The sequence below is a fragment of the Rissa tridactyla genome, chromosome 2 (assembly GCF_028500815.1).
Source record: "Rissa tridactyla isolate bRisTri1 chromosome 2, bRisTri1.patW.cur.20221130, whole genome shotgun sequence".
Taxonomy (NCBI): domain Eukaryota; kingdom Metazoa; phylum Chordata; class Aves; order Charadriiformes; family Laridae; genus Rissa; species Rissa tridactyla.
The window spans coordinates 114,956,159-115,028,247 of NC_071467.1; the positions used below are offsets into that span (position 1 = coordinate 114,956,159).

The 72,089-nt window shown below is 43.7% G+C and overlaps 1 protein-coding gene across 1 annotated transcript; it reads right to left on the bottom strand.

Annotated features, from left to right (window-relative positions):
* Positions 1-642: 642 nt before the first annotated feature.
* Positions 643-41,795, bottom strand: TBX20 (T-box transcription factor 20). The gene is made up of 8 exons (XM_054192948.1): positions 41,598-41,795; positions 39,291-39,525; positions 37,824-37,988; positions 32,437-32,545; positions 26,695-26,853; positions 22,835-22,911; positions 11,037-11,146; positions 643-6,400 (listed from the first exon to the last, which is right to left on the bottom strand). Exons 1-8 carry the CDS (start codon positions 41,722-41,724, stop codon positions 6,060-6,062), a joined length of 1,323 nt encoding a protein of 440 aa, XP_054048923.1. The 5' UTR covers positions 41,725-41,795; the 3' UTR covers positions 643-6,059.
* Positions 41,796-72,089: the final 30,294 nt, after the last annotated feature.

Genomic DNA, 72,089 nt, shown 5'->3' on the forward strand with positions numbered 1-72,089 from the left:
TGTTCAACCTGTTCTTAAAGACTTACAATGATAGACATGGCTCCTTATCTTCTCTAGGCAATCCTGTGCTGTGCTTCACTATCCCTCTTCTTTGAATATCTTAGATGTCTCAAGTAACTCTCCCCGGCTTTAATATATGCTATTAAAATAGAAACAAAATCCTATTAAATAAAAGCCTGCAGCAGATATGGAGAGGAATTTATTCCTTGCTTCTTCACATTCTTTGTACATTTGAAAACTTTATTGTATCTTCCCATAATTTTCACTTCTCCACGCTAAACAGACGTAATTCCTTTCCACTTTTTTCTCAGACTGTGTTTCCTAGGTCTCTGTTTGTTATCTTGGGGAATGTGGGAACCCCATATTTCAGCCACTGATTTGTGCTCTGGTAGCAAACCCAGCAATTTTTCCAAGTATGATTGCAAAGCACTTTGAAAAAAATCACTTGTGTAACTATATGCAAGCTACTATTGTATTTAACTACAGTACAACTATCACTCCGTATGGATCCAGGATTTAGACCACCTTTTGCAGACGAAAAGCCCTACCGGATTTTGTGCACTCTCAGAAAAATCTGTCACTGGCTCCACTGCACTCAGTGACTTGGTTAGAGGAAACCCAACAGAAGAAGAAAGCTTTGGCTAAATAAGAATGATATATCAAAACACCCAATATTTTAATGAAAGAAACTGAATATCCACACATTTGCACTTCTGTACAATTTTTGTGATATATATATAATTTTAAGCTGTTTACAAATAACATTTAATGCTTCAAATATTACATAATGTTGATATTATATTTCTAGCAGAAATAAATATATTGCACTTAAAAAGAAACTTTTCATTAGATGTTGCTTCATAGTTTATGTTCATAACTTCTTTTTCCATAAAAAGTTTTCCCCCGATCCCCACCCCATACACACAAACACACACTTCAGTACATGGTGAATGTGCTCACGCAATGCATTATAAACAACAAAGTCAACACAGCAAACAGCAGAACTGTGGTACATTCTGTTAAAGAGGTTACATCCAGTTTTTTACCTTCCTTTTTTTTAAAACCAAATCTTTCCTCGTGTTTCTGAAGGTACAATAAAAAAAGAGAGATTGTTTAAATGTGCTAAAGGTAAAATACAGAAAACTGTATTTCTTGTCCTTAAACTATCATAAAAAGTTACTTTAGAATTTACTTAAATCACTGCTTAGTTTTCTTTTAAAAAGATAAAATAAAGAAAAAGAAGTTGTCATTTGATAAACTAGAGACTATATGCAAGGACAGTTTATCACAGAGTAATACATAAATCCTCTGGCCAGCAAGTAAGTGGTTAGTAAAGAAAGCACATCTTCTGCAGCAGAAAACGCTCTGTAAGGAACAGCGAGAATAAGATGTCACCAAAACCAAAAATAATCTTGCAGTGAGTGAATGTCATCCCTCTGCAGATGATGAGTATGAGCACTGTGGTCACAACTTCCTCCCAGATGAGGAGCCCTAAGTGTTACACTGATCTCACTGTTGCTTTTACCCCATATCTAGGGGTAAATTACCACAATTTATATTAGCTTACAGTTTTGGAAAGCTCCCCAAAGTTTTTGCAATAATTTTCATTGATATTTCTGTTTCCCTATGGTACGCACACAGAAAGAGGATGTAGTGCATAATCAAGTTGCCAGCCAAAATGTTTTCAGTTTGAAAGAGGTTCCTTTTCTAATGCTGGTTACTGTTTGCTGGATGTTGGAAGCCGCAACATCTTATGTGTACACACTCATGCAGTGTGCCGGCTTCCATGGATAAAGCCTTCTGGGAAAAAATTTGCTATTGCATTTCATAGACTGGACTACCAAGTATGTTAGCTATCATACAACATACCACGTTTGAACTCGTGAAGAAACATTTCCATTAGAAACTCTGCACCTTTTTCCACTTGGTCTATGATTATTTATCAATTTATACCTAGAAGAGTCCCACTGAAACCAGTGGCATTGATTTTTCTATCTTTGACAGTGCCTCAGGCCATATAAAGCAATACTGCAAACCAAACAGACAAATTTAAAATGTTTTTTTTTTATGTCTAGCTTCTCTCAGGGCTCCAAATTTAGAAGTAAAAAAAAAAATCAGACAGATGCATCTAAGTCAGTTTTGTTAGTCTTTGGGATGCTTTTGTTGAATTGAAGACCTGAGGCCGTTGACTATCTATGGATAAAAGGGTAATCCAGAAAACACCCAAAAGTACTTGTAACACTTTGGAGGATAATCTTATCATTCTCTTTGAAAAGCATATTCAGGCATGTTCACTCCACCCTTCTAAAAAAAAAAATAAAACAACAACATAAACCAGCACCAGTTTGCTCAGCCAAGAGAGCTCATAAAGGTGAAGAGCACTTCTCATGGGATATAAAATGTGAATTATATTGGAAAATAAATTCTAGATTGTATTTGGCATTCCTAGACCATCTACCAGCAACAGATGTTCTGTCCTGAAAGTGATATAATTTTGACAGCAGTACAGCAACTCCTTAAATAAATTACTCAGTTATTGTCAAAGTAGTACAGATTTTTTTTTTTTTAGGAAAAGCAATTTCACTCTTTAAGCGATTAGTTACGAATTTACATTAATTTTCTCCCAATTGTTAAATCAATGCTAAAGCTGATTTGTAGCCAGTTTTTAGTCTTTTCAGTAGAGTTCCTATATTGTTCTGTCACTAAAGTCACTGTTCTTACACTTAGACTTCATTTTTGGGTAAGAATACTGAATGAAATCCCATCTCCATTACAGTCAAGAAATTTGGCGCTGGTTTCAGTGGGGCAGGAATTTTATCCCTGGAATCACTGCCATGCTGCCTCTTGCCCACAGGACAGCGAGAGGGACAGGGAGAAGAAACCTTGGAAGGTGTCAAGACCTCTTCGGTGGGTGTCCTGTGGTCTCTGTGAACTTAATCCCTTCAACCTCAACTCTACGCAACAGGTTTTGGAGGTAGGATTGTGAGGGCAAACAAGAGGAGGTGAGGCTCTCACAAGCTGCCTTCGTTCCCTTGCTTGGGATCTGCCTGTGATTCTGCATTAGTGGGGAACCCCAGTGGGTTTGTGATGCAAAGGAATGAAACCATCGGAGAGGAGCATATGCCAGAGACCAGCGTGGGGAGGAATGAGCACACTGAGAGAGACTCGATCTGACTGGAAAAATCAAGCTGTGGATTTTGACAGATAGTTCTGCATCACCTACAATATGGAACTCATCACAGAGGATTTGGATGAGGAATTCACCTTATTATGTTTTTATATAGGGACAGTCTACTGCTGTATTTTTTCAGATATGCATCAGGTTTTATTCCTAGTGAAAAGCACTTGTCTTTCACTTAATATTTTTGTAAATGATGTTGTCAAAATCTAGTTTCATTCTCCAGGAAGACCCTGGAGAATTTTCTCTGAAATGGTACCAGGGGCATTTCTGCATGCCAAATATGGGTGTTTTCAGAACAGGGACCATGACAGGACTAAAGAGATCATACAGTTTAGTTCTCTAAATTTGCTTCACAAAGGAAGGACAGGTCAATGTATGAGCAGGCTTTATGTGACTTGTAAAGTGTACCTAAATCAGCCTACCTGTTCCAAACTTTTCTGGAGTCGTGTAAAAGCTGCCTACTTACTCGACCATTTCCTGATGGAAATATCAGCGTTAAAGCTACTGGCTTGTATTCGGAACCTAACCATATCCCTTGCAACTCCAGATAAGTTAATGGAGCTGCAGAAGGAGACAGATAAAAGAAGTAGAATTTCCCCACAGGCTTTAGTGCATGTCGTCATAGGGCCTTCAGTCAAGCAACTGAAGGAGAGGGTTTAAAATTTTCTTCCAAATCTCCCAGAAATTCTCATTTCTGTGTAATGATATATGTACTTGAAGAGTTATGTTGTTGTGGGGCCAGTATCATCTGATTTTCTGAAAAATAGGGGTGTTATATCAAAATGGGTCATAAGTAGACACAACCTTGCAACATGCACTTTTTGGGTGAATCTGATAGCCTGGACCAAAATCTAATATTTGCATGCATCAAACCAAATTCAGTGTCTGATTCTAAGCTATTTAAATACTGCAGAGCTTGGCTTATTATGTTCACTTATGGAACACCTTGCAGTAGCTCTGAACCCAGAAACTATAAATAAAAGTTCATTTTCATTCACATACAGAGCACAGAAGTTGCAAATTGCCTCAGGTCATTTGTTTTTATCAGCAGGTCCAACAGTGAGTAAAGGGAAATTAGGATGATACTGCAGATAGCTGAGGTGATTGAAAAATGGCCAATTTGACAAGATTTTAAATTCATCTACTGGGAAAAACACAAAGATGGCCCTTATCTGTGGGATGCAAGTACTGGCCTACAGCAGAAGCTGGGAAAAGCCTGGGAGGTTGTCATTGCTCTGTGTGATGGGGCATGTAAGATGAGGCAACGGGACAAAAAAGGCACATGACTTGCCTTGTCCTTCATAGAGGTGGGAGGTAGGTGACTCTGTCCTGCAGTCCACTTCTTACCATATGATACCAAAACACACACTAGGGGAGTATAGTGCTAAAAAAGTCTGTTTTCCATTCTGTGTTCCAGACGAGATTGGATTGCTAGTTCTTTTTTATCAGTAGACGTGTTATCATCTATAGCTTGGATGCAACTCTACACAGAAACTCTGGGTTGACTTCTTATTTACAGTGAAATCCCAGCTCCCACCATGCAGAAAACCAGCATCGCTCTGGTGCTATTTTCAGCAGCGCAGAGGATTCACGCCAGCTCTCTGCAGAGAGGTCAGTTTTTCTTATACCTCTACAGTTCCTCTGTTGCATCAGACATAACATACTAGAAAAGGTGGACAATACTTGGAATGAGAACCCTAATTACTAACTTAAAAAAGGCAGATATGAATTTAAAAAAAATTACATGTGACATTCTGCACTGATATTTTCCCAAGGAAACTCCACTATTCTACTGGGACATGGAAAAAAAAGACAATACAACCCTCATTTTCCTGGCCAAAGAGCTTGTATAATAACAGCTGTGACCAAACCCAAGAAAATCAAAACAAGTAGAAGGATACTTCAGTCCCACTCATCCTATACCAGTCCATCAATTATAGTTTGATCTAGAGAATCTGTAGACTGATCTAGCCTGAAATTCAGTTAACTTGGGTACACATTTGCAGCTAGAAACAGGTCTTCACTGGCAAGTGCAGCAGCAAACAAGCATTGATTTAAAGGTTTGATATCTTGGGTTTCTAAGTTTAAGTAACAGATTTTTCCAAATCAACATTTTCCTTCATCATACCTTAATACAGAGTTAAACTGTTCCTCTTAGGATATAGGACAAACTTCTTTTTAGACTGAAGGACAGAATAGACTATTACTGCTACAGTCCTGTAACACAGTTCTTTTTTGGAACTGATAAGTGTTTTGTGAAAGAAACAAAGAAAGAAAGAAAGACTTGTTAATGATTTTCTCTTTGGGATTATAGTAGCAACTAAGAAATACTGCTTTTGGTGAATATAAGCCAGTCTTTTAAAAAGGACAGTGGCCTTCTCCACTTTGTCCCATTCCCAGCAAATGTGTGCTGAGATAGCCTAAAACATGCTCAAAGTTATAGCAATACATTTTTCTGTTTAGATGTTCGTCAGTCACAAGAAGAGATGAAGATGAGTAAGAGTATTGCCTTTCTCAGAATTCTTCTAGCGTATGAAAAAAGACCTATACACAATTAATTTGTACATTGCTGCACAAACATAATCTCTTTCCGCTAGGTATAATGCACCTTTGGAACAAGCTGCACGTGACCAAAAATCCTGGGAACTTTGGGATCCATTTCGGCTGTGTCACACGTAGATCTGTGAGCAGCTCCAAGCTGCATGCTCTCTTCTTGTGATCCCTCAACAGAGGAATCTGTATCCGTAATGCATTTTCTTAGCTGGTTTGTTATGAGTTCAGCACTCCTGCCACAGGCCTTTCAGGAAGGTCCCTTGTATTTTTCATACCAAACTTGCACATTTAAAAATCTCGTGTTTCTCTCGTCTTACATCATCACTCATACAAATGGCGTCATCACTGCAGAGGAGTGACGCAGTCCCTGGATGGCTGCATATGGACCCTGCTGAAAATAATGGTGGTACCTGGGCATGTGGAAGGAAGGGAAAGTGGGGCCACTACCTTGCATGGAGCTGGCTATAGCAGAGGGGGTAAGAGGCATTCCCAGGCGGCTGTACGGAGGCAGAGATCCTTGGATGGGATGAGGAATGGGTGTAGCTATGGATGCAGTGCTGGTACCCAGGGCACTCAAAGACTGTGGATGCTGAAATCCAGGAAAACTGGTTGAGGAGGACACCCAGGAACTGAGGGACAGGTTATCAGATGTTGTAAAGGCTGACCCTGCAAGCAAAGAGAAAGAATGCCTGACATTTGCACTGCAACACACAAAGCTGGTAAATTAGCAAAAAGGGAGAAAAAGAGTCTTTCACAGAAAGACAAGTTGTCATTGGAAATACTTCCCAAATACTTCTCTCTCCTTATTTCTTTCTTTATATTATTGTTTGCCAGTCGCTGGCAAATAATCACTTTATCACTACATCTTAGACAAATTTCCATTTTAAGAAGCTGGTTGCAGTGGCTTGAACAGTAGAATCAGCATTGCACATTGGACATTTTTGATATTCACACTGAAGAAACTTGTAATGCTGCCACTAAACACTGAAGCGTCTGCTCTGATGTGGAATCTCACTGCATTACATCCCTGGTGTGAAGGCGTGTTTGTAGCTTTTTACCTCAAATCCTCAGTAGAACTGATTACTTTTTTCTACAATTTCAGTCTGGAAAAAACGCGGAAAAATGTAATTTGCACTACAAGTCTTCCCCCCCCCCCCCTTTTTTTTTTTAGCCCAGTAAAACTTGTCAACACTGCATCTTTTCACTCAACCTGACTTTTTCCAAAATATAGAACAAAAAATTCTAAAATATCAAAGCATTTGTTATTTTTTCAACTGTGTACAGTGCTCTAAGAAGCAACGCTAATGCTAAATCATAGTAAGAGATGTGGGGTTTTAAGTGAAATGCACAAAAATATTAAAAACTTGCTCTCGGGGTAATTACCTACTTTTGATCAAATGGAAGTGGTTTCTTCTGGATTTTTTTTAATCTGAAAAGTTCCAAAAATTATTTTCACGAATCTTCCACCTCTTTAAAACACTTTTTCTCTGAATATTGTAGAATCATAAAAAAGGGAAAAATGGTTTATTGAAGTTAGAACAAATTATTTATTTTATTTTGACAGTAAAATTTGGGGGAAGCAATGAATAATTTGTTTGGGTAATTATACATAGTCATTTTCAAATAATCTGGTGATGATGTTTCCCTTCACCTCTGCAGTTCCTCTATGCATCTGGTCATCATCACATGTCTGATTTCTAGAAATGGGAAATACAATACAGTCCTATAAATAAACTCCTAATTTTTATTCCTATTCAAACAATAATTCACCTCATGCCCCTTCTGTATTTTCTGTCTTGTCCAACTTCATCTGTTGAGAAAATATTTCTTACTTTAAGAAATAAATTTACTGGCAAGAATAATTGACAAAAAATAATTTCAAACCAGTATTGCAAAACATTTTGAGACAACAAATTTTACAACAGGTATTAGTTTCATAAATCTGATTCTGGAAGATAGGTTCATCCAAATTGTGAAAAGAAAAAAATATGAAGACAACTATCTGTCAAATTAAACTTATTGGAATTATGTATACTAACCAATCGTAGACACATTCTCAGTACAAAACTGTAAGCAAATGACAATAGAAAGAAAAAATGCAAATAATTATTTTAGAAAAATCATGAATCTCTTTAGGGATATCTTCTCAAATCAGAAACAGAGCTACTCTTGGTTAATTCCTCCTCTGCTTAATGAAACAAGTAAAACGGCCCAGTAACAGGAAAGAGAAATTGTGTCAATTCAGCAGTAGAAACGGACTTGAACCAAACCCTGTCCTTACCACTGAACCAAATCTTAACTGCTGGGAAGCTGGGATCCAGAGCCAAACTATAAGGATAACATCATACTGACAGACCAGAGCAAAACCCTTTACAAAATTTGAACATTATTGCATTACAGGGAAAGCAGGAAGTGAATCTGGATTTCATAGAATCATAGAATGGTTTAGGTTGGAAGGCACCCTGAATATCATGTAGTTCCAACCCCCCTGCCATGGGCAGGGACACCTCTCACTAGACCAGGTTGCTCAAAGCCCCGTCCAGCCTGGTCTTGAACTAGGGATCATCTTCCAGGGATGGAGCATCCGCAGCTCCTCTGGTCAGCCTGTTCCAGTGCCTCACCACCCTCACACTTTGAAGCCATTACACCTCGTCCTATCACATTTGCCTACAAGGTTTACATTTGGCTCCCTTCAGGTGGCTACCATGAATCCCATGTGTGAACGCTGGAGCTCAGGCAGGCACCCAAACGTTATGCATTAAAGAGTTTTAATTGGATTTATATATTTCATATTTGTTAATCCCTTTGGAAATAGACCTCTTGTGATAAATATACTACTGAAGGCTAGCCACTTCCATCTTTAGACTGCTGAAATTGGCTGAGTTGAGAATGCTCTGGGTGGGTGCTGAAGTAATTAGAAATAAATAGCAGTGATAGACTTTCTTTGTTCTACACAGAATAAAGTATGTGATTCCTTTTCATGAATGATCATGAAATGATCAGAGGGCTGGAGCACCTCTCCTGTGAGGACAGGCTGAGAGAGTTGGGATTGTTCAGCCTGGAGAAGAGAAGGCTCCGGGAAGACATTATTGCAGTTTTTCCATACTTAAAGGGGCCTTATAAGAAAGATGGGGATAAACTTTTTAGCAGGGCATGTTTCAATAGGACAAGGGGTAATGGCTTTAAACTAAAAGAGGAAAGATTTAGACTAGATATAAGGAAGACATTTTTTACAACGAGGGTGGTAAAACACTGGAACAGGTTGCCCTCAGAGGTGGTAGATGCCCCATCCCCGGAAATATTCCAGGTCAGGTTGGACAGGGCTCTGAGCAACCTGATCTAGTTGAAGATGTCACTTCTCACTGCAGGGGAGATTGGACTAGATGACCTTTAAATGTCCCTTCCAACCCAAACCATTCTGTGACTCTCTGATTCTTATGAGGAAACCTCCATGAGCTCCCTTTCCTCCTCTAACAGCAATGGTCTCTAGTTGCAATTTATTACTCCAAAAAGTCTCACATACCACATTTGCCAGCACCAAGGAAATGTGCTCTAGTAATTCTGAGGCAGTCGGGGCCTCAGAGAGCTTATAACACACCCTACCCAGCGACGTGTATGTATTTTGCTGTGAACTCTCTTATGTATCAAAGGCCATCCCTCAATTCTGCATGCAAGGTAGTTTTAAAATGCATCAGAAGAAATGGAAATGTCTGTGGAGTTTCAATAAGATCATTATTTCTCTCCGCATATCTTGGAGGACTTTTCCTTATTTAAGGACACCAGACCTAAACAGAGAGTGAAGGCAGTACCAATTACTCATCTGCAAGAGCAGTATATTTTACCCTCAGTGCATGTCTCTGGTTGCCCAGAACAACCACATCCTAACGCTAGCATATGGCTCCCAGATTAGAAAAAAGTTGGTTGCCACAACTCATCATCTTCCTCACTTACTCATTTGCCACATTGTGAGCAAATGCAGAACTGTACTCTGTATATATTACACATAAAATTAAGTGTAATAAACTATTCTTTCCTCCTGTGACACCTTCCTTGGTATTCTCTTCAGAAGAGAAAGGTTTTAATGGCCAGCTCTCATACTGAGGTTCACTTGGTTCCAAAGGAGGACACCACACCAGGGAGAAATTTAATTCTTGGAGAGAAGATGCCTTGCTCTGGGCACTTCTGGCAAAGGAAAATTTAAGTCTTCAGCAATAACTGGTCTAGGATCTAAACTGATGTGAAGCGAGGTAATCCCCCGGAAGTATGTGAAATGATGGCATCGTACCAGCTGAGGAGTTGCTCCAGAAACTCCGCAATCTAAGGAACTGCTCTTAGAATAGACATGTGTGAACAAGCCCACCTAATCACGTTTTGTTGAAGAGCAACACATGGTTAAAAATAAGTGTGTTTTCCCTGCACAAGTCCAAAGAGCTTATGACCAGAAATAATGCTCTTATCTTAGCAACACTGTATGAAGTTAGAGGACAAGACAAGGGCACTGCCAGTCGGAAGGCAGATAGAACTGCTTTACCTCAAGTGGCTGTTGCCTATCAGGCAGGTCACGAAGTCAACATGCAAAGTATAACGCAACACAAGTTTATGCTAGTCAGCCATCCCACAGGATGGGTTTGAGATCTATCTCCAGTGGCAAAGTACGACAGATGCAATTGGTCCAGTGAGTATCACCACAAAGAACAATTCTGTCTTGCTACTACTTTTGTGACTGCTAAAGTAGACAAACCAAGTTGATAAAGCATTTGAGGTGAATTGCCTCAGCAGGAAAAGCACCTTTTAGAGAGCAAGAGACAACAATTAAACATCAGTTTTCCAGGGAGCTATGGACTTTTCTTCCTGTAGAGGCAAAGCAGGTTAACCTGGTTGCAGATGGTCAGAACTGTTCAAGTGTTCTGTTCACAGAAGGCTTGGAGGGGCAGCAAATGGCACATCTATACCACAAACGGTGCTGAGTCTGAGCTAGTAGGTCTGCCAAGCGATGGGAAGTGTTAGCTTGTTCTCAGCAGCATGGTAAAGAAGTTGCCTGTTTTGCAGAGGAAGCAGAGGTAGTTCTCTTCTGCTGGCAAAGGCTGCACCTCTAGAGCTGCCTCCTGAGCTAGCTACCCACATCAGTGCCATGGGCATATCAGATGTCCAGAAGAGCCATAAGGTAACAAGAACTATTCTTCATTATAGGACTTCATGGCGGAGAGACACACCAGAGAAATGCTTTGGTCTGACTGTGGTCCTCCTAATTATCGCACATAACCAGGTCACCAAAGTTTACTTCATGAGCACATTTTCCTACCTCTGCTTTGTGTTGCCTGGCTGTCATCTCCAAGATCATCTTCTCCTCCATAGGTTCGAATGGGGGATCGGGCATAGGAATGCTTTTGGATAAGGCTCTCCACGCTTTCTCTGTGAAAGGAAACAACCTACTGTATTAATACATCCTAAACAGCCTCCTAATTCATTAGGCTAAATACCATGAACATGCTGCCTTTTCCCCTCTCCAGATCACAGCTTTCTCCCACAGGCTCTCTGAAATTACTTAACAAAAGGGTTACCTCATAGTGTGTCACTGAAACGCTGAACTTGGCTTGTGGTATTTTAACATTGCTGATCACCTCTTACCTGCATGGTACTGCTTCTTCAGCAAAGTAGAGTGAACTTCCCACTGCATTTTCTGGATGTGCTTCCAGACAGGGAAAACAAGACCAGCACTCTTCACAAATTTGAAAATGCAAGCTCTAGGGTTATTTGTGCTGAGTGATCAGCCTGGGTTCAGAGGGACACCTGTGGTCCAGCTCCTTTCAAGCAAGATTTCACATCACACATGACCACCTCATCTGGTGCTTTCCCATTTTTCTGAAGTCAGGGGCAAGAGATAGATGTGTCCAGAGACAGCTCAGCTCTAACCCTGCTCTCTCAGCATCAGGGCCAAGGCCAGTTTGTAGCAGGAAGTCTACAGATACTACCGATCTCGTGCCACGTCTATTCTGGGAGGTTAGACGTGTCTGCCAGGCCCCCGCCTCACTGGTGGCACAAAGCACTGAAGTCGCCCAAACAATTTTTAAATAGAAGGAAGGCATATCTGCACGATAAGCCATAGCAGTTTGTAAGGAAGATCCAACCTTACACATTGCTAGCGCATTTCCATGTAAGTAGGTGGCATTATACCAAAGATGAATACTTTCTAGGCACATTTCCAAAATGGCTTTGACCTTCTGTTCCTGTTTAAGAAATCTAGGTAGCTGTAGCTGTTTAAATCTGCTGCTCACTGAAGGTTTTGTCTGAATTTACCATTTGACGATTCATATTTGCTAATGCCCTTAGCTCGGAGAGTGTGGCTGTTGCAGAAATTCCAAGGAAAAACATTTTCCAAGTAACATGATAAATCACAATGGCACATGTTTTCCTTTCCTACAGAAAGCCCATTATGGTCATTTTGTCCTTGGTCTATCACTGGCATCATTACTTATGCTAGTCTCCTCAGAAAAAAATAAATAAAAAGGGGATCTTATCAAAGTGATTTACTTGTGTCAGGATTGGAAGTGGACTGAAAGCAATGGCAGTTCCTACATAGAGGATGATATAATTGAATTACTGCCTTTTAAGTGATTGAAAACAGTAGGCATATCGGGGCTATCTCAAAGAAGATTTTACAAAGAAAAAGACAGATGGCATTGTTTACATTATGTGCTGAATGCCTCTTGAAACTTTTTTTTTTCTGAAGCAGAATGTGAAATGCAAAGAATTTTACTTAACAAAAAAGACTATCTCAGATGAGTACAGAATAACAGAATAATTAATTAGACCAGTTTTGTCTGAGTGACTTAGATACCAGTCTATAAACATATTCATAACCAAAGAATTACTCATCTTTAGATGTCTTAAAATAAATGTGATTCAGGTGATCGTCTGTATTGTCTCTATTGACTTTATTTCTAATAAAGGTCTGCTTGTAATGACAGACATTACAGCATGTAACAATATCCTGAAGCAACAGAAACAATGCAGGCTCTAGTTTTAGTGCAGTGGGCCAAATTCATCTCTAAAACATTGGATCCAATGGCAGTTTAGGGATAAATTCACCCCAATAAATTTACATTCGAATTACCTACAGGGATTTAAAGCTAAATCAAATGCCCACAATTATTGCAGAGTAAATTCTTTCCAGATGGGCTTGTATGCTAGACAGAGAACTCTATTATTCTATATGGTTGTCTTCTTTTAAAGGAAAAAGAGGGATGACTTCTTAGTGAACCCTGAATCTGCAAAGTTTGAAACCAGGGAACTATGTGGTAGGTTTATTTATTTATTTGTAATGTTGCAGGTAGTGTGCTAAAGGTTTTAGAAGATTAATCTCATTCATTGGCACAAGAAGTGAAGTTTTTTACGGCAGGGGGAACAGTCTAACGAGGAAACCTGGATCATGGAAAGCAACTAATTTCACAAAAGCAGTTCCTTTTGTGCAGCTGGGATTTAATATTCAAAACTGTACATGCTTATCTTGCCGAATCATGTTAGTGGTTTACGCTATAATCACAACATGCCTACTAATTTTTCTTTTTAGAGGTTGAGGCTGTGGTTCATGAGCGTAAAGCGTTGAGATTCACACCAGAATTTAGGCACCTGGTCCCCACAGCCTTCAGGCGGACACTCTTCTTTCCACATGCAACACGTGCTGCATATAAACCTCCAAACAGACCTATGAAATGCAAAAGGCTGAGCGGGAAACTAAGCATGCAAAGGGAAACAAAGAAAAGCAAGAAGTGGTGTATTTTCTCCACTCATGAAGCCCATCTCTGACTTATCCCACGAAGCACTGTTTCTTCCACCTAGCAAAACAAGAGCTGAGGTCTGCACTCGGGTCTCCCCCATCCGGGACAAGTGACCTAACTACAAATTAAGGGATAACCTTTCCTTCCCATTGTGTTTCAAAGGGAAGAGGTGGTGGCCTCTGCACAATGCTCAAATATTTCATACTCAGAGAACACTACCCAGAGATCAAGTCTTTATGGAGAAGAAAGGGCTTGCAAATCATTTATCTATGGAAACATGTGGAGTTTCCCACACAAGTTGGAAAGAGGAGCTGAGCCTCCTCCACACTTTAAAGACAGAGGTGCTCTGGGACTTGCTCCAAAGTTGATGTGTAGGAGGAAGCAAAATTTTAACAACAAGATTTAAGTGCCTGTGAAATCTAGTTCAAAATGCAGGAACAAAGCTGGCAATCTGGAACATAGGATCCTGCTTATACCCTTCTGTCAACCAGGGCCAAAAGGACTTAAATCTCAAAATCTTCCTGAAAATTCTGTTAACGGAAGTGTAAACCGTTTAGGATATCCAGAATGTGGTACTCTGTAGAGTGGACCAATAAATTATTTTTTTTAAAGTCCCAAAATATTATAATAATACTACTACTGCTAAGAGGCAAAGACATTAATTTAAACCTCTGGCTTTATAGTTCTGTATGTAACATTGTCAGATATCTCAATGCGGTTCAAAGGATTTATGGAAATAATTTTATAAATTACTGAATGATAAATCAATATTTGCCATTTTATGATTCTGCTTAATAAAAACAAAACCAAACCAACAAGTGAAGAGTATGGTGGAGTTTTTTTAAAGCTTTCCTTTAGCTTTTTTCTGAGCTGATCCACACTAAACTGGCTGAAGAATAAAGTGACTTCCAGTTACTCAGTGCTCAACTTCTGTACTCCTGTTACTCAGTTTTTGATCAGACACTTGTTATCTAATACTTGGACCTGACAACTTTTAACTTTTAGTGTATCTGAGAACTCCACAGTTTCTTCCATCAGCAATAAATTAGCAATAAACTTTGTTTTGAGAGATCACAAGCTGCCAGATGGATAAAGGAAAGATGTCTTCTTTCTGTCAAATTCTTTTGTGTGGTCTACCAAGAATTTTCAGTCTTCCAGGCTGCTCTTCAACTCACAGATATCTTGTAAATACCCAGAGGAGGGAGAAAACACACACATAGGCATAATATATTACTGTGATTAGGCTGTGCTGTGTGTACAACTGGATAATAGTAGCAGATGACAGGCTGGAGAAGAACGAGTCAGGGGCTGAAGCTGTTTGAGAAAAAGAAGAAGGAACCCTGTGCCAAGTGGAGAGGAAAAAAACCTAAGTTCGTATTGGCTAGCACACCCACGGAGAAGATGCTGAGGCAGGACAAATGTGAGGCGAGGTAGTAAGGAAAAGGAGCTCAGGCTGTTCCCAACGATCTGCGTTCTCACAGAAACACACCTTAAGCCCAGCCCTGTCAACAAACCCCTGCTTATTATGAACGGAACACTTCTCTCCTTTGTGCAAGAACTAAAAGAAGGAATTTTGAACCAGGAATCAAAGGGTTGGGAGAATTTATCAGTTAGCAAGGTTTTAGGGTGCACGGGGAGCATCTTGCCATTCTGCAGGTTTTAACCTCTTGACTGAACATTTATTTCACTCTTGTCCCGGCTGGCAACTGATTCCAAAACTATACTTCCCAGCTCAGGATGCTTTATGTCTTGCAGCTACAAGCTGAGCCTTTGTCCTTGTTTAGTTGACAGTGCCCTGTATGTACAGGGTAGTCTCAGAGGATCAAAAGTAGATAGGAAAATCCTGATGTAGCTGACAGATGATTCACTAACACTTTACAGACTAAACTCGAGATCATGGCATGGATATTAACTGGGAGATGGTAGAAAACAGAGCTGACTTGGGAAGCGGCTGAGGAACGAGGCCCTGCGTGTGGGTGCTCACTTCCTTTTACTGTCAACCCAGATTACAGAAATTCTCTCAGGAGATGGTAAAGTCCCAGATTACCCTGAGCAGAATCTTTAATCAAGATGAAAGAATAGTGCTTCTTTGTAGGTGGAAGCAGGCATCTCTTTGATGATGCTTCGTGTCGTTTTTTCCGCTCCTTTGGCTGTTACTGTGCTTCAGCTGTGCATTCACAGCAGCCTGGTGATCGCCACGACCCTGATTCTGGAGTGCATGACCATGACCCCTGCTGATATGGAAGAGGGCTCACCTGGCCACAGTGCACTGTCAACACTGGTGCTGCCTGGAGCTATGGGTTTCCCTGAATTCGGCAGAGAGCATAGCCAGGGGATGGAGAGAGGAAGCCTGCCTTCTCCCTTTGGGATGAGGAGGCTTGAGGCAATATATGTAGTTTTGGCAGAAGGCGTTAGAAAAGCTGATCTAGAACTAGCTTGCTGGAGCCAGGCCTTGGTTAGTATCCATCTTAGACCTATACCATGGCTCCAAAGAGGATGGCGTTGATGTAGTAGGCAGCCACCCGTTCCACTGGGAGCCAGGTTCAACCTCCTTTGAAGACAACGTGCAAAAGCCAGACTGCGGTGAGAAAGAGCAGGTGGCAGAGGCAGGCACTCTGAACTCATATCCTCAGCAGAAGTTACTGTCTCAGGAATGGCTACAAGAGGTACAAATTTCTGAGCAGAGTTGAGCAACCTGTTATTGTTTTCTCTTGTTGCCCTTACTAGCCAAGTGTTAGGTAAGGAAAAAGGTAAGGGTGTCCTCAGAATCTGCTCCCTGATCCTGGTGTCATGAAGTTTTTTTATTTCTTTTGGTTTGTTTTTTTTTTTTTTTGTCTTTTTCTTTGCAAGAAAAAGGGCAATGTTAATTAAAAAAAAATGAACAGAAAGAAAATAAAAAAATAAAACTGACAACCATGTTTTGCTTGGCCATTCAGTTCAACACAAAGAAAAATACAGAACAGGATATAAAGTGTATGAATTATCAGTTTGCAGCCTGAATGACTTCTTTAGTTCTGCATTTCAAAGGTTTCCTTTTTTTGTAGCTGCCAGTTAGTATGTTTGGAAGAAAGCCCAGATAACAGAAGACATCAGAAGTGAGGTGAGGTGAAGACAGATGGAATAAATGGGCTGAGAAGGCACAAAAATAAACTTGTCGGAAGTCGCACTGTAGTAGAACTTTTTTTTTTTTTAAGGGAAAAGATGACTAATTTGTCCAAGACGCAAGTGCTAAAAACAAGTCTGTAAAAAAAAAAACCAAAAACAAACAAAACAACAAAAAACCAAACCCAAACCAAAAAAACCCAATGCAGCAGGAGGAACAAATACATATCCATAATGGCAGCTCTAAGCGAACAACAAACACTGTCAGAACCACTATTGAGATATCACTCAGCCTTCATGTTCTTCTGGCTTTAAGTTGCTATATTACGCAGGCACAAACATAGCGACACATTAGTTTTCTGCATATACTTGCTCTTATACTTGTAGATGAGTATTACGGACCGACCCTAGGAACCTAATTCAGTTCCGAAATGGTACAGACCAAATCCTTGACCAGAACAAAGTAGCTCCATTCCACTGCTTGGGTTAAAGCTGAACCACTTCCAACTGGGGAAGAACCAGGGCCCATCAAACTACATTGGCTCACGTAAGCTGAAGTTTAATTTGGCCCAAAAGCTAATACAGAGCCACCAAACACTTTCACAAACTCAAAGTCAAAACTATTGGAGAAGTGTTGGATGAATGCAATACTCCAAGAATACATACAATTTAAAGGAAGAAGTGAAAGGAGAATTAAATTATGAAAAATCTAGGGTTTGATGATTGCAGGGGCAATAACAAGTGTATCTCCAAAGTGGTGTTTACTGGTACCCTCGCAATAAACATCTGGCTACCGATGGCAATTCTGGAAGAGCTATAATAGGCATGGAAGTGAAGTAGCCTGGCTAAAGCCATAACATGGGAAAAGTAATGATACTTATGGAGAAAGAGCATGAAATTATTAAATATACCCACCCTACTTCTCTCAACTGCAAATAAAAATGAGAAAAACAGCTTTTTACAGCGAATGAAAAAAAAAAAAGCAAAAATTAACATTTCTCGTCTCTGATTTGGAAAAAAGCACACACTTGCAAATGTATGTCAAAGCTCTTTCTCTGTATCTTTTTTCCCCCAAATACAGTGACACAATTAACTCTAACATAGCGGGTCCCACAGAGCTCCACTTCACCCAGTGACTGCAACCATTTATTTCTGACTGCCAGGCAGAGGATGGGAGGTGAGGACGGAACAGTGCTGTAAAGCTGGGACTGGGGGAAGTCCCTGGAAAACTTCCTCTGGATTGGAAACCGGGAGTCTGATCTGACATCATCTCCTCCCCTTATGGACGCAGTACACCTGCATGAGGTGACTGGAAAACACTAACAAAATGAAGCATTTTTATACTGTTGTGCACAAGTAAAAAGATAGATAACAGAACACCTGAGTGGAAAATGAGCTAGGGCATGAGTGCTTAAAAGCCTGGGAACTGAAGATATTTTAGCTGTCATGGAGGGTTTTCTGCTGGAGAAAAGAAACATTTGCCTGGCTAACAGTAAGCAGAGTTGGAGGAATCAGATTTCAAGGGAATGCTTCAGGTGTCTAAATGTAGGCAGGTAGTGCTTTCTAGATGTCTTCAGACATCGAAGCCATCTGTAACAGAAGGGATGATACAGGAAATATAGACAACCCATCTACCCCTCTGAAGCAGCAGCTGGAGGCTGGAGCAACCTGAGCACATCTGGAATTGCACCAGATACCAAGTGAGTCCCTGGTATTTCTCCCTAAAGTCAGGACTTCACTTCTTCTCCCAACCTAAACATTGGATATGATCTCCCCTGGCTGGTCGCCAACATTCACAGATTGAGAACTAACCACAGATAAAAGATCAGCTGACGAGTTTGACTTGTTGGAGGAGAACTATGACAAAGTTCTGCTTAACCATGGACATGGGAGTAGGTCATAGAGACAATATGTTTCTGGGTGTTGATGGGGTGCTTTCAAGAGTCTGAAGTTCTGCTAGACCAGCAGTAAGAAGTGGCAATGGGGAGGAAGGCAGCTCTGTGGGGTGAGCAGGGAAGGGGTGGAAGAGAGGACTGCTGTGGATAGCACATCATTAAGCACATGGCTTTGACTACTACTTCAACAGGGCAGTGCTCATATCCAGGTATTGGTATCCATTTCGCTTACAGCCTTGTAAGCTCGTACAATGTATTTCCACATCTCAGACATGAAGTTCCTCAGGGGAAAATTCAGAATCTGATTACCATGCAAATCCAGCTGGGATGCAGCTCTCCTACTTACTTCCCCCATCCCCCAGTCCTTCCTTTCTCTGCCTAAGAATTCCTTGCGTGTGCAGCCATACTCTTCCATTACCCAAGATATTGCTTCTTGAAGTATGTATCTACCTCCCAGAAGCATTACTGGACTTGTGCAGATGGGTATGCTCCCTCCGCTCTCTCTAATCATTACAAGTCCACACCCTCAACTTGCCTATCACATGCTGGATCAAATAGACGAGCAACGTTCAGATCATGATTATGATCTGTCAGTTCTTGTTTGGTCATTATTTTATGATTCAGTAGTTCTGTTGACTCACATTCTTGAAACAATCACATTTTTCAATGGATTGTTTGCATGGTATTTAATTGCAATGGTTTTATTTATTTACCTACGTATTTTTAAAAGGCTAATTCCTCACAACAACTCAAAAGATAAATTCAGGCTCAAGGTAAAAAAAAAAATAAGTTGTTGGGTTCTGATTTTGCATCCTTCGTGTCTTTGTCAGTTTTTTCTTAAGCAGAAGCATAAAGATATTCCCTTAAAGCCTATCTCCAGAGTGAATTGTTCGTAAAACCTGCATTAGTCCTTCTCACAAAGGTTACCCTTAAAAAGGATCGTGCTCATCGACATGACTGGCATCCCATAGTCAACACCACAGTACATTAAGCTCCACATTCTGACAATTGCTGCTAAGTGTTCGGTTTTTCAATCACAACCACTGTGGGGGCCTTTTTATAATAGAGGAAATGTAAATACCACATAAAAAGATCAAAAGGTGAATCGGCAACTTATCTAAATCACAGTAGCCCCAGATAAAGTCTGCCCCATTACCGTAAATAGATTACCACAAGTACTGTATGGAGAGAACGGGTTGTGGAAGGAATCTCACGTCCTACTGAAAATTTGGTATATACCAAACTCACCAAAGATTTTTTCAGCGGGTAGAAGCCTTGCATATATAAGGAAACCGTTGTAAGGTATTTAGGCAGGAACAAAAGAATATACAGGCACTTCAACAGCCTTGCTGTTGCCTACCTCCTCTAACATTTTGCAAATTTCACTACCTTTACATACATTATTTTAACTCCAACTTATATAATTCAAACAGATTTAATCCTAAAGGCATTTGCAGCTTGAATTTCCTACACGGGGATCGTAAATCTAGAATGGGAAGCCTGAAATCGTTAAAGTCACATATTTATAAAATCATATTCAATTAGGTTAAAAAAGTGCAATTTCTGTCATCATGTCATAAAAAGATGTGTTTTTCTCTCAGATCTACTATAAAGGAAAGCTCCCTATATTGTTACAGATAGAGGCTGTTTTCAATCAGTTACAAGGAGCAATCCAATTACTGGATGGTTTAGTGCAGTAACTGACTCCAGACTAATTTAATTTCTTTAGGTCTCTAAAGATCAATTGATCTGATTTGTTTCCCTCCCCAAAGGCTGTTTAGGAAAAAGCAGGCTTAAATACCTGGAAATGAAATACAAAGCTCTGTACACTTTCACACTACTTAGGTCATTCGGAAAAGCTGGAACTCGCGATAAATGAGTGCTCTCTTGGCCCTAACATCACAGGATGCTTTACAGGAGACCATTAGGATCACGGCACAGCACCGCGGGTTATGCATGCACGTGCTCCACGCAGGCCTGCTTAGGAAGCAGTGCATGGACCGTATTTTCACAGCTTCTAGATAACTATTCAATTTTCACAAGCTGTGCAAATGTGCATTTGGCCTGCATGGTCTTTTTCCTGGCAAATAAATATTTTTCTCGGGCAGCGATCTTACAGATATGACTAAGTTTCCAACTAGACCAAGCAAGAGTCATCCTGTACTATTTGATGTATCACCTACATCTTGTAATCCATGTTGCAATGGACATCGAGCAAGAAATTCTTCCTGTTGTCATATCTCACTTTGCTGTTTCTTTCGCTTTGTAGCAGGTTTCTGTACAGCAGAATGCTACATTCTGTAGCAGAATGCTATACAGCAATTTTGCTGGCACTAAGATGACATCTATAGAACCAGTGGGCACTTAGAGAATGACATTCTCGTCTGCCGGAATATGTTAATGCTGGAACTGAATAAAACCCTTGGTATTTCTGGACCGTTCAGACAACTTAGTAAAAGTGAACACACAAGAGGGCTGGTAAAAGACTGTTTGAGAATTTCCTATCTCATTACCTGGTATGTTGTGCAGCAGGTTTTCTTTTTTTAAATATTGTTTTTCCCTGAGCAGGGCTAAGCTTTCCCATTTAAGTCCAAGTAAGCCCTTACCCAAACTTGGACTCTCAAATCCAGAGTTTTAATGTCATTTTTTTTACTTGTCACCTTCTGTTTCTTGTATTTATTGTAGGTTTCACATTTGGCTACCTTATCTTTCATGGCAGCGTTCGTGCCTGGGCTAAGCTGCCTGTCTCAGTCTCTATTCTTGCACTTATCAATAAACAAAAGGGCACTGCAGTTTATGCGCAGCATTTCTGACTCCCTGCCATGTGCTGTTATAATAAGATGTCCTCTGGAAAAATTCCCTTCATATCCAGCCCCGCGATAGTTGGTTCATCTGCACAGAGGTAACTAAGTTTTTCTCCCAGCTTATCTATTCGGACTCTCTCAGCCCTTACAAAGCTGTGTCATTAGATATCGCCTGTCTGTAAAACAAGGAAACCAAAATGTGAAAAATCAAAGTCTTTTCTCTTTCTATAGGTCGTTTATTGACTATTTATTGCATACAAATCTGAGCTTTACATGTTGCTTACCTTAATACTTTGTCAACACAGCAGGCTGTGCTATTTTAATTATATCTCCTTTGGGTTTTTTTCCCCCCATTTTCAACTAAGACTTTCACTTAGGAAGCAACTTTTAACAACTTTGCAAGTGTGCACTGCAGTCTACAAGCTTGCTCCCCAAATTAGTGTTTTTTCACTGGCGATCAATGGATCGCCAATGATCCAGTCACTAGTAAGGTATAAAATATACGGCTATTTCCCAGCCACGGACCTGCTTAGATTGATGTACTTTTGAAATGCTGTAAAGACTTTCTCTAGCTGTATGAATATGACTTCATTGAGCAGTTTGTCCCCTATATGCACCCGTGAAAGCTGATGCACAGATACATCTGGATAACCCCACATAGGAGCCTAGAGGGTTTTGGCCTCTCCAAACTTTCTTTCATGATTGTGTGCTCATAGGAAAATTTGGATGTGCTATATCCATCTCCATCGAGTTCTCTTCCAGGCTAAAGGATGCAGGCAGCTTAATTCACTTCGTTTGCCAAACTATTTGACACGATATCATAAAAATGTGACGTGCTGGAGAGCTACCAAGAGATTGAAGTTTATTTCCTACTCAACTGTGGGTTAATGCTTCTATCCCTATGGCAGCAGTTGCTTATAATGAGCTGTACACACACAAAACTCAACAGTTTCCAGATAAAGCTTTCCCCTGGTGCAGCCTGCAGTACAATTTTGGTGAAACAAAAATGGCATCTTTGTCGTCAGAGTGGGAGTTATGGGATTTGTCCTGATGGCAATAATTGCTGACTTCAGTGTCTGGGACTGCTGAAGTGTATTTTGGGAAGCTCCCCTCTCTCTTTTCCACTGTGTGGAGCAGTGGGGAGCTATAAAGCTGTTTTTCACAGGACCACTGCCCTTACTTCCCAGTGACCCAATTCACAGCCCTCAACAGGATTAAATGGCATGATAAGAAAAAAGCTTTTCATTCTGAAGTTGTAAAACTGACCCTCTCCCCCCTTCAAGAAGCCCCCTCAAGACGATGAATATATTGGCCCCAACTGGAACAGATGTCAAAATTCAAAACAGCTCTTTCTTCATAAAGTTTATAAGTATTTTTAAAGGAGGTGGAGGAGGCTTACTATATGCAAGAAGATAACATTAAAATGCACGGCTTCTCGGGAGTTGAAAGGATGCTTTTCCTACAAACTCTCTCTTCTCTTTATCTTATCTACATGGAAAGTAAACAGAAAGTCCCCATTACCTCTCGATATCAGTGAGTCTGGAAGAGTCCCGGAATCCTTTAGCAAAAGGGTTGCTGTCAATTTTCAACTTGGTTATCTGGAAACACAGAAAAGAGCAACGCAACATGAATATAGTGTTAAGGTATTGCAGCGTACAAAGTGTTAACCAATCCATCCTCCTGACTTCACTGCTAATTTTATCCATGCTCCTGTGAGTGTGTGTGTGCACGCTACTTTTGATATGCCGCAAAGCTGGGGAGGCAAACCAGGGTGTATTATACATATGGCAATGGAAAGACTGAAGGCACGGTGGGCTCAGCCTTCATGTTACCCAGAGCAGGAGGAACCCACCCACATACAACATTACTGCTTCAAATTACTTTAACAGCATGACTTAGGTTGTCTTTTCCACCAGCACTGCCCAGCACCCTGCTAACATCTGAGCCTCGGTGGTGGAGCTGCACGTCACCTAGTATGAGCCCAAACTAGGAGCCACTGCCCGCAGACCTGAAGATGTTGCTTCAGTTCAACCCCGCCTTTTTTTTTTTTTTTACTGGGATCCAAATCTTCTCAGCCAGACCTACCAGCCATCACACAGGGGCAATTTAACTGTTTTTGCCTGGGAAGAGGCTAAGGAAAGGAAGGAGGGAGGAAAAATGTGGGGAGAACTCAGATTTAAAGTGACAGAGCATGTGTTAAAGGAGTAACGTCATTAAAACCATCAGAGTCCTGGAAAAACAGCTCTTACAACCACAGTTCTCTTCCTGTCTTCAAATGCAGCTACAAACCTGCCCAGCACATCCTGTCAGCCTTTCCATTCTGCCAGAGGAACCCACTGATCAGGACTCCCTCTGCCCCAAAGCATCAGGGCTCCCCTTAACTTTGCAGTGAAACTTTTCAGCCATAGGTGGTGGCTTCCACTGTGCTTTTGGGGAGCAGGAAAAAAAATACACCATTGCCCTTGAGAAATTTTCTAGCTGTCCAACCAAATGAGACTTGGTGAATAAAACCTGAGACATCATAATATTCAGATTTTCCAGCCATACTTCTTCCAAGAAATAAAAAAAGGCTGTTAACTGGGAGTTGGAGCTTGATGAGGGACAACACAGGACTTGTCCTGCAAGGCATTGAATGCCACCAACTCTAGCTGAAGCCCATGCAGATCAACAGCTCTCAGCATTTCATATGGGGTGGCCATGTCAGCCTGGCTTTCCTCAAAAAAAGCCTGTGTTGCAGAGGCCACAACCTCATTTTTAATAGCTGGCCCTCGAGACTCAGAAAGAAAAGGGAGCTTTTCCAAATCCTCAAACAATCAAATGCTCTCGTCAAACAAAGGTATTTCAAAACAGGGTGGCTTCTCCTCCAAATTTTTTTTTTTTAAAAAAAGAGGACAACTGAACCCAACTTTTCATTCTGAGAAAGACGTCTTCTGGGAGGGAAACACGGAGAGGGAGAGACAGGCTTACAAAGGCAAAATCTGAGTATTTAATCACTGCTCTGCTGTATATGAATGATGTGCTGAGCAGCTGCCAGCGACCTGCTCTGCAGCCCTGGGAAACTCACTGCACCCCTGGGCTGCAGCCTTCCCTGCCCAGCGTGTCGCAAGGGGCTCCCATCCAGGAGCAAGGGGCTTTCTGGGGAAGGTCCTTGCTTTGAGGGGCTACGCAAGAGGCACCGCAGCTCACCAGTTGTTCCTATGGGCTGGTCAAGCAGCATGGGATCTCAGCACTGGCTGAGGGTTTGAGGCTGTCTCATCCTAGAATCACAGAATGGTTTGAGTTGGAAGGGACCTTAAAGATCATCTAGTTCCAAGACCCCTGCCATGGGCAGGGACACGTCCCACTAGACCAGGCTACTCAAAGCCTCATCCAGCCTGGCCTTGAACACTTCCAGGGATGGGACAAATCATGCAAGTACAAATGATGGAAACCACCTTGAACAATAGCCTTGCCACGGACCTTGTCTCATCCTACTCCCAAGGTATCCCTAAGCCCTCAACTCGTGGTGATGTTGCAAAGAGCGGCGGGTTAGTGCCTCACGTGCAGCGAACATTTTTATGGCAGCACTTTGAAAACTACCTTGAACAAAGACAAGTTCTAACTAGTTCCATTGACTTAGATCACCAACACACCAAGCCAACTGCACTGCAGAATAATAAGGACATCTATTCATCGCTTGAGTGTATTTTCACCAATCAAACTTCCATTTTCCTAATATTAAAGATTTGGTATGACATCACAAGAGAAACTTTTTGTATCCACTGAAGCCAGATGAGACTCACGATCATTTATGGCCATATTTTTCCTGAGAGACTGTCTCACAAACAATCAGAGAACATCTGCTAGAAAGCATTTTAAAATGAAATCTGACCTACAATTCAACTCTGTGGCAGTGGTTTGACTGTTTAAATAAATGCATGCCCTTTAAATCTTAAATTATGAGATAGTTTGTTGAAAGTGTAATGTATTTAGCTTTTATCTAATAACCTCCAGAAATGTAATCAACCCCTCCTTAAAACAGTTCTGAAAGAAATGGCAAAAATGAAAAAAGGCTCCATTTTCATTAGTCATAAATAAAATGACAGCATCAACCTCTAGGGGTTCCGGAGATGTTCCATTGAGAAATTTTCCAGGACTCAATGTATGTGCTTTGGGAAGGTTAGTTTAGAAACATCTCTGGTGTAAATATCATCGGTAAACACAAATCCATCCTACAGAAATAAATTCCAGGTTTCGCTGGTTTTGTGCCTGTTACTATTTTGCTGGTTTCTACAGAACGTTACGTGGAAAAATCTAACCGCCTGTCCAAACATTATATTGTTGAGATTGCCAGGTGCTGAATGCATTCTCTACAGCATTCGGGTACAAACCTGAGTTTAAAATCAATACATTCTGATATTAAAACCTTAAAGTGGGATGTGGGGTCTGTCATAAGGACCAAATTAATACTACTACTATTACCTTCATGGCTTCTTTGGCCCCCTATGCAGCAGTTTCGTTTTATTCATAGCATTTAGGAATTACTTACTTTTGCTTCTTAATAAGAAATGCAGACTTCTTTAAATAAACCAGCAGGTACATTGACTCTGGGATGCTGCCTGCCCACATGTTTGGACACTACTTATATTTGTCTTAACTTGAGGGAATTAGAGAGAGAAAGAGGGTTTTTTTTTGAAGTGCTATGGTCATTAACCCCTTGAAACACACTCTGAATCGCACTGAAGCCAGCAACATATTTCCACTGACTTAAATATTAAAGCCTTATCCACTGTCAAGCAGAGCCTCTGCTCTCTGATTGTTTATATACTTCCTAAAATTACTCATTAGCAACCCATTGTTATGATCTCCTCCATTTTGTATATATTATTCACTGGCATGCAAATTGAAATTCAGACATCTGGATGTAATCTGGGCAGCCTCTGAAAAGCATATCTCTGAGTGATTTCCCTTACGTTTGAGCCTTACAGCTTAATTAGTCAACTTTTTAAGCCAATGAAATCATCATGTGCAAACCAGAATATGTCTCAGCTCATGGTGTGAAAGATCACTGCAAATGAGCACAGTTCCTTAATGAGCTATAATTAGAAAGGACTAAATGATAATACGCAAACGGCTTTGTATAGACAGAGGGGAGGACAAATGGAAGCCTCTTTCATGTCATCTTTACTTCCATGAATAATCCTTACGGGCCTTTGAAGTTACTAGTACTACCCGTATACATAAGAATTACTCCTGAATATGAATTAGGTTGGGCAAGATCACTCCAGATGTTGGCATGGAAAGGTAGGTTATATCAGAAAGTTTCCTAGCTTAGACTGGGGGAAAGGGATTCAGCGGGGTGGGATTTAGTTAAATCCGCGGAAATTAGCAACCGTACTCACCAATTGATTCTGGTAGGCGGTAACAGCTGTAAAAACTGTCTCTGGAAAGATAAACGTCCTGAACTCTTCCGATTTCAGATTTAGCAAAGAAGCCGTGTGATCCTTCTTCTTAATAATGTGGACCCTTGGCTGGTACTTATGCATGGAGTTCAAAATGATCTGCAAGAAAGAGTGAGAAGGTGCTGTCCTGAGAGGAAGGGTAACAGGACCCTCCGAGGCCATAGAACCGAAGGGGAGAAAAAAGACCCAGTTAACACTGCAGTGGACACACCTGAAATCTAACTAGCCAGGGCTGATTTTCAGAGCAAAGTCTCCAGCTCATTTGGGCAGTCCCAGAAAATGAAGCTGGAAAAGCCAGCAGCCCAGGAGCTGGTTTCCCTTTCATGCCTACGCCACTGGTGAGCACACCTTTCTTGAAGCATAAATACCTGTTCCTACAGGTGAGGTGTTTTACATACAGGACTTGTTATTGCTAGCGTGTGCCCCAGTTTGCAGGTGTCAGCTGCAAGTGTAAATATGTAACTCTGGAAAGATCGCGACCATGAATCCACACTTGCAAAAATGTGCAGGTGCAGAATGAAAACAGCCAGGAACACCTCAAAAAAAAAAAAAAAAAAAAAAAAAGGCCAAAAAAAGAAACAACCAACCAAAAAACCCCCCAAAAATAAAATCCAACCCAAAAATCACCACCGCCACCAGCACAAACCAGCTGACCAAAAATAAAACTCCCCAGATCCTTTTACTGTGACAAACCTTTAAAGCAAACTACTTTGTAGATGCTCTTCACCGCAGACTACCGAAAATGAGAGCAAGGAGGGAAACCGGTACCGAACCCCCAAATGACTAGGTTTTGCCATTTTATCCTCATTAGTAATTGTTTACAAGCTTCCAAAATAATTCTAAACCTTAGGTACCAACTAACCAATTTCAACGTTCACTGGAGCCAAAGCGAGAGTCCCACTCGCTTCAGTTACCGCTGGCTGGAGGCCTGTTTGGCTGCCTCTAACCACAGTATTACAATATAAGAAGAATTAAATACAGAGCTCGGCTCGCACCAGTCCTTGTTTTGGATATAATCACAGTCACAAGACGAAATTGGCAATGGTGTGGGTGGTTCTATTTTGCAGGGGCCATAACGACGTTACAGCCAGCTCTGTACATCTGGAATAGCTAATGTGCATTCCTCGGGAAGCGTTAACTTCAGCTGAAACACAGCAGAAGTGGTGCAGTATTTCATGCTAACTCAGTCAAGGAGAAAGGTTGCATGTTGCATTGGAGGGGGGAGCTTAGAGACAGCTGCGTCATGGCTAAAATTTCCACCAGCATTTTCTTTGCTGTTCCTTTGGGGCCAAATGTTGTATGACTTCCACTGTGGCTTGGGGGAAGGCCACACAGCGAGATGAAAAATCATTACAGTGATGGGGAACCATTGTCCCGAAAGCTTTGCATGTCCAGTTTTACTAAATCAAGTCTTTTCTCAAATCACTTCACCATTTTATATATGCACACACACCCCGGGCATTGACCTTGCTGTTAATATCTTCAACACGTTTCCGTCTTTTTGTAAAATGTTGTCGTACCAGCCGAGTCACTTGGGCTGCTCTAAGCAGCTGGAAAAGGCATTTTAAAGGATGGGGCATGGACGGTGGTGAGCTTACTGAGGGGTTGGCTCACAGAGCTCGACGCTTCCCATTGCCTTTCATGGCCACGTTATCCACACCAAGGCATTACATCTGAGCAGCAGCCGAGCAGAAGGAGGAAAAGGCTGGGACAGGCCAGCTCCCACACATGCCCTTTCCCTTCACTCCTCTGTGAATGCAGATTACGATAAAGAAACTCAATTTCTCAAATGAGACCACATAATCCTTTATGGAAGTTTTCCGAAACCAAACACGCACATGGATAACATCCCCTGCCATGATGCTCTACACACACATTCCCACCAGAGACAAGTCAGGCTGCTCAGGTACAAAACAAGTACCGAATGCAGCCAGGAGGTCACAAAAGATGCATGGCCAAGGTTAAGGTCACTATTTCCTTTTCATGAGGGCCTGTGCATGTAATGCTCTCTCTGCATCCCTGCACAGTCTGCCGATGTTGCAGCACTCACTGATATTGAAGTCAGAAAGGTACTGTCAAAAGATGCCCCTTAATATTCATGCATCTTCTTATCTTAGGACCATCAAAACAGCTTAAGGGAGTTAGATACACAGAGTACATCCAATGGTGGTCTCAAAGTCCAAGCAGTCCCCTTCCTGCACGGTGTATCTATCAGAAAACTCCTGATGCCAGCTCTGCGTACTCATGCTGGTGTGCCCAGAGAGAACCATTAAGTGCACATATACTTATGGCAGCCCACTGACACACACTTTCTGTCATTACAGCGTGGTCACAGGCCCCTAGCCGTGCCATCTGCCCTCGTGCTGACAGCCTGCGGCAGGGGAGATGACCAGGATCCATCCTTACAGGATCCTGCTTGATGTAAGGTCAGGCAGGTTTGTAGGCATCTGGATCCCACTGACTGCAGACCGGTCACCAGAGGCAATCTGGATGCCAGCTGCAAAATCCCCGAGGTGACTTTGAATTCAGGAACTACGCTGTGAATGCGGCTTCCACATTCACCGAAGAAGAGTGTTACCAGGCAAAGTTTGCTTTCTAAAAGCACGGAGGTTCCTAACTTCTGCCAGGTTGACTTTAGAAAGAAAAAACCCTAGGTGTAACTCCTGGCGGGTATTCTGAAACCCCCACTTTCAGTTACTTGTTGGCCACATTCACACCTTTGTGTTTGCTTTCACAAATATTCAAGTGTTTGTGTTTTGCTATCATAAATGCCAGAAAAGCAATTACAATAATGTATACACTCATTGTTCACCACACCATAAACCAGAATTGATGCTACCCCACCTAAGTGCAACCAAAAATCCTAAAAGAAGCAGCCTCTGTGAAAAACATCACTAGAAATCTGCCAAAAAAAATCACGTTCATAAATGTTCCACAACCAGAAAAAGGGGAATCACTTGCTTGGCTGTAAAAATCCAGAGACAGGAACCATTTCCTTCCTCTGGTAAGGATATCTGAAAGTGTTTCCATGGAGCAAGCTGTATGTCATGCACACAGAGATAAGACTTCTGCCTGATGCTTGGGGAGAATATGTACATAGCTGTGGAGTTATGCACGCTGCTGAAGATACACAAGCAGAGATGCTTGCCAACTCCAAAAGTCTCGGAATAGGAGAAAACAAACAAATGCTGGAACAAACAAATGCCTCTCTTCTCTACAGATTCCTTTTCAGGAAATGAACCACCCTACAAATAAAACACCACAATTACCTTAACAACCAAAACTGTCTTCTGGAAGATGGAGAAAGCAAGCAACTAGAACAAACTGGAATTAGGTTGGATCTAGCTTCTCTACCTATAACTAGTATTTAAAGGTATTTTCTAGGTCATTAAAACTTCCTCAGGAGCCAACACCCCTTATCAAACATAATCACGATTTTAGCAGGCCGATTAAAAAGTTCTCGTCCGTGAAGAAGGGCTCTTTCAAACTGAAGGGAGAGGTTTCAGGAGGCATTTCAATTCTCTGCTTCTCTTAGTACACGGGAGCTCAGAAATGCCATTGGCCATAGCACAGTGAGCCCTCCTTAAAGAATTAATTTCTTCCTTAATTCTGCTGAGCACCCAATGATGGTATTTACACAGCTTCAATAAGGCAGCGCATAAAACCTGACAGCCTAATTTGGAACACAAAAAAACCCACAAAATTTTAAAAAGGGAGTGCTCCGTGAAGGCGTTAACACTTGTCACGCAAATCTCAACACGGGATCATGCCTTCAGGCCTTATTCTTGACTGAACGCGTAAAACTTTCCATCCACTTCGGCTCTCCAAAGCCTTTGCGTAAAGAACGGGATCCACCTCTGCCGCTTCTTGGAAAGTGAATCGGGAGACCGCATCTCAAACGCTACGGGCCATTTTCTCCCACCGCCTGTATTTGAGACGATTACGTCTTCTTGCTCTGTCACATGTCTCTGTTCCCGACAGCTTCTCAGACCGACTTCTTTTTTATACTCATCTGGGCTTCTGGGAACTGCACAGCTCCTAACTAGTTTGCAATATACTGCTGCGAGCGCTTTATTAGAGGCACACATGGCCCCTGTTATGATGAAAAATGCTTCTTTTTAAATGCGCACGTATACTGCTCTATCATCACTCGGTGATAGAGCCCACAAATCTTCAGCTTTGCCCTTCTACAGATTATGAAATAAAAGAGAGGAAAAAAAGAAGACATTCTCCGCTAGTCAGGAAGGGAGCAACAGTGGGAACCGGATTCAAGAAAAATACACCCACAGAACTTAACAAAAGAAGAACACACAGGCATCAATCTGGGCTTGCTTATTTTTAAAAAAAAAAATACTTTTGTTGTCACTGTTTCCAGGATATATTTTAAATGATCATGGCTGCGGTTCAATTTTTACGTCTTGAAATTAGTAGAAATTGTCTTTCAGATGAGAAACATTGGCACAGAACGCAGCTCAGACGAACAGCCACTGTCTCACGCAGTCCAAAAAGGCAATAAACACCACACTAGAGGAGGGATTTCTGATACTATGTATGCCACAATTATTCAACTTCACAGGTTAATTACCCCTACACATGCTTCAGAGTTCAAAATCATTCCTCTCTTCCTGACACCTCGTTTACTAACACTGCCTTTAGGCTCGTTCTTCTTAGCTGCCCTGTTCTCAGCCAACAACCCTTTCAAATCCATCCCCCTGCTTCTGCAGCCTTCCTTTGCAATTTGGAGGTGCTACCAAGCCATTCCTGTGCTTTCCAGGCACTTTTGGGGAGGGGACAGACCAGACAACACTTGTTCTTACCACCTACCATTAGACAGTTGGGTAGCTAAAGGAGTTGTCCCCGCTGATGGAGCACAGCAGGAGCTCATGGCCACCGGTTCTGCATCCTATTTACCAGCTTCCAACCTCAGGGCTTGTGACAACAAACTGGTAGCAATCGGAGCTGGGACCTGCCTCCTTTAGAGGCCCAAGTCCACGCTGTGGCACTTTGACTTGCAGGTAGCCTACAATTATTTCAAGGGCAACTGAGGCACACTTATTTTTATAATTCAATAGCCCGTGCTTTGGTGTCACATCACTATTTTCTGATGACTCTGTGGCCATGCTGCGTTGAATCTGGAAGTACAAGAGTTCTTATTGATAGACTCAACCCTAACAGGTTTCCTGTAACAAGAGGGAGCTTCCAAGCACACATGGAAAAGCGTGTGAGCTTGCTAGCCAGTGCATGTGGCAGAGCATACTGCCAAGTCACAGCAAAATGCAGGCAGAAGCACGACAAAGAGCTCACCCGCCTCCTTTCTCTCCCTCGCTTTGATGCTCAACTCCACACTGAACTTGTCTCCGATGGATGTTCTGCCTCTGACAGCAGTAGGAGCACGATTTGAACGCTTGTGTTGACCTGGGCTCTACCTTATGAAAGTTTAAAAACCTGATTTCTGAAGTTACCCGTTCCTCTACAACAGAGATTAAAACCCAACATGTCTAAGCTTCACACAGCATCCTCCTCCACTGCGGTAGGAAGGACTGGCCAAGAAAGGGGCAACATGGGGGGCTATGGCAGTCTTTCCCCATTGCGGTGTCTCCCCAGAAGCTTAGCCCTGTGTTACAGGAGAGCAATTCCCCCGTCGTGGTTCCTTTACCCTTTCCCACCAGGAGGTCTACTCACGTGGCCATGCTGATCCAGCTCGTTGTTGGTGAGTTTGACTTTTTCGAAGGACACCATCTGCTTCAGCAGTTGCTCTCCCGTGAAGGGGGAGTCAGGGTGCACGTACAACCTAAAAAACACAGGGAAAAGGCCTGCTCATAAAAATCTCACCTCTTGGCTCGTGCCTGGGCACCACCTCTGTATGAAATGAAAAAGCCCGTAATATCTTGCTTTCGGGATATGCGGTGGTTTCACAGACACGGATTTCCTGAGAGCTTAATGTAAACACAGAGCTGCTACTTGAATGAGACACACACAATCTCCCCCAAATTAACGAACGCCTGAAATACAACCATTAATGAAAGACAGTAAAGCAGATGACTCGAGTTGTTTAATTCACTGGAACGCAATGAAGAATCCCATGTCCAAGTGCTAGATTGCTCTCTAACCATACCTATTATTTTATCTAGTTATCTAAAATGGAGACATTAACATTTGCTGTTGTGTCTTTTCCCAAATGAAAAATTGATCATGTCTTTCCCCACAGCTGTACTAACAAGCACTTAAAATAACAATGACTACAGCTCCGAGAGAAAAAACACGGTGTCATTAGAGAGATAATGGGGGAATGTAGATAAAAATGCATTTTTCTTTATATGTAACATTAAGCCGTGATAATGATTTTAACCTGCACTCGATCACATGTTAGCTGTGGTGACGTCTGTTTATAAGAGGTTGAAGGCTGCAGTCCAGCACAGTGGTCTGACATGAAAAAATTAATTGCAGCTCTGTAATTAACAATACACCACTTGGGAAATTAAGCAGAAGAAAAGGAAGCATAGAAGACATGTAGATACAATGATATAGACATTACGACTAGACTAATTGCAAGTGCCAGGCTATTTAAAAACAATTATTTTGTAGGAATAACATATTGCTGAGAATTATTTAACCCAAATGTTCTTCTCTGATAATGAATTAAGGGTTGAACTAGACTTTCAGCTAGCACAAACGGGACCTGTTCTGCTTCTGTTGGTGGTGGTTATTGCTGCTGAGGGCCTGACTCTCATTTCAGGTCATGCCTTTGGCCCCACAGATGGATTTCTCCCATTAGGCAGGTGGGGCAGCGCTGAGGTGACGGGTTAGAAAGACAAACATTTGTTGTTGAGCTACGATTTTGCTGGAGGAAGGGGAGAATGGAAAAACCACTAAGCAATGGGGCGTAACTCTCTGGTAGACTACGCTGGTTCCTAATCAAGGAACGCCTGTACTAAAGACTCCAGGGAGCACAGCCCTCTCGCTCAAAGAGGAAGGAGATTTGATCCTGCACTCCCTGTTTTTGCCAGCAGAATCCCCAAGACGCAGCAAAACTAAAGTTTTACTGGCACGGCTCACTTCAGATGTGCAGGAAATTTTCCTTACATTGATCTGAAGCACAGCTTGGCTGGTATGGCTGTGTCCGCGGGAGGGATGCTGAGCCAGGGCTCCTGGTGCAATAAAATATTCCTAGCATACAGGCACCCTCACTGCTGTCGACTGCTGATTGCACCACAAGGCTCATGAAAACTATTGATGTATCTGAAAAACCAAGACCTGGAATCCTGTTACGTCAAAAGAATTTTACCTCTAATGAAAATTAACTTTGCCTTGCTGTTAAAAAAAAAAAAAAAAAAAGTGCAAAAATCTCAATCTTTAGACCCCTGAATTAGAGAAGGCAAAACTAAAAGAGTTCCAAACACGTCCTGCAACTTTTCAGCCCGTCTTGTGAACTTTATTTTACTTTTTTTTTTTAGCCTGACTCCTAGTTTTTTATGTCTGGATAGCTAATAACGCTTACCGTGATCACAGAGTGTCAGGCTCAGCAAGGTTTGGCTAATGGGGACCAAAAAGCTGAACGCATTTCAAAAACGTGCTGGGGAGTGAGTAAAAAGATCTTCATGTGCCTAAAAGCTGAGCACAATTGTTTTATGCCATAGACGGTTACTGCTTGGCACTGCTTTCAAACTACAAAGCACCTGGATATTAGCAGAGCGCTAACGGGAAGATCACTGAAGGATCGGCACCTGAATATCAGTTACATAAATGTATTAATAGACCTTGGTTTTCTTCACTCATTTGCTACACGCCGTCGATCCCACTACAACACGTGGTTCCACCTGGTGAACTACAGTGATCCGCGTGCTTCCCCTGCAGCCTGAGCTTCTATGCCTCGGAAAAGAGGGTTCAAAACTAGACGTGTCGCCCACTGAAGTAGAAGTCGTCGACGAGACCACGAGCAAAGGGGTTGGAGAAACAAATGCGCACATTCCAGTGCGGCGCACGAGGCTCCCCCAGAAGTTCACGGGGGCTCTGCTGCCTACAGGCCAGCCAGATGCGAGGGGCTGCTCGCTCCAAATCACAGAGGCTTTAGAAGCCATATTAGGATGTGAATCTGCTCCGTGGCATATAATGTTTCATGATATATGCAAGGTTTGGGTACTGCTTCCTTCTTGTGTATTTTGGAATGCGACACTGATCTCCGTCTATTTAGTTTAACAGTTGGTCTGGTCCTACAAGCCCTGTGCATGCTGCTTTGGATTACCTTAATGTCTCAAATAATTTGCAAAATATAGTACTTTTTAAAGGCCTTCTACCTAGAGTTCTCTGTGAATCTGTAAACACTATAACTTTGTTAAACAAATGATTGAAGCCAAATACAGTAAAAAACACCAAACAAAACAAAACGCACAGACTTTTGAGTGAAAGAAAGGAGGTGAAAAAGGAAGAAGAGCGAACAAAGGTACGTGCTGAAACTTATTAAACTGATGTTTCACACAGCGTTAGCAATTTGGAAGAACAAACACAAAATATCACATAGGAATTCTATCCCCAGATAGCACTTTAGAAGACTTACAAAAGACTCTCTAAAAAGTATTTTTATTTAAGTGTTCGTTGCAACATAAACTTGTCTTAAATGTTGACAGCAGGAAGACAGGGATAAAACTGGGTTTTGTAGAAAGTTCCCTGAAGGGCTAATCTTTCAAACAGAATCACAGAATACTTATTAATTTGGGGGGGGGGGGGGGGTGGGGAGGAAGTTGTCTTAGCATTGAAAGTTATTTTTATAATGGAAAGAGCAAAACATCTAACGGGTTTGATCCTGCAAAGTCTTACATCCGTACATAACGTGACTCTTGAATAATTCCCCTGACGCTGTTGTGCCTATGCAGATGCCCCCCCATGATGTGCGTGGGGGGGCTCAGCACCTGGGTACCGGTGCCCAGACGCTCAGCACGCCGATGCCCCTCGCTGACACTCCTCAAGTAAGGAGAGCTAAAACCGTGTGTTTGGAAGACAAGAAATCATGGGTGATAACTTCATTAAGGGCTCCTGTCACCGGAGCAGGACCAAACCCATTTTGTGATGGGAGGAGCACTGCTTTTAATCTGCTCGAGCAAGACTGAGGCTTCCCACCTCAAAAGATGCATTAACGCTCCAGAAAAAGCATTAGTAATGCAAACGTCTGCACACTGAACCTCTTGACAACCTTTTTCTCGCCAAACAGGAGCGTAAGAAGGAGAAAGTGCACAAATGGATATTTAAGTACTGTTCATACAAAGAAAAAGCAATCTGTGCCTGTGCTATCATCACTGGTCTTTTGGCTAAGCAACCTGAAAATGAAACAGGAAAAGGCACATGTTTGCACACAGGGGCAAAACATCCTGAAAACATGCTGGAAAATGAAACAGCAGAGGTATACTTTTGCACACAGGGGCACTGACTCAATGAGGACCTTAAAGAGTTACCACAGTACCATGATAATAAATACAAACTCCAAGAAGGTTTGACCTCAGCTCTAAAACAGTCAGTAGGGCAGTTGCAGATTACTCCAAGGATCAATCTCTTATATTTCCTCATTGAACTACTCTATGCTAGATTGTGTGAATTAGCCGCCTATTTAAATGTATCCCAAAAGGCACATGAACAGAAAAATAAGAAGGGGAGAACCCTGCCTTAAAACTATTTCTGTCCTTCCCTTATTTCTTCTTTTGATGCTGACTCTTTTGGAGCAGGATCTGGGTTTTTTTTTTTTCTTTGGGTTTTGATCAGTGCCCATTACAATACGTCAAATGAAGCCCTCAGACGTTAACCACATTGCAAGAAGGAGTTTTTGGCCATGAAAACAAAGCTGACATAACTCCTAGGTTGCTGTCTTTAATCACAGCTTCTCGGCATGCACTTTTTGTTTGTTTACTTCCCTGAACCGCCTTCCAGAGATCAGCAGTCAGCAAGATTTCAGTCAAACTATTTATATGAGGAAAGCATGCAGGATTTGGTCCCTATACTCACACACACACACAAAAAAAAAAACCAAACGTGCTTCCATTTCTTATGTTTCACTTCTAATTTTTGACTCTGTAATAAGCAAGTTCCTAACCCTGGGCTAAGCCACCTGGAGCAGATCTGTGTGCCTGCACAGAGCCCTCCACAAAAAAGTTTCTTTGAAGCCAGAGAGGCATCCATGTTATTTCCATATCTCCAGCTCTGACTCAGCAAAGCCGTTCGACATGTGCTTCAGTCTTACAGGACTTGGGGACTTAAGTAGGTCCTGAAGTGCCGGGCTAAATAAGATGAAGTGTGGGTCTCCGCTGGAGTGCCTTCCTACCGTACTGCCTGGTGCTGCAGCCTCAATTTCCCAATGCCGAAAGGAGTCAGTCATTAATTACATTAGTGGAATGATTTTTAGCAATTGATTTTTTTACAGCATTTTGTTTCTGTATAGAAAAGGCGGGGGGGGAATTTACTTGATTTTTTTTTTTCCTAAAGTCTCAGAAAATGTTGTGATTTCTTAACACACACAAAAAAAAAATAGTAAATCTGTGCTGTAGGACTGATCCATACTTTGCCTGCTAAGAGACAACTAAAAGCAAAATTATTGCTTAGTAAACACTGGATATGTTATCAAGAAATAATATAATTTCAAGCATAAACAGCATTGAACTGTAATGTAGTATTTCTACTTGGACTTAGCTGGTGGTGCCTGAATTGCTTTAAATTATGAAGTCAAATGCTTGGGGGAGGGAGTAAGCTCCAGAAACAAATAAAATTTTATATTTTTTTAAATTTCTTATCTGAATTGAGGCAAACTTCACTAAAAAAAAAAAAAACCAAAACGTAAAAGAGCCTTTAGCCAAATCCTGCATGCCTTGGAACATCCAGTATAAGTCACACCTCAAGCGGCGATTTGAGGCCCAATTCTGCATCACAGAAATTAGAGTTTTGCAATCAACTTTGTTGAGCACGGACACAAAGTCTCAGAGTACTGTTTGCAAACAGCACGGAAAGATTAATAGCAGGAATTACTTGAAGGAAAAAAGGGGGAAAAAGGAAACAAAATAAAAGAAAGGCCAGTGGTAAAATCTACAAACCTTGCAGGGAGCGGAGGGTCAGCTTTTCCAGCCACTAACCATGAAGACCTGTGGTAGGCATATCTATATCTTTTATTGTCCACAGGAACTATATCCATTAATACAATGTACTTGGCTTCAGGATCCACGCCCGAGAAGGAAACCCTGATTGTAGGAAACATTCTCCTGAAATAAAGGCAAATCAGAAAATAAATACAAGGATGGAGAACAGAAATAAGAGAGTTTCTGAAAAGCTGCTAAGAGCAAGAATCATATTTAAACCACCTTAAAAAAAATTAAAGTACCTATTGATTCTGCTTCAGCATGATACAAGTTAAATCCTGTGTATCTCTCTAATATGCACAGATAGAGCAGCTTGAAATCAGAACGATATTTTGGAAGCAAAAAGAAAAAAACGGTAAAAGTGAAAAAGTAACAGAGAAGTGTACTTTCGTCTGTTAGTTAAAAGTAAACAACGATTTCAGAAAATATTTTTACCTAAGGCACATAAGTCCTTAGAAACGTCAATTTTTTTTTTTTATGGGATCCATACTAGTGTTAGGGAAATATTGCAGAAATTATTGCTGTTAATGTTCTAACATATTTTAAATGCATGTTCTTTTAAGCCTGCTCACAGTATTTCTGAGAGGAATTTTCAAAACTAAACTTTCTTTTCTCCACTTAAATTTTGACAAAACGCAACTTTAAAATATAAGGTTATGCCATAGACTAGAAATAAATAATTCTGAACAGTTTAAAATTTTAAACTTCAGATTGCAGATTTTATACGGAGTACTTTTTAAAAACACATGCTGGTAGAGCTCGCTACTTAGAAAAAAAAAAATCATCGGGGAACTACGTTAATAACAAGGAACTTTGGGGATTGCAAAACCCGAAAAGACATTCGGCTCCTGCAGACTGCATTTGACTGACCCAAACCCCAAAAGCTTTGCTGAAGAAGTGACATGGTTTGAGGCGACGAGAAAGCCTGGGACTCTTTTTTTGCACATTATTTGCAATCGAGAGAACAACAAACAGAACCAAACCAAGCCCTGACTGAATCACTTCCCCACGGCCCCGCATTTCCCTGTGTCTCTACCAACCCAGCCCCGCAAAAATCACTGCACCGCAGGAAGGAGCTTTCAGACACAGACCAAATTATTCGGGAAACAACATTTCTAACCCAGCCGCCGGCATCCCCCGCGCTGATTTCAGCTGCACCGCATCCCGCTGCCGCCTCTCCCTCTGTCCCCCGCGGGGCTCTGCGCATCGCACCGCGCCGCGCAGCCCCGGGCTGAGCCCGCCGAGTAGCTGCTGATCAGCGCGGCGGCAATTAAGCGGCTTCGCCCTCCTCTTCCTCCCCTTTTACCCATCCGTGATGCTCTCCCACAATAAAAACTGTGGGGTTTTTTTTTTGTTTTGCCTTTTCCCCACCCTCCTCTCCAAAGACACTTTTAGGAAGCTGCCCGCAGGGAACCCCAGCCTTACCTGCCGGATTTCGTGATGATCATCTCGGTACCCAGTTCGTGAAACTTGTCCCAGAGCTCTTTGGTCTCCAGGCTGCAGGAGATTTTGGCCATCTCCTCGCTGGGGATGATGGGGGTGGTGGGGATGAGGGGCTCGGTGCACAGGGACGAAGGGCTGGTGCTAAAATCCCCGTGAGGGTCCAGGCTGGATAAGTCACTCAAAGGCTGGGCGCAAGAGGATTTCTCAACGAATTGTTCTGCAGGGTTTTGGGGGAATAAACAAAAATTAAAAAAAAAAAAAAAAGAAGAAAAAAGAAAAAGAAAAGAAGAAAAAGAGAGAGGGGGGATTCAGCCAGGACGGGGGGACGGCCGAGAAAAACTATTTTAAAATAAATAAATAATAAAACTATGCGCTTATCGTTCAGCTGCTCCCCTTCTGGTCCAGCACACCCCCAGATCCGCGCTGTTTCTTAGGCGTCAGCTCACGGTTTGAGGGCAGGGGCTGTGATTTTCGGAGACGAGCTCCGGGAAGCGCCTGGAGCGGCGCCTCTCCCCGAAGTCGCACGGTACCGCGGCCCGGCTTGTGCCCGCTGCGCGGGGTGCGGAGGACCAGGGCGGGACCAACGCGCTGCCCTCTCTTGCCAACCGAGAGTTTCCACGGAAAGGTCACTAATTCTCATTAAAACTGGAGCGCTTCGGCTCCGGGGGGCTGCTGAGGGCCGGGGTCGCTCTGGGGGGAGCGCGGGCGGCTGAGTCTAAATTGCGCCGCTGGCAGAGAACGTAACACAGAAAGACCCCCAGCGCGGCCGCGCAGTCTCCGCGTTTCATCCGCGGGGAAAGCAGCTCCTAACACTAACTCAACGCCGGGAGCGGGCTCATCCGCCCGGAAAGCCGGTTTTGCCCTGCCTCCCGGCCTGTTTGCTGAAGCTGAAACACGCTCCGTTGGAGAAACAGGCTCCGGGGGAAGCTGCGTGCGGCCGCGCAACCTGCGCGGATGCGGTAGCGGCCGCCGGCGCTGGCCGCCCGCCCCGGCGCGCTCCCGCCGGCCTCCAACCCCCCTGCAAATACCGCGGGGGCTTTGGGGGCTTCAGGGGCTTCTCCGGGACTTTAAGCCGAAGGAGAGGACAGGAGGGAGCAGGGCGGCGAGGGGGTCTGCCCCGGGACCCTGCTGCGGCACCGGGATGCGGCGGCGGATCCTCCGCCAAGAAACGGGAGGCGACGAACGCGCCCTGTCCCTGCAGAGAAGGATTTCGCCCACATCTCCGGTTAATAAAAACCGAGTTACAGGCAGTCGTTTCCCTTCGATTTCTAACTGAGTGGCGTGGGGCAATGAGTTAAAAATTTTTTTTGAAAAATTAATTGAACAAGCGTTATAAAAAAAAAAAAAGAAGAAAACTAGCTACGTTTAACACAAGACCGTGTAAACGGGAATACTACAACATTCCCGGCCTACGTTATCGCCTAGACTAAAAAATAAAGTTTACAATGAATCCCTGGACTATGTAAAGCCTATTGAGTCAGTTGATTAGATGGAGCAGACGCCGAGATAGCTGCCTTTTCTAAATTCTTACAAGATTGAATGTAAACTTGTTCGTTGGCGCCCTGAAAGCCTAATACTTTGGTTTTATTTTATTTTTTTTAGTTTTCTGCGGACTCTTGGATACATGCAAGAACCACAAGCCGCAGAAAACAGGGGGGAGGAGGGAAAGTTGCTAATGTTTTTTAAGTCTTCGGGAATCTGAATCGAGGCGGACGAATAGAAGCGAAATCGCTTACTCGAAAATCGCGAGGAATTACTATAAAAATCCGCCCGGCCGATGTAGAGTAAAACAGTCTGTATGAGCCTACATCGAGTAGCTGTGGAGCAAAGGGATTTTCAGGTCTACGTACAAGTTTTACCACCCCTTGTAAGCTTAGGCACGATACCGGAGATTCCCTTATTTGACTTTTAAAACTCCGATGATTTGCAATAAATATTTAAGAGGTTCATTTCATACCAGCGAAGAGAAACTTAACTACTTTAGGGTTTGAGATTATTCTACGAATGGCGAGGCTGGATAAAATAAACGGTGTAATTTAAACTGGAGGAATTTAGAAAATGGTTGGTGCTGTAAGCAGCCTCCCCTGGAAACGACGGTGGGTAACGGGGAGACTTAAACCGGCTTCAGCCGTGCGGATTTTCCTTCCGCCAGGGAGGAAAAGACCTGTGGGCAGGGGGAGACCCGCCGCCGCCTGCCCCGGCTGCCGGAGCTTTGAGGATGGTGAGGCGGGGACGGACAGACGGAGGGGAGCCCCGCGGACACCGGCGGACACCCCCGTCCCCACTCACCCAGCGGTTTGATGGTGCTCTCGGGGGACTCCTTGTCCTTGGAGCTGCCGCTCGACATCAGGGCGGCGATGGAGAAGGCGTTGGCCCGGGAGGAGAGCTGCGGCTTGGGGGGCGGCGTGTACTCCATGGCCAGCCGGCGGGGAAGCGGCGCGGCTCGGACGGGAGCGGCGGCGGGGACGGGAGCGGCGGCGGAGCGGGGTAACCGGGCGGGCGGGCGGCGCTCTGCGCCCGGCGCCGTGCGCTCCCCCGCCTTAACGCGGGGCCGCCGAGATCCTATCGGCCGGTGGCCAATCGGCGGCGGGACACGTCAGGGCCCCGGCCCGGCCGCGGAGGCGGGCGGGAGGAGGAGGAGGAGGAGGAAGACGGTGATGATGATGATGATGATGATGATGATGATGATGATGATGATGATGATGATGAGAGGGGAGGGCTCTGCCCGCCCGCGGGGTGGGCAGGGGGGCGACCGGCCCACGGGCGGGCTCCCCGCCGCAGCTTCCCCTCAGGGCAACCCAGCCCCGCTCCCCGCCGAGGTCCCGGCTGAGGTTTGGGGTGCGTCCCCCGCTCCTCTGAGCCCTGGCGGGGGAGGGGCATGGAGGGGCATGGGGGGACAAGCGACACGGCCGGGGATGCTCCCGAGAAGGTCCCCAGGCTATTGGCTTTGTCGAGTCAAGAATCAGTGGAGAGATGGTTGAAAGAAGGAAAAGAAATTGTTTTGTTTTCTCGTGTGTGCATGTGTGTGTCGATTTTCTATTTTAAATTCAAATTAAAAAAAAAAGAACAAAACTAAAAAAAAACCAAAACCAACAACCTACAACTTTTAAAGCAGCCGTTTTTGTCGTTGTGTGCCTTCTGCTGGGACAGAAGGTTCCTTAAGGCTGATCGTGCGCTTGGTTTTCCTGCCTCGGATCCCAGATATTGTCATCCCAAGCAGATGTACTCGCCCCGACCGACTCCAGGTGAGACCCTCGCTGGGTTCCCGTCCCAGCGTGGCCAGTGCGCGGGCCGCTGGTCGCACAGTTGCCAGCGGTGCACTTCGTTTCATCCGCTCCACCAAACTAGATAGTTTTGATCAAGCACATACGACAGAGAGAAAACAGGGACGGGCTGATGGTGTCAACGAGCAGATTATTCCAAGGCAGTGATTTAAGTTGCTCACCAGTGCTCTTTTAAACACATCGTGTAAGTATCCTCCCGTAAATAATAAAAAAAAAAAAACAAACCGTGGGATTTAACTAAAGTAGTTTAAATAAAAAGAGGGTTGAAAATATTTGCTCGCTAAAACGACTCAAGAAGATACGCAAATTTGTCACCAAAGTTCTAACTTCTAAACCTAGCATAGAATCCAAGGGGCTTTTAATACGCAGGCTTGTGCCAAGAGACGTGCTGCTGGAAGGACTACCCCCGGTCAGGCACAGCGCTGTGCCTCTCCTGTTCCTGATTAACTTCTCCTAATCAATACGGAGAAACAATTATTCGGGTCACCCTTCACAGCCAGCGAAGCGGGCAAGACAAAATAGTGCCTTACCGCTTTGAACTGAGCGAGAACCAACGGCGGTTTGCCTTTTTGTTACCTGAATTTGCTAATATGTAGGATATACTGATAGAATAGATAGAATAGACTATATATATGTTCTGTCGCAAACAGGATGCGCATTTAAAAGCGCCTGAAGCCTTTGGCAGAGGGCTGAGAAACTCAGCGTGGCCCACAGTGGTCTGGGGGGGCCCGGTCTTTGCCTGAGGCTTTTCCTGGGGGCGAGGGGCACAGAGGAAGAGCCCAACCAGCCCCCGCGCCCGGGGCGGGGGGGGAGCAGAAGACCCTGCAGCGACGAGGTCAGCTCACGGCCAGGTCGCCTCTGGCCGCAGAGACGAACGATTCTCCCGACATCAATCCCAAGAAAAGAAACAAACCAAAAAAAGAGTCCACACATCGCTTTTAGGGAGATCCCTCCTACAGCGCGGTTTCCCCGCGGGACAGCCCTGCTCCTGGGGCCGCTCCCGGCGTGCGAGGGGCGGCGGCGGCGGGACGGGGGTCCCGGTGTCCCGCGGTCCCGTCCCTGCGCTCCTTTGGCCCAGCCTGAAAAGCAGGGTCCGGCCTGCCTGAAAAGAAAGATAAGGGAGTGTACAAACAGCCTGGGGAATTATTCACTTCACCCTTCTTGTGGTGGTGGGGAGGGATGCCTAACTCCCCTTTGGTTTCTCACCTCCTCTATGCGCCGCGCAAATAAGGGTAAGATAAAATCCAAGCCCTCGTCAAAGTAACAGCTCAGATCTTGCAAAGAAACCTCTAATTTTGCTCCTGCTTGTCTCCGTCCCCGAGAAGCCAGGTCGTAACATACCTGTCCCTAGCAGGGGCTGCTCCCGGCGTGCCCGGCCCGTCGGGGCTCCGGGGAGGGGGGCGGCGGTGAATATTTCGGTGCTGACCGCGCCTGGCTGGAAAACACCGACACGGGGTGGGGGGGGGGGGGATCGGCTCAGCCCCGGGAGCTGCGGCACCGCCCGGACCCCTTTCTGCTTTTCCTCGTCGCGGGATTCTCAGCCGCCGCGGGGTGACCGGTCACCGCCTTCGGCTGGGGGAGAAGGACCCGGCCCCGGCGGGGGGATGCGCTGCGCCGCGCCGTGAGAGGGAGCGGGGAGAGGGGCACTACGCGGCCGGGCGCGGAGAGGCGCGGAGCGGCGGGCGAGGAGGGGAGACGGAGGCCGCGGCGCGGCCGTGGAGCGGGGACGGGGCTGGCGATCGCCCCCGGGCAGGGGGTTTGCACCCCTGGGAGAGGGACCGGCCTTGGGGATGTGCGAGTCCCTGCTCGTACCTTGGAGATCAAATGCCAGGGCGGGAAGAAACCGGGGGCTTCGTTTTATTTTATTTTTAAATAAATCCCGTCCACACGGGATGGCTCTTGTTTGCTCAGTCAAGCCATGCAAGCCCTCGCTCTATCCCACGAGAATCTTTATTTTCTTAGTTTTCCCCTCGCTCCGCCTCCGATAAGGAAATGAGCCTTGTCTAGACGTCCAGAGCACCCCTTCCTCCCCCGTGGGCAATGAAAGGGGCTCGGCTCCGGCCGCCTGACCCCCCGCTGCGCCTCCCTCCCCCGCCGGGGCCCAGCCGGGGGGACACGCGGGTCCAGGGACCCGAGTGGAGAAGGGAGGGGGAGCCCGGCTCCCCTGTGCTGCTCAGCCTCCCCTGCCCACGGCCGGAGACTGGGCGGGGGGGGTTCAGAGACGGTGCTCTTGGTACCCCTTTGATTTCCCAACCAAGGGGATGTAATTCAGAACCTCCTGCGCGCTCTTCCCGGGGGATGCGAGACGGAGCAGCCGGCCCCCGCCGTCCTCCCCAGCGCCCATCCCCGCTGCAGCCGGGCACGGCGCGGCTGTCCCCGCTCCCGAGAGCACAGTTACAAATCCTGCTGCACCCGAGCAGGGCGGTTGCCTTGTATGAACCCGTTTAAATTAAAACCTTCGTTATTTCTTTATCCGTACATAAAGAACACGCCATCTACACCGCAGAGTTTGTTTTCTGTTCGGCAAATCCGTGTGTTTGTCGCTAGTGTCAGTCTGGTGTGGCAGAGACATTTCATTAGCTTCGTTATGCTTTCAAAGTACCTTTTTTTCCACCCTCCTTTGCGTAAAAAGCTCCCTGCTGTCTTGTGCTCTGGCAAAAACCAGCGTGCGGGCAATCGCTGCTTGCCTCGTTGCGCTCGTTCAGTTACCAGCTTTAATTCGGATTAAATCTCAGTTTCACCATCAGGTTTCAAACAGGGAGCTTACACCCCACCTCCAAAACGTTTCTCCAGTCCCTGAAAAGCAAAGGCGAAAAAACTGATCCCGTGAAAACGATGAACAGCGCTTCTTCCCGGCCCTTTTCTCACCTAGCCAAAATCGCGACGGGAACGAGACACGAGGGACAGAAACCTGCAGGAACCCGCCAGGAAACCCAGCGTCCTGCCGAGCAGGAGGGATGATTTCAGGTGCGCCTTTGCTTGACTGACACGGGCTCGGACCCTGCGCGCTTTTGCGCGGCCGCGCAGTCCCGCCGGCGGGGGGTGTGTGTGTGCGGAAAGGGGCGCAGACCGGGCGGAGGACCACGCTCAGTTTTTAAGCAACTGTTTCGCGCAGTGATGAGAGGGGCCACCGCTCTTTCCCCCCCCCCCGCCCCCCTCTTTTTCCTTCCTCGCAAACCCCCCCACCTCGGGGACAAATCTATGCGTAGCCCCGCGGCGGTACCTGGTGGGGCTGTGCCCCCAAACCGGCCCCGGCTGCGATTTCCCCTCCGAGCTGACCTGACACCCACTCCTCTCCCGGACGCCCCTTGGGATAACCTGGAGTTTGCCATCCCATCCCTCCTTCCCCGGTACTTCCCCGTCTTCCCTCCGCCAGAGCCGTCGCCCGTGTGGAGGGACAGAAACCCCCCCTTTCTAATCAGGAGCCTACGGGTGGGGTGTGCCGCTGCCGAGCCCCCCACTGCCGCTTTCCCATCCCAACCGCTCCTCGCCCGGTGCTGCCCGGAGCCGGTGCCCGACCCTTCAGCTCGCACCGCCCGCCGCAAGGCAACCTGCGGTGCTGCTTCTGGCTCGAACGCACCCCCGCCTCGGGAGGGGAGGAGTTAAAATCTTTTTCTTTTTTCTTTTTTTTTAAATTTTTTTTTCACCCCTTCTTGTAGATGAAAACAGCTTGTCCTATGTAAAGAATCGTGTTTATTCGCTCGGGCAAGGGTGGCAAGAGCGCCCGGTCATGTCTTGCGAGCGCATCGCTGCTTTGCAAAGCGATGGCTCCAGGGCTCCCCGGCTCCGGCACTGCTCCTCTGCAACCTTACGCGATTATCAGCTCTGCTTTCAGGCTTTTTTTTTTTCTTTCTTTTTTTTTTTTTTTTTTTCTTCTCCGCTGCACATAATTACATTGCTCTCTCCGCCGGATTCACCCTCTCTTTGCGCTCCCCCGGTTTTGGAGCAACCCCCGCTCCCGGCGCTATTTCTGCGTCGGGGGCATCTCCCCCCTCGCCGCCGCTTCGCCCTCTTCCTTTGGCGAAGAGAGCCGCGCCAGCAAGGCAGAAACCCAGGTACCCGAGGTCCGATTTCACAGCAAAAACATCTCAATGTCACCTACACCAAGAAGGCGGCTTATTGGAGCAAAATGCGAGGCATTTTAAACCCATTAGGCATCTCCCCGATGCAAATCCGATGGTGGAAAGAGAAAGGCTCTATTAAGACCCGAGGGCTGACAATTAGATTATAGTCCAATTGCCAGTGGATAATGTGCTAAAAGCTTTCCCACTTAGTGTAACTCCTCACCGAAAATTATTCACACTTTGCAGGCTGCTGCTCTCCCGAACGGGAGACGGAGTCTTTGTCCACGGAGAGCGCGAACGGCCGGGCACAGCTCAACACACGACACACGACGGACAGACACGCACACACGCAGGAGGTCTGGCAGCCAGGAGGATCATTAAACACATCCATCCCGACCCAAAGCCACAGAGCAAGCGAGTTTACGAGCCACAGACGTGCGAGTATAGAGGCATCCATAGGAGTACGAACACCTATTCAAACGTGCGATACCGTAAATACAACACATCGGCACGTCAGCTGGATACCATTAGACTTTAACGCCCCTTTTCATGTGCAGAAAGTACACCGTATTTTCCATATAAACCTAAAGTTTGCGCTCAATGGAAGCGATGACATTTTTATTAAAAAAAAACACCAAAAATCCGAGTTTGGGTACTCCGCAGATTTCTTTTTTTTTTTTTTTTTCAGTTTAAAACCGTCACTAAAAAGCTGACGAAATTTTCACTAAGGGTTTGCACTCCTAACGCCCTGCAGCTACAATTTGGAACACCACCAAGCAGTGCAAGACTCCGGACGCGACCATTTAATTCAAAGATCGCAAAATCTCTTAGGTTTAGGTTTCAAGATTAGCCGCCCAGAAAGCTGCAACGGAGGAGGCACAAAACGCTATTTTATTTATTTTATTTTTTTTTTTTAAATTTATTCTTTTTCTGGCCTGAGCTTATTAGCACCCCGGCTATCCCCGGAGGTCGTTTATCCAAGGCAATTACTTCTCCCTGTGGCTGGCAGCACATTTTAGCCAGCCGGGCTGGTTTCCCCCAGGGCAGCTCTTGCAGTTGCCCGAGGCTCCCCGATTGCAGGCAGCGAACGGGCAGGGGATGGATGAGGGGTTTGCTGCTGCCGATGCTGCTCCTGACCCCGCCGGGGGGGGGAGAGAGGCTCCCCCCCTCCCCGGGGCAGGGGGTTCCCCCTGCCCCGGGGAGGGGGGGAGCCTCTCTCCCCCCCGCGGCGGGGACAGGCGCTTCCACCCCCGAGAAGGGGTCCCTGAACCGGAGGGGGGGTGTCCAGAGCAAGGTTGTGCTCCCCATGGCAGGATGGGGTAGGGAGAGGCAACAGGGCCTTCCTGTCTCCCCATGCAGTGAGGGACCCCTGGCCCCTATCACACGCACCAGAAGTCAGGAGCCTTTTCTTTTTCAAGCTTTTTTTTTTTTTTTTCCTCCTTAAAAATTAATTAACGCACAAGTTTATCTTGCTTAGCCTTCCCAACGCCACTTAATTGAAAAACCAAAGCAAAGCGAGTCATTCCCGCCAGCACCCAGAGCAGCCGAGACCTGTGCGACACACTGCGCTCCCGCAGTGCCCAAGCACCCGCTTTGGATTTGGGGGTTTGAAGCAATAGACAGCGGGATTACAAAAAAAGCCACGTGATCTTTAACGCTCTGTTTTCATCCATCCATTCCACGCTCAATGTCGAACCGAGGTCCTTACAAGCCCTTCCACCTGTTTTGCAGAGCTAGGGGAGACATGCATTGAATTAACCAGAAGAACGAAGCAGAAAGGCTGGCATGTTGGAGGGATGGATAGGTTCAGAAAAGCTCCTTCACAGGTCTTAGAAAAAACTAATCAGAGAATACAAAATTTTCTATTTACAGTCCAGCTCCTTCGCCGGAGGGGACAGCATTTCAATGGTTGGCAAAAGGATCTGTTTGCCTGGTGCCTTTACCCAGAAAGCATTTTCACCTCCTTTACACACAGAACGTTTCACAGATTGCTCTTCAAAATTTTATAAATCGTACAACGCGACTTGCTTACTTAGCGCGTGGGAATATTATTCAACATGAAAAATATGTGTGTGTAGGTGTATACGTATCTATCCACATACATCTGCAGCACCACACACTTAAATTTGCCCAGTGGTGCTTTTCTTAGTTGCCTTCCATGAATTGATACAAGCAATCCACAGTCTGCCACAGCACAAGATTTCCTGTAAGCTGAAACCACTGCTTTGGACCAAACTTGCAGTGGAAAACAAGACTTCTGTATTTCAGTGCTCATTTTAAAGACGTAAAAATGTATGTCAGTGATGTGGAAGGCGTTTGCCGCAGCACCTGAAAAATCACTTCTAGGTCACAACTTCTGAAGTCTCACTGAAGTTATTGCACCCTGACAGGCATATGTACATCTGTCTGTCTGTCTGTCCTAGAGATAGGACTGAGCTCGTTCTTGACTTTCTACTTGAAGACGGAACAGCAGTTCCTGGCAGACTGAAAGATCGCGATGGCTCCCTCTCCTTTGATCAGATACTGCAGTCCTTCAGAAATGTTGGGTCTGCAGTTTCCAGGAAAGATGTCCCCGCAATTGTTTGTTGGTTGAAGCGAATCTCTGGCTACTGAGTGGTGTGATTGTGCAGTGGGACTGCCTGGAAAATGTATTTGAGCTCTTGGAACAATATTAATGTCTTTTTTTTTTTGGTATCAGTGACAGATATTTTATGTGAAACTTTTAATTTAATTTTATTTCAAGCCTTCTTGACTTGTTTTCCTATTTCATATTTGATTTTCAAATAATTATTTAATAAATCAGCATTTTTGAGCTTTATTACATAATTGGAATTTAAACAGGTCTTTTGTTTGCAATTTAAACATTTTTTAACATTGTGTACTTAAAAGACATACATAAACAATACATTGCCAATTAAAACTATTTAGAACAAATTCATCTAAATAAAAAACTCTCAAGGAGCATTTTTCGGGGTAAAAAAAAATAATCAGACTTTACACAGCACTCAATCTTAAGATAATCACAATAGCATTAAAAAACAAGGATTTTTTTTCCCTCAATTTTTGCAGGCCTTGGATTGGTAGGAGAATTTCAGAATTGCCTGTAATGGCGATATGAAAATAGGAATAGCGGGAAGTGTGGGGAAGGACAGAAACCTCAAGAACCAAGAAAAAACGTTTTCTGGCAAATGCGAAAACTTTTTTTTTTTTTTTTTAAATAGAAGAGTCTCTGGTTTTGGGTCTCTGGTTCGCGATGTCTTGGGTGTTACTTACTTTATCTAGATTTATAGTTCCTTGACACTTCTTTTGTTGTGTCCAAAGTTTTGTCCCAAAATATCCAAAGCTAAGAACCTAAAATTAGAGACTGCCTTTGAAACTGCTGACCTCTGCATATTTTCCCTCTGTGAACATACAGCAGTAGGAATACGCCCAAAGACAACGAGTTTTGCTTTACGGGCCGGCGGTAGAAAGAATTAAAAAAAGACCATCAACCATTTCCCAAAAACTTCAGTAGCGGATGCTTTTCCATTTTTGCTCAGTGATGCATCTGCGTTTTGTGTCCCACGTCTCTCCTGGCACGATGTAAAGGAAAATGGTAGTTTAAAAGATAAAGAAAAGAAAGAAGTGAGAAGACAAGGAGTTGTAAGGTGAATGTAGAAGAAAGAAGATTTCATTTCTGGCCTAGTGAGCTCGCAAAGTGAGACGAAGCGTCGTGATTTACAACTCTCCCAGATCATACAGAGCAGCTTGTAGTAAAGCGTGTTATACGGGCTGGGCGCAGCGCTGCTGTCACCACGGAACTCCTCTAGCAGCCTTCTGCTGTCTGAAGCCTTACAGCCATGAGGGCAGAAACCTAGCGCCTGCAGATAGGGCCGCGCTGCCGGACCCATCCGGCAGTGCAGACGGGGCTGCCAGATATCCCTGGCTTATTTCCACACTGTAAGGATGGAGGGAGCAGTATTCCCACACCGTGGCGTGGTGAAAGGCATCGCTTTTGCTTATTTTAACAGTATGGGGAACAGGATTGGGGGTGTTCTGGCTTGAAAAGGAATTTTTAATTTTTTTTTATTTTTTCTAAAGCCTGCAATTTCATAAGTATTCAGGATTAGGGCTTGGAAAACATATTTCAGTACCCATAACATACCGCTGATTTATCTGGCAACGGCTAAGCTTGCAGAGAGAAACTGAGCTTATTTGAAATAACGCGGTCGTAAATAACACTGCGGGGAAAGCAATTCACAAGTTTGTGTAATTCTCGCTGTACGCTTTGCTGGAAGGCTGGCACCGAAAGGGTTTTCATTTCAGCGGCACGAAGGCAACCGTAGGAGCTGAGCGCTTCCCGCCCTGCCCGCGCCGCTTTGCAGCGGCAGCCACCTTGCTTCCATTAGTTATATCAAAGCGAGGAAACCAACCCACCTGGAACTTGCACCGCAAAACGTGGCTAAAAGCCAGGTAGGTTGCCATCAGCTTTCAGGCGATCGGAGGTGAAAATCTGGCCCCTCTAAAGTTAGCAGTTCATTTAGTGTGGATCAGAGAAGGACTTGAACCAATATTTTGGTCCAACCTTACTGAGCCTCTCAGGGATTTTTAGGCTGGTTTTAGAGCTTTAACTTGTTGACTGTAGTACAGTATTCATGGTCCACCTTAAAGGTTTCAGTAATAATGACTGTGGTAATGAAACTACAAATCAATTAGGCTTCTGGGTGGCATAGAAATTAACATTTCCCTCTGACAGACGTGAGGCTATAACTGTTTAATACAAACGAATGTATAGATTTTCTTAATGAAGAAAATTTATAATCTTGTAGTGCCTGAATCTGTTAATTTAAAAAATGGCTCAATGAGAGCAAATAATGCGTTAGCCTCAAGCCTTTTTACAGGATATAAAGTTGGGCTGGGTTTTCTGAGATACTGGAAAGGTTTACAAAATTTATCACAACTGTAACTCCTGTTATTGTGAAACACGGATGAAGAAAGCATAACTCAGCCGATAATATCTTGCTGTACATGCTGAGTAAATAAGCAGTACTTATAGTCATAGATATAGTTTACAAGTGCAAATGTAAATTGGATATTTTAGGGTTAAAAACAATGGGAAGCATAAAGGTGCAAAACCAGCTCCTTTCCACCAAAAAAGAGACAATACTTACTACCTATCATGCGTCTTATTTTTTCCCCGTGGCAGAGGAATCACGGTACCTAGGCTTTTATTTTGATGACTCTCTGTTACACAAGGACTGAACTACATTTGCAGTCCAGCGTGCTCTTTTGGCCCAGCATGAGCAAGGTAAATGGGGAGCTTTTGAAAGACTGCCGGGCGGGAGGGATTCCTCTTGTGCGAGGTTACCACCAGAGGAGGAAGACATTGAACCCGACCCTCCACCGCTGGCCCTCCCCTGCTTCTGAGGGGCTGCAAGGTCTTCGGAGCTAGAATTGGCCTTTCTGTCTGTCTATAATTACCCATCACTGCTAAATCCCACCACAATGTAGTTGATGGTTAGTAGCAAGGGCAGCCCTGGGTTACCCTAGTAGTTGATCAGCTTCCTCATCTTCCCCCCTACCCACTGCTAAGGTCTGGGCTAAGCCTAGCCCAGTTAAGCCAGTGCCTTACTTGCCTCCACGGTAGCCTCTTAAGTTTAGGGTTAAACACTTTCTCTTTTTCTCTTTAAGAGATCTTTCTTTCATGAAGGGATTGATGAAAATCAGCCTGAAGCCATAGGTTGTAATTCCCTCTGTACATGGAGTCCAAGTAACAAAATATTTGTCAAATAATAACTCTTTTTCATTAATGGAGACATTTTTACATTAATGGAAATTATTATTTAAAATGTTAGAATAACGTATTTCAGGTTAAAAACATCTTTTACATGGTCACTTGTCATCAAGTTAAGGATTTGACCAAGAGCTTAGGTCTCACACAAGTTGAAATGAGTGGGTTCTCTTAAAAAGTTCATGGCATAACCCCTTTTTATATACTTAAGTCTATATTCCTCTTTCTTTCACAGAAACTCTCGAGCAAGTACGGAGTACAGAACCTTGCCGTGCATCTTTCAAAGACAGCTTCCAAAGTACAGTACAAGAAATAAAGCTTTAATACATTTTTCTTTCTGGCACCAGGAACGTTGTGAGTGCTGGTGCTCAGACAAACCTTTTCTCTCAGGTTTGAAACACTTGGACGCAAGTCATCCTGTGGAAAGTCATATTTACCTTTATATAGTGCACAAAATACTAAAACTCTTCACTGCGATTAGTGTGGACATCCTAAAAAGGCCTAGAATAAATGAGAATCAAAAAGGAAATTTCCTTTAGCCTACTAGACTAAATTGCATGGATTTACTAAGTGGATAGTAAAACCAAGGCTGGCACTGTAAAAGAAAGATACTGGCATACAGTAGGGTGCAGCAGAGGTGAGGGGGGAATGCCTGGACATAGTGTAGTGAGTACTTTGAAACAGGTATTTTATATGAAAAAGGGAAAATCAAGGTTAATACTGGCAAAATAAACAGGCATATCTGACACGTGGTAATGGAAAGAAAATTAAGACCAAAAGGCTGAGAGAGAGAAGATTTGGTGCTAAGTCCCAGGGATGGAAATACTTGCTGGGAAAAAAGAGAGTGTGGCTTAAGCGCGGCTAAACTTTTACAGCTGTAACGACAGCTTTGTACCTCAGGTGACGCCTCCACCCTCCCTCGGCAGTGCCGCGTTTGCTCTCCATCAGTACGAGATGGTAACTGCGACGTGGAACAGGGATTTACTAGTCTTAGGCTCAGGCCCAGAAGAGCGACTGCTCTACGTTCCTGCGCTTTGCTTTGCCCAACGACGAGTGCAGTGATACCAACCTGCTGCATACGAGGCTTCAGATTCCACCGAGTAAAAGCGCTACACAGAGAGCTGGTGTTAGTACTGCCTGTAAAACAGGGCATTTGGAACACAGATTGATTTGTACGCTCTGAGCTTTCATAGAGAAGAGGGCAGAGTCTCTTCTTGAAGCTGGCGTTGATACTCACTAAGAGCCGATGACACTCTTGTATTCGATTAGGTCAAATTTCAGAGAGCTTTTTAAATATTTTCGTTATCAAAGCAACCAATATTTGAACCCTTTCTCTCCTAAGTTCGGTTTGCAGAGGGTTGCAAGCCTTTCGCACCAATGTGTTCCTAGGGATTGGGAAGAGCACTTCTGTGTTTAACATGCCCTCAGGTTTTCAGCAAAAGAAAGGCCGTATGGAATCTGTCACTTAATATTTGTAACCTGCGTGGCATCCTTTTCTTCAGTTTGACAGGGGAGATTATGCCCACAAATAAACATTCCCAATAGTATATTTGGGCTCTTACCACTTGGCATCTGTCAAACAACTTGCCATCAGCTTTCTAAAATTGACAGTTTCAGTAGATTTCTGCTAAATGTTGAAAAATAGTTTCTCTGACCTCTTCTCTATTGAAGATTCAGACACCAGCTGAGGCAGCTGTCCTGTTTGCAGCATGATAGAAGAGAAGAGGAATTAACCCAACAGCAATTGAATTTGGAAATGTCTTTAGAGAAGCCACCGACTGCTGCAGGAAAGGGAGTATTACTTAGTTCTGCTGTCACTAAAATGGATGACACGCGCTAATCCACAGTGACTGATCCCTTTCTAATGTGTGACCTGAGCACTGGAAGACTGAATGGGTACAGACTGCAGCCGCAAGCACAACACAATGGTCACCATTATTCTGCTGATCCTCTTCACTAAAACCTGAGTATATGCGGTTTTGAATAACGTGCTAACCTTGGTATTTCTTGTCTGTCTCTAGGCAGTGCTCTTTTGCCGGAAAACCTGTGTCTGTTACGGGTTGGTGCTTTCGGTGGCAGTGATGGTGGAACTGCAGGAGCAGCACGCATCCATCCCACCGACAGCGGTGTAGATGGAAGCGATGGGGGCTGGAGAAGCAGATGCTGCACAGCGAGTGGGATTTCTAACGTATCCCTGTCGCTTACCCTGTGTTGGTTTTTTGGTTTTTTTCTGTTGACAGAAGTGTGTGTTCTTAAAGCTGCATCACGCTAGAGAACCAACTGTCATGGGGACGAGAGGGCTTTCACGGAACATCGAGAACCAAAATGAACCAACTTTTAAGTGCATCTGAAGCACGTAAATGAGAACTGCACGGGCTACAAGGGTAGAGAAGAGATGTCAAACAGGCACAGAAAGGAAGGGTTAGCTCTTTTGAAAGCCATCTTTCCTCTTTCCTGTCTCTCTTTTTTTTTTTTTTTTTTTTTTAAACAAAAGAATTTTCAGTTTATTCAAGCACTGCCTAGGTCATCTGCATGCTATCTCATAGCCATCACTGGCAGCCTGCAGTCCTTGACATCTGTAACTCACTTTGGTTCTCATCTTACTTTTACATTTTTTTAAAGAAAAGCAATTTCTGCTGTGAAATGCCAGCTCTCTCTTGGAGCAAGCAAGCTTTGAGGTAAAGCGGGAACACCGTCACCTTCAGCCCCAGATTCAGAGGAGTTAATTGACAGTGATCATGCTGCGGTGCGTCACCATTTTATATTCTTAAGCCACTGTTTAGCTGGAGCTTTGCTAACACACAGAGTTACTGGTGAACTCAGCTCAGCTCTCCGCAGGAAACATGCCATACGTGATCTAGCAAAGACGGGGTCATTTCAGCAGTTAACCGTATTCCTGAACCGAGTTCTTGGTATCTTAAAATAACCTCTCCTCAGAGCCATAAATCAAGGGGGAAGGATTACAACAAACTCTTTTGCGGCCAAACTAAGAGTGAATTATACCAATAGGCTGTCCACGACCCAGACGCGTTTTCTTCATTCATTGACTCACAGGACCGACACCAGAAGCTGCGGTTCCTCACTCGGCTCTTTACCAAGATCCTTGCCACGTGCCCATCACTTTGGTTCCCGAGCCTCTGTTTATTACCAGGTAATGGGGACACAAAGCCTACTTATCATGATCTGTCTCTAGTGAAGAAGAGGCAGGCCTGACCAAAGCACTGGTACTTTGAATCTCCTGAAGGCGGGGGGAGGAAGGGACGTGAGAGAGAGAACGGAGCTGATGAAACTTGAGGACACTGGTGCAGGCTTTTCCTGTGAAAGGAAAGACTTCATAGCTGGCTCTGCATATGGAACCCAGATTTTACAAAAGCTGGGTTCCCTTCTTCAGAAGAGAGACAGAAACCGGATTTACTATCTGTTCAGCAGACTTTATAATTATGTGCCACACTGATACCAAATAACTTTAGACGGGTCTAGGTGCGGTCCTCTTTGAAGGCTTATGGTGAAGCTCCTAACAAGCTCGTTTAGCTATCCAAGCGACAGGGACTGGAAGAGGTTTAAATTATTATATATGAGATAATAGTACAGGCAACACAGCTACAGTTAATTTCACCCCCTCTGGTATAATTTGAATTTAACAGTTATTATTTTATGTAAGTTTATGACAAATGAAACAATCGCATAAAGAACACATCAGCTCTCACAAAACTCTGCGTTGGGAAACCAGACTCACTTTGTAGGCTTGAGGAACAAGCCTCCTCATACGTCTACCCCATACTGGGTTTACTGAGGACCAGGCTGTTCCTCCACAATGCAATGGAGCGGGCAGCATGTGCAAATTTAGGTACACCTTCTCAAGAGCTTATATCGAAGGGGACATATAAAAAGAAATACATTGCATAAAGTAGCAGAATCTACTAAGGCTGGTCACCCATGAATTTATGTACTGTGATAAACTTTTCTATGTCAATAATTACCTAATATGAGAGAGAGCCAAGTCATGCTGTAATTCTTCCATCCATGGAGGCATAAAGAGAATCTCTGCCCCCTATATTAGTCTGTCTGTACTCACAAAACAAGTATACGTTTAATATCATTGACATCCTGCCTTTATTTTTAAGTGAAGTTGAAATTGGCCAAGTAGTTCGGAAGTTTTGTCGGAGGAGGGGTGGGATGGACAGACAGACAGCACCGTTTCAGCCTTGTTTCCTTAAGGAAGCCAGTTTTAAGAAACAGGCAACAAGCATAGTTTCCCTCGTGGTAATATCACAACAACGAAGCGTATCTGTTTTGTGTTATATAAACAAAGACAGTGCTTCGGGGTCAAAAAACTCTGGAAGAGACATCAAGATGTCTTGCAAATTGCCCATGTGTTCAGTGTGGAAGATGAAGGTCCTGCAGGTGACTCATTAAGTTAGACCTCCCTTAATTAAAAGAGATACTGAAAGCAAATGGCATAGCGTCCACATCAGGTGAGGGGAGGAAGAAGCAAAAAGCCAAAGACCCCCCTCAGGCAGGCTGTGGAGAAATCCTGGCTGCTACTTCCCCGTTGTTTCATATCCTACACTTCTGGGGAGGAAAACAGGCAGCATTAACAAGGTAAATCACAGTACTTCAGGAACTTTCCCTGCTTTTTGCAACTTGACCACCATCTGGTTAGGAAAAAAAAAAAAAAAAAGATAATGAAATACTGTAGAAGTGGGAATATTTTGCCCTTGGCAGCAGTGAAGAAACCCATATAACTTATCTTATATGTCAGCAGATTGTTAGCAGCAGACGTGACCCCAGTTGGGTGGGTACTGCGTCTATGCAGAAGTATAATGGTACGGAGAGGAACATAATGAGAACCAGGCTGAGCTGCAGCGTGGCTCACATGGAGAAAGGCTTTCTTTGCAGTCACTGCGATGTGTCAAGGAAGTGGAGGCTTTTGTGAGTCAGCAGCATCGCTAGTGTTCCCTCAGAGGGACACTGCTGAAATGGCTAACAGACCTGAACCAGAGCTGTAAAGGATGAAAAAGACACTATTATATCATCTGAAACCTTCCCATGCGAATGATGGGAAGTCTCCGCTCTCTCTCTGATTTCAAATGGAGCTTTAGAGCATTTGGGAACTGAATCTGCTGTTTCTTTTCCTCCTCACAGAAGTCCTTAGAGCTTTGCGGAGCAGCAAATGCTGTAATACACTGAGTAGGGAGAGTGAGCAGAAAAGTAAAGACGGCTTTGGACAACTAGCCTGTTCATTAAAGTACTGCTTGCAGGGCTGGGGGAACTGCGGAAAGAGCACCAGGGAATCAGTTACCAGTCATCATGAGACAGGCATCTTCGACACGTAACGTACTACCGTCACACTGTTCTCTTTCCCCCTCAGCTCTTGTCCACGGCTAAGTACATGAAAGACTTGACACCACGGCCGTTTCTCTACATTTGTGCTCTAGTGGCAGTAGATTTTGGCAGTGTTCATTAGTGCTGGTGTCATTAGTGGGCCCTGTGCCCAATCCTGTGCAGACCATTGCATTTTTGAAGTGCCAGCTAGTGTAGAAGCAGCATGAAAAAAAGATGATCAGAGCTACAAGTTGAACAGACATTTGGTCCTGCATTTTTGAAGTGCCAGCTAGTAGAAGCAGCATGAAAAAAAGATGATCAGAGCTACAAGTTGAACAGACATTTGGTCCCGCATATACTTTTTCCACATTTCAGCCAACATCTTCGACCATCACAGGAAAGCAACCTTGTAAAATTGCAAAATTTTGGGGCAATATATACACAATTCTTCTCTTAATGGCCCATTAATGGAGATTCACAGAGAGATGATGCTAGTATTAGCCAGCTCATGGCACTGAACTCTGCTGGAAGCAAATGTAAGCTTTGTAGTTGAGCAATAGTATTAGGCAAGTATTCATATAACAAGGGTAGCAGGGTAAATACCATTCATAAGCCATGAATATTAGCCTGAGGAAAAATCATCGCATGGTTTGGGTTAGAAGGGACCTTAAAGGTCATCTAGTTCCAACCCCCCTGCCCTGGGCAGGGACACCTCCCACTAGACCAGGCTGCTCAAAGCCTCATCCAGCCCAGTCTTATGTTATCTTCTTTCTACTTGTACAAATACTTTTTTTACTTTTTTTTTTTTTTTAATACAGTGAGATTCTTCCTTATGCAAGTGTAACAGAAATATATACCACCAGGACTAGCTAGGGCAAAAGATGATGGTGTTTTATGGATATATGTAAATACTGAATAGTATTGTGTTATCTAGAAAGCAGCCAGGCAGGAGTAGGAAGGGATGCCCAAGAAATCCATGAGAGGGATTTTGTGTTTCCAGCGCTCCCAGAATACAGTGCAATTCAGCTGAGCTTGGATCACTCGAATGGTCATAGAAACCTGCAAAATACTGTAGCTGCCAATTCTCTACTCTTTCTTGGGAGTGACGACAGATCTGTGGGGAAGCGTTTTGTTTGTCTGTCTTAAAAGCATCTGCCCCTGCTCTCCAGGTAAGCTGCAAGAGCCAGAATACAAGGCTGGCAGCTGGTAAGAGCACACCGTGCCAAGGACAAGGGAAGATAACAAAAAGGGACTCTAGAAAAACAGCTACGTTATCCCACAGCACTCTTCAGAGAAAGTGTGCCACCAAGTGTCTATTCAAACACAAGCTGCTAAAAGCGCCAAGCATCTGATTTCAGTTAATTAATACATGGAGAATCTGCATGAAGGAACCAGAGCGTACTCATCCAAAAACTAGAGAAATGCAGCTTCACCAGCAAGCGTGTGGCATTGCTTCTGTATCACTCAGAATATAGCACAAAAATCATTCTGCTATTTTTTTTTTTCTCTCTGGTACGCGAGGAAACAAAGAGCTCAGTTGCTCAGTCTCAGTTCCTGGGCATTTCTGCTTAGGCGCAGTGCTGCTCCTCCCACAGTTGACAGTGCTTCTGCATTAATAGTAATAACAATAAATAATGACGAAAAGGCCTTTTATCACGCTTTTCAGTGGTACAACCCCAGTGCTTTGTGAATAAGGGTGTTATCCCGATAGCTACCAAAGGAAGAACTACACAAGTTGTTTTCATCTTTGTCCTCTGAAGTACCAGAAGGTAAATGCCTATGAGAAGGTAGGAAGAGCATGCATCTCTCCTGAGACTCGGCCCGGTGCTATATCAAATAGCAGCAAATGCCTATGCTCCTTTTTTGGTATATAAACAAAGGAGCCACCCAAATACAGATGCTTACACTGGTACTGGCATCTCCTGCCACGCCAGTGATCCACATCTGGAGATGCAGCTGTCAGTCTCCTGTCGGAAACAAACAGCCTGGGGTACCTTGTAGGAGCAAAGCTTCTTTGATAGCTGTTTGTCAGCCCCTACAGAAGGAACAGAGTTTCTGTCTGCTGGGACAGTCCTGTCAGTGAAACCAAGGCATACAGCGCTTTGGCTACAGAAAGAAAAGAAAAGGAAAAAATCCAAATCTAGGTTATGATCTGTACAGAAACCAGTGCCGAGGGACTTGTTGCAACATGTCACCATCATGAGGACCCAGCAGATGCACTGATAAAACTGGGGCAGTGGTTGGGGGTATTTTTTCGTTATCTATTATACTCATGCAGCCCCTATGCAGATGTTTCTTTACCTCAGTGCAAAAGCCCATTCTGTCCAAGTAGTTTATTCCGTTTTCCTTCCAGAAATAAGCCATGCCAGTAAAAAACATACCTTATGTTCAAGAACAAAATGAAAATTCAGAATTGCTAGCATGCCACATATATTTTGCAGCCCACATCAGAAAACTTCCAGGACACATTTTTATTTCATCTCCTTTGCTCCATTTCCAAAGTGAACTCAACAAAATCCTATTAAGGACTTTTAAACTCTGAATTAGGAGTTTGACTCAGGAATTTAAACGGAGTTTAACTAATCCTAAAATATACACTTTTAGTTCATTTGGCTTGGTTTTTTCTGTGTGTCCTTGTATAGGCAAGCTGTTAGACTGCATGAGCTTTGGTTGTCTTTTGCATTCACAGAGCAAACACAACAGGATCTTAGTTTCAGCTCAAGCTGTTAGCCACTATCAAGATACTATGGCAAAATTAAGAGTAATCACAAAGTTTTACTGCTACTTGTTTTGCCGTGCAGATCGTAGGAGATAAATGCATGTTTTGGTTCATAAAGAAAGAAAAAAAAAAAAAGAAGTCAGACACGTGGAGTCTCTCGACCAGCACAATTCTCTGAGATTAGGAGACTGTCATTCAGCTTTCATCTTTAATTTTTCCCTTTGCTCATTTTTCCAGCTAAACAAGAAGTGTTATTAAATCGAGAAGATCAGCAACAAGATCAATGCTTTTTTTTTTTTTTTCCCCTTTTTTTTCCTTCTGTGTTTTGGAAGGAAAGAAACATCCTGCAATCACTTGCAAAGCACATGGCCATAAGCAGGCGGCAACTGTGGAGAGGGGCGCGCAACTAGATGTTGCAGCTAAGCCTCCCGTTGCTTAAACGAGCGACTCGGCCAGGGCTACCTGTTCTCAACCTAATTTCAGTATTATGTTCGGGAGAGAAGTCTCTTTGTATCAGATCTGACAGGCATGTGTTCCCGAGGAAGTGGAGGGGAAGCCCTCCGTTCATATGACTAATTAGACAGGCTTCACGCTGGGTTGCTCTTTTTTGATGCTGATCCCTGTACTAATTGTCAGTTTGTTCCTTGGGAAGGCAAGGTTGAGTTCAAATGCTGCAGTGCCTTGTTCCCCGTTAGCTTTCCTGACCTTAAACTGATGCGAATTGACAAGGAACAGACGGGGAGAGAGCGCGGGGTTCATTCTGCTGGCGGAGAGCACATTTTGGAGTCGCGGGAAGAAAGGAGCAGGAGCACAATTTAACAGGGAGCAGTTACCACTTGGGTAAAACGCGCGGTCGTCCCATTTGAGGTTGAGGGGGAAGAGGCAGCATGATGGATAAGCAGTCACTTCTAGCTGAGATTCTGCAGCTCCTTCAGGAAAGCGTAGATGGTTTAATTTTTTAGCTAGATCTCCAACCAGATTTTTTTGCTCTGCTTTTCTTCTGGTTAGATCTGCGAGACCAAGCTACCACAGCTGAGCCAGGCTCACTTCCCACAAGCTGCCTTTTTTTTTTTTTTCTTTTTTTCTTTTTCTGAGACTGTTTCAGCTCTGGTCAGGCTTTCATGGTAGGAAAGGAGGAGGAGGAGGGGGAAGAAAGGGGGAGCATTTAATCAAATCTGACATTCAGGAGCTCAATCCTGCAAGGTACTGAGCTCATTGACCTCAGCCCAGCAAAACAATATACATGGGACTTCAAAGGGGATACTCACATGCTTAAAGTTAAGCAGATGTCTAAGTGGTATATTGGATCTGGGCCAGAGAAAGCAGGGCCTTCCAAAAAGGCTAAGGCGCTCCAGCCTGCTCAGGGCTGCAAACCGCTACCTTTATCGGCTCAGCTCTCAGAGCAGCTCCAGAGCAGGTGTTATAATTATAGCGGGGACCAAGATGAAAGGGGCCCAAGGGCTTGGCTGCGAAGGCAGGAGAAAACTGGCAGTTTTCTGGGCAGTAGTCCCCGCTCCGTTCCTTGCAAAATAAATGCGCTCTCAGGCTATTTCTGATTCAGCATGCAATGAGGCAGCCAAATGCTCCATTCCTCCTCTAAAGTCCTAAAATTCTAATTTACAATCGAGGCATGACAACTCTGCAAAAGAGGGAAGAAAGATTTTGATTTTGTTGGTTGGGCTTTTCCCCTCTCTTGTTTCTGATGCTTTTAATTTTAGTAGAAGAGTTCAGGAGTGCAAAGCCATAGCTTTCTGATTTCAGGGGAAGACAGCTTGGAAATCACTGTGTGTATATGAGCATCCTCAGAAAAAAGCTGGCATTGTGCAACTTTAACTGACAGACTTTCCTCCACTCTGTGCATAGACACCTGAGGGAAACAGGGAGTTTTCAGCCAAGTGAGGACTCTCCTGGTCTGGTTTCGGACACGATGGTCTCAGGAGGGCTTCAACTATCCAATGCGTCTTGGAGGTAAAGAACGAGCGAGACCTGACACTGTGATGTTAACAGCTAGAAGAAAATAAACACAGGCAATGATCTCCACGGGAAACATTTAGTAGCGATTAACATCTGCTCAGCTCCTTTTGTCCAATGTCCTTCAATTAAATGTTCTACATAGGTACATAAGCACGCACGTATATATCTTCCAGTTCTTAATTTGCTGCTCAGTAGAATTTGGACAACTGGAAAGCTTATTTCTGGACACAGCACAGATAATATTTCTGTCTAACTTATGGCATGAAAATATAAGCAAGTGGGAGGGATACAGACAGAACATTACAACCTCCGATGAAATTAATTCTGCAGAAGTTCAACTGGCTGGACAAGAGCTAAGCAATTATTGAAGATCTATGAAACTCCAGCCTTTGAAATGTCTTTGAAATACGCAGAGAACATGTACTAATCAGTCCAGTATGCTAAACGTCAGCTTTCTGATAAAAGTCACTACTAAATTACAAGGGGTTTGGGGCTTTACACAGAACTCATAATGTGATTTTTCAAATTTTCTTTCAAGATATGACATTTAAAAAATTTTCTGCTTAGAATACGCTTCACTTGTCAGTGAGACTGTCCAAGTAAAGAAGAGAGGGTGTGCGCTCCACAAACAGGTGGGAGAAACCAGAGCAAGGAGAGAGAGTCCAGACAGGCAAAGCACTGTCACGGGTCCAACCCAATTTAAAAACCATGACATAGGTAAATGCTAATGTATATTAAAAACCCCCAATTTTTTCTTATCTACTTCTCTAGAGCAGTTCAAAAGAATTTTGCGTTGCTGTTTTAATAGCCTACCAGCATGGTAGAGGGTAACTATCTGCTCCAGTACTGCTTTCTTTTGATACTGCATGAGAAAAACGTAATCTCAGTTTTTCAACTTTTGGGGATTCGAGGTAACAGCAGATTCTTTCAAACTTGCTAAGGGCATATAAATTAAGAGCTGCCGTGTAGCAGATCATGTAATCCTTCCCCTCCTACCGTCTCTAGTGCTGCTGTGGACAATTCTCTAGTCTGGAACAAAAGGAATAGCACAAGCAAAAATTCATCTCAGACACCTTTCATGCGTAACACTGGAAGTAACAAAACATCCTCGCTTTCATACTTTGACGGCATAGGGTTTCTATTTTAGCACATTAGCAGCAAAACAGCTTCATGCACACTGACTGCATCTGCAGTAGGCCTTATTTTAATTTAAATGATGGGTTCTCAGCCTTCCGTGGTCTAGACTTTGTCTAAATAGGGGAATATTATCTCATCGACACCTTCCTCCACATTCACATCAACATCAACACAGACTGGCAACAGACTTTCCTGCAGAACTTAATCTTTATGGCATTAGCAATGTATTTCAGAAAATTATTTGAAAAAAAACCTAATAGGCATGTAAGAGAGAGGTCACAAAATGTCATGCCTGGTGTACCCTTTCCCTCCAAGCATGCAATCTTTCAAAACCAAAGCAGCAGGCTCCCCTGTTCAGCCATGACATCCGTCCCTACACGTCCTTAAGGAGGGCTTGCTAAGAGAAGAGGGGACTTGCAGAATGCCAGAAGGCACTGTCCTACGTCAAGTCTGCATTCAGATCAAGTACCTTATTCCAAAGCCTGTCATAGTGAGCCCTTATGGAGCCTTGAATCGGGTGTTATGTCTTGGCCCTTCAACTTTTCCTTTTAAATACAAAATAATGTGGGTTTGGTTTTTTTTTTTTTTTTTAGATCCTACCCATCTGTGAAGGAACAGTTGCTTCCATCCTATTCTTATGTGTCGGGATAACGTTCCAGCAGCACATATTGAATAGTACAGCTAACTTGAGTGCAGCCACAACTGTGTGGTTGTAAAAGATCTTGTTGTATCAAGTGATCAGAAACACACAAGTACGTATGCAAAAAGACAGACCGCCGGACAGACCACCGTCCTGGAGTTCCTACATCTGTAATAACAACTCTCCATATACCAGAGTTCAAGATAACAGTTATAACAAAAACACCAGAGTAAAGATGGCAAGGCATTTTTCCCCCTCTCCTCTTCCACGTGCATGAAACAAAATAAGGCAAGGGGAAATAAAGCACAATTCTGCCACAGCTTTGAGAACAGCAGCTTAGGTCCCATCATTAGGGCCACATCAGAACACACACAATAATCAAGGTTTCCCAGAGATCATTGTGGAAGGAATCTATTTCAGCATCACGCATGCGAGATGTAGACCATCTAAAACACAAAAGAACAGCAGGATATCTTTGCTGCAGTTCAAGGTCACTTGCAAATGTCTATTGAAGTGAGTCTCATGAAAACAGTGCTCTTGATATTGCAGAGGTCATTGGCCTGGTGCTTGGTTTGTCGACATAACAATAATTATTCCACAATAACAAGCTTAGCCGCAACAATGGGGACAGAGCATCGGGGCGGTAGAGTCTCCAACCTGCAACTTTCAACTTCAGCCTGCCTGTTCGGAGCGAAAACAGCAGTGTGTGTGGCATGCCCTCTGACTGGTGTACAAGGTCACTGAAAGCAGAAGTGTAGCACTTGGTGAAATAAAAGTTTAGACTAAACAGTGGGTGATATTGTTGGGACTTGACCATCTGAAGGAAGCTTTCATCACCAAATCGCATTTTACCAGATGTTCACGAGTACACTCACCCAAACTCACAATCTCTTGTCTATTAAGAGGGAATTCATACCATTTCCCTTTGTTCATTAGAATAGGGTCCTATTTGGACTAGGTCTATGGGAATATTTCAACATATAACAGCTCCCATTGTAGCCAGCTGGGACTGAATACTTGAAAACCTAGTCATCAGATACAATCACTGTGGGAGAGAGGGGAAGAGACCAGGAGAGCTCAGCGAACACAGTGCTACTGACAATTTTATTCAAAGGTTGCTGCGGTATGAAATGGGCATGGTGAGGAAAGGGAGTTGGGAAGATCGGGGGTACTTTGGGGTAGATGGTGATGGAAAGGTCATAGTTCTGAGGGAAGGAACCGAAAACTCTGGGTAAGAACAGTTTGGGAATGGGGAAGGAGCTTGAAGAATGGGAGCGACGTGCTGGAAAAGTGTCAGAGAACTTAGAAGCACTGGGGGTACTTGAACTCTAGGACAGGAGGGTTGAGAAGTAAAAGATTATGAGTTCCCATCATCCAGTCCCTCATGCTAAATCAGGAGGAGATGGGATTATCTCTAGCTAGTGATAAGGAGACCCTCATTAGGAGTCCAGGACACACAGAACTTCATCTAATTTTTTCTTGCACTGGACTACTGGGACACTATCCCTCTCTAACAGGCTGGAAATATCCTAACCTTTCCAGCCTCTCTTGGCCATAGGATAGACCTGTCAGAATTTCCTAAGCACACTGTGCTCACTGTCTTGTCAAAGAGCTTCTTTGACTATTTCATATTAAGAAATGAATTAATCCTGAAAACAGTGCTGGCTGTCATTAAAATAATTTCTTTTTGGCAATTTGTTTAGCTTTCTCTTTCTTTGCTTCTTTGGTCCTCACCCTCCACTAGCACAAACGATTACTGTGACACCGGAAATGCCAATCACCATTTCCCACTGCAATACACTCAAGGCCCTTAAGACCTTCTGAACATAGAACCATAGATTCGACATCTCCACACAGGAAAAAATAAAGTAGTTAAACAAAGTACAAAGTCATTTATTTGTAAATGTTCCTTTCAGCCATCCTTATATTGTAAAGAATGGCACAAAGTAAATGCAAGGAACCATTTTTTTTAAACTAGTGCAGAAAAGGGCTTTCAAGCACTGATGATAAGACAAGTGCTGATGAACAATCATTTTTACTTAGTCCCATCCCTCCTGGTCTCAAGGAGCCATCCCACACCCACAGGCCCATCCTGGGGCTCCCTGGTACACACATGTTGCAGTGTGCCGAGGAAATGGGATTGGGGAGCTGCAGCCCTCGCTAACTAATGGCTGTGGGTTAACCCAACTCAAACCATGACTGGCTTTGGAGATGGTGCTGAGGCAGGTGGAGGGACACCTGGTGCAGTGCAGAGCTCACAAAGTAGTCTCACAGAGGCAGAGATACCTTCACTGTTCACCTTTAAACCCAGCACCACAGTATTACGTGAGTCACTGCATGACATGACAACTGGTCCAAACAAGCTCTCGAAAAAAACCTCATTCGAGGTACAACTCACCACATACCACCCGAATGCATTGCTGCCCCACAAAAATAACAGGCTGAGAACGTGCATTTGTTAAATATCATTTATGGTGGGGCCCAAGTAGGGAACAAGTGGTAGCTAAGATATTTCATCTTTGTAAGTGCAAAACCTAAATTTTGTTAGTTTTCATAGTCTCTCCCCCTCCAAAGATAAAGTGCTGTGAGGTAGCTTATTTGCTACTAGGATCTACGAAAGTTTTACCTTCAGCCTTATTGAGTCAGACCTCTCCGGGTTATCAAGTAGTGTCCTAAGGCAAATGACACTATCTCCATCACAAAAATGTCCTACCTTTCATAAATACGAAACATTAATACAAAAATAATTTTCAAAAGAGGTGTAATGTAGAAAAGCACAGCATAAACAGAAAACTGAGTAAGATAATAGCAATGTTGTTGGGGACAAACCAGAGAGAATTTACTTGAAAAACTGTGTGGTTGCAATTGGACTTTAAGCACGTATAAAGAGAGGTAAAACTAAGTCCTATGAAGTTACTCATCGGAGATGCAACAGACAAAGTTCTCTTCAATAAAGGAGGAATTTTAAATAATACTCAAGAGTAACCATGCCTAAAAATGGTGGAAGTGACGCAGCAAAAACAAGTGGGTGATGTTACTTGCTTCTCACAGAACAATCCAAGAGGCACCTGATGAAATTATTCATCAGCAACCTTAGAAGTCAAGGAAGGGAAGTACTTTTCCACACAAATAATTAAGTTCTGGGGACTTACTGCTACAGAAGGCTGTGAAGACCAGGAGCGTGAAAAGAGGTTCAGAGAAGAATTAGGTAAATCCATAGAGTATAAATCCATCAGTGCATATTAAAGAACTAGGCACATAGGGTGATTCTGCAGCGTTATCAATTCAGCTGCAGTCCTTCAGCATCTGTGTTATCACTGTTTCTTTTAATACTCTAGGTGTTTAGTTGTTTGGTTTTTTTTAATTAAGACAGCAATTAAAAAAATCAGACCAAAACCCAACAGTAATTTCTTTTTAAGACCATCTTCAGCAGCACTTCTTTCACCCAAAAACATATCCTAAAAAACATACAAGGAAGGAATGTGGGAGATGAGTAAACTGGATGACACCAACACTGACTGGAAAGCAAAGACACCTCAAATGGTGCATGATTTTATCATTGTAATACAATTAAAGTGTTAAGTCCAAGGTCCAGAAAATCTACTACTCTTCCACTTAACGATTCTTCTCTAAACCTCAGTACTACGCTCAGTTCTATTAAATTAACAGGAGTCTACATTAAAACGTACAGCATCAACTTCAGTTTTAACCAACATTTCTCATGAGCACCAGACAGCCTGTTAACCACGGCTGTAGAAACCATAACATCACCACTGCCACAGCACCTCCTGTGATAAAAGGATGGTTTTCCAGAGAGAGAACCCAAGGTAGCAACAACTTGAAAAAACAGCGTAGCCAAGAAGGGTTACCTGCCTTTAACTGCCCTTGGAGATGCTCTGTGTGTACACCTGCCTTGTGGCAGTATCTGTATGCTGGTGCCTGTCGCACATAAGGAGCACGAACGCAGAAGCCGATGACTGCTTGCAGAAAAGATAGGTATTTCACTCAGTTATTAGCACCACACTCCCCCCTTCCCTGTTATTCCAGAGGCCTGCTCACTTCTCCATCCACCAGTGCAAGCTCCAACAAGCAAGCGGTGGTTTCCCATGGCCCTTCCCTCTTTGGTACCACTAATCCCACAGACAACACGGATGTTTCTCAGCCTGAGGACCTCCAAATGAACAGGAGCAAAACAGTCCACTCACGAGCCAGGAAATAGTCACATCACTCAACTACTTTACTCTTCCCTGTTGGTTTTAGTAAGGTCAACTCCTGCTCAGGAGTACCTAGAAGGAAACCAGGAGCACATGAGAGCCCTGAGTAGGTTCCTCACCCCAGATATGCTTTCCTAGGCAGGGAAGCATGCCTTTGTATACAGGTGTGGTAGCTCCACACCTGGTGGAGGGGTGCTAGGTACCAATTTTAGGCTCTAGGTAAGTGCTGTTCATGAATGGTGGCAGACAGCTTCACCACGCTCAGTTATCCAGAAGAGCTGAAGCGGTGCTGCAACTGTTCCGTATCTTCACTGGTTACAGAGAAAAAACCTCTTTGCCACCTAGAACTAGACTAATCAAATGGCAAACTGTGGTCTATATTGAGACCACCCAGTGGATTTTCTTGCTGTAACCCTCAACGGTGGTGCCCACATCTTGGTAGAAACAGAGACCGTGTTTCTAACAGTTTTCCTGGTGTCTTAGTGGGCTGCTGTGAAGCCATCACATATAATAACCAGTGGCCCAGGACCTGTGTAATTCTTTTGGCTGAGCAAGTTCAGTAAAACTGCCCAGGAGACTTCAATAAACATTAATTTAGTAGCTCTGCCCTCAAGCTTTACGTTTCAGGAGTTAAATATCCCCAGAGATAAGAAGCTATTTTGTAATGCCACAAACAACGAGTTTATATAAGCCAATATGCTACATGACACCTTCTTAGCAACCAGTTCAGCATCAGCTGTTCTCACTTCATTAAATTAAAGCTTTTTAAAAGCCTGTCTAGAGCTGGCTGGAAAAGGTATTTCTCATTCTTTCTACTCTATGCTTCCTCAGATATTTTTTTTGTGTTTTAACATAAAGTCCCCACCAACAACATCAGTGAATTTCTGAAATGAAAAAAAAAATAATTAAAAAAATCTGTTTCAGAAATGAGAAGCCCGCAAAACTGAACTAACCAAAACCACTGCACATCAGCATCCATTACTTTGAAAAGACATATTCAAAACAGATACTTCTTTTTGCAGTAGATTTTGTTATGCTACCAACTCTAGATTAGCATACAGAGCAGCACATTGTTTAATTAAAAATTGAGCAACATTGGGGGTGGGACCACTGTGTTAGAAGATGAGGCACATCCCTCTTAGTGGGGACAATATTCACTCTTCTCTAGCCTGGCATCACTTGCTGCCCAATCTCTTTAAGACAGCCAGTCACTGTTAGAGAGAGAAATAAGTGATTTTAGAAAAAAAAAAATCAAGGCCTTAATGAACGCACAATGAATTCTTCCTTTATGATAAACTAGTTCTTCTATTCTCTCAGAGCAGGATCCAAAATCTGCTGAAGGTTATGGAGCCTCCCTATTGATTTAAACGGGCTTTGGATCTTCTCTAATTCCCTCCTCACAGTTTTATCTTATTTCTAAAAGGCCAGATGCTGGGTCCGTATCTGCTCAAATCTATATTTTGCTAATGGAGCTCAGGTTTCCATAGAAAGAAATGTAACCGAGTTCCCCTAATACCCATTGCTGGGTGACTCTAAAAGAGAGACTTAGTCCGTCCTGCGGTGGAGAGATAAGAATCATATTTTAAACCAACCTACTTTAAATGAAATTAAATAGCTGTCAGTGTTAATTGAGGACACTTGTCCGTGGAACCAAAAGATCTGACTTTATTTCTTCCTTCTAAAAGAGATGCACTTATTTCACCTCTCCCAACGGTGAGATAGGGATGACCTCCCTGGAAACTGAGGAGACGGACGTTTGTGCAAACTGCTTTTAGGGAGAGAGGGAATCTTCTCTAAGTTTCTGTATAATTTACGTTTCACTCACCCGTAGATAAAATGACAAACAATGTATATTTGGACCTTTTAATAATACCTTTTGGCCGTTTGTGAGTGATGAAGTACCTTACCTGTGCAATGTCATACACAAATGCAAAAAAGATAATTGCAGATAGGGTAAGTGAAAAAAAAAAATAAATCCTGCAGCTGAATGCCCTGTGCCACAAATGATCTCATGCACGTGACATGGCATTTAACATGCTGGACAATAGTCTGGGCTGAAGCAGGGGCACAGGGCAGCAAAAGGGCTGTTCTGTGGTTTTATCTATAGGTGGTATTACAGACCACTGTATTCTTTGATGTCCTTTCTTTAAAACGTCATACAGATTAATAGAGAAATAAATCCAAACGAAACAAATACAAAAAAACCCCCAAAACCTATAACACTTTAGCTTTTCTGGTAATTTATAATTTCCTTCAAAATACCTATTATTTTTAAAAAAAACCACCCTAACAACCTTTTGCTTTGCTGCCTTTATTTCCAGAATGTTATCTCTCTCAGTTAACACAAAGGCCTTTGCCAGTGGTTGATATTCAGTGTCTGAACTCTACTAATTTGGCAGTCTTTGTAGGAGGAGATACTATCCTTTATCAGACCAACAAATGGAAGAAATTACAAGCTTTTGGGTCAGTTTGTTCAGACAAGCCACATGGTACCACCTCTGCTTATTTATAACAACGAATGCGCAAGCATGTCTAGCTTTTCATAAAGGGCTTTTAGCTTTAGTCATGTCAGTGATTCCTAAATTGCCTCCTTTGAATAGACAGACCAGTAAAACTCCATCACTCAAACCTTTGCAAGAAGCTATCCAGAAAGTGCCTAACATTCACTCAAAGAAATACACAAAAAGGTAAAATGTCTCTTTTTGCACCCACTCTCTGTATCTGATCAAAGCTGCAGAGCCTAATTGCAGAGATCCGACGTGCAACTTGTCTCATCTGCTATCCTTAAGACTGCAAAAATCATTCCCAGCGTGGTGATTTCCTCTTGGTTTGGAGCTTATCCCTTTCTGCTCGAGCCAGCTAGTGAAATCCATCCTTCTGTGTGCGCTGCACTTCGGCTGGCGGAGCTAACTGAAGCAGCGCTCCAAACCCTGCAACTCTTGTGCTAGGACAGTTCAGAACTTTTCATATAGCTGCTAATTAAAATAACACCTTCTCTAGCTGCTAGATCATATCCCTTCAAACATATCAAAACAGATTCACGGGTGAAAGGTTTAAACTTCAACAAAACTTAAGGGCCAAATTGTCCACAAATGAAACAGAGGCATAAGTTAACCTGGATACAAGTGAAAAATTCAGTGAAAGATAAAAAAACCTGAATGATCTCATTCCATTATATTTAAAGGAGTCAAACCCATTTTGCCCGCTGATACTTTGGGGAACAGGAGAACTGCATTTTGTTTTCACACATGGAAGTGAAATGCAGAATGAGCTCCATAAAGGATTAATACTCAGAGGAGTTTTTGGTTTTCCAGCGTGGTCTCCGCTTTTTCCTCTCTGCTTTTCCCACCTCTTCTCGCCCACCCCCAGTGCTTTTATTCAGAAAAACACAGCGTGAATAAATAAGACCACCAATAAGAATGTGAAGCATTAGCAGAGGAAACTCGTCATATTTCTTTACTGTGGCCACATATAGGACCTGATTAAAAACTAATACACAGCACATTACACATTAGACTTCATTAACACCCTCCTCCCATTTTTTGTTTTTCTGTTTGATTTTCTCAATTCCAGGCTTTTATCACCAGAGTGGTTTGATAAAAGTCTGGCTTAGTCGTGTGACACTGCAAAAAGGATTGTACGTTCAAGAACATT

What these genes read in the sequence shown, in the direction of transcription:
- TBX20 (XM_054192948.1), bottom strand. Translation starts at nt 41,724, where the DNA reads ATGGAGTACACGCCGCCCCCCAAGCCGCAGCTCTCCTCCCGGGCCAAC. An exon ending in ATCATCACGAAATCCGGCAG is followed by an intron (nt 37,989 to 39,290) that starts GTAAGGCTGGGG and finishes CCTTTATTTCAG; the next exon opens with GAGAATGTTTCCTACAATCA. An exon ending in GACCCTCCGCTCCCTGCAAG is followed by an intron (nt 32,546 to 37,823) that starts GTTTGTAGATTT and finishes TGTGTTTTTTAG; the next exon opens with GTTGTACGTGCACCCTGACT.